Source organism: Paramisgurnus dabryanus, chromosome 21 (genome assembly GCF_030506205.2).
Source record: "Paramisgurnus dabryanus chromosome 21, PD_genome_1.1, whole genome shotgun sequence".
In the NCBI taxonomy this organism is placed as follows: Eukaryota; Metazoa; Chordata; class Actinopteri; order Cypriniformes; family Cobitidae; genus Paramisgurnus; species Paramisgurnus dabryanus.
In genome coordinates, this window is record NC_133357.1 from 31,447,570 (window position 1) to 31,504,016 (window position 56,447).

The 56,447-nt window shown below is 36.8% G+C and overlaps 2 protein-coding genes across 2 annotated transcripts; both read right to left on the bottom strand.

The window, feature by feature from the left end:
* Positions 1 to 29,010: 29,010 nt before the first annotated feature.
* Positions 29,011 to 50,456, bottom strand: dhx35 (DEAH-box helicase 35). The gene is made up of 21 exons (XM_065286574.2): positions 50,388 to 50,456; positions 49,842 to 49,969; positions 48,738 to 48,830; positions 48,496 to 48,573; positions 48,308 to 48,412; positions 47,206 to 47,267; positions 45,330 to 45,399; positions 45,186 to 45,245; positions 44,424 to 44,536; positions 43,453 to 43,549; positions 42,916 to 43,074; positions 39,529 to 39,739; positions 38,507 to 38,631; positions 38,377 to 38,431; positions 38,108 to 38,298; positions 37,855 to 37,932; positions 37,502 to 37,631; positions 33,354 to 33,435; positions 33,095 to 33,166; positions 32,870 to 32,981; positions 29,011 to 31,235 (listed from the first exon to the last, which is right to left on the bottom strand). Exons 1-21 carry the CDS (start codon positions 50,425 to 50,427, stop codon positions 31,197 to 31,199), a joined length of 2,100 nt encoding a protein of 699 aa, XP_065142646.1. The 5' UTR covers positions 50,428 to 50,456; the 3' UTR covers positions 29,011 to 31,196.
* A 1,603-nt stretch (positions 50,457 to 52,059) lies between these two features.
* On the bottom strand, positions 52,060 to 56,211 carry rab5if (RAB5 interacting factor). The gene is made up of 4 exons (XM_065282574.2): positions 55,965 to 56,211; positions 55,089 to 55,192; positions 54,872 to 55,001; positions 52,060 to 52,690 (listed from the first exon to the last, which is right to left on the bottom strand). The coding sequence occupies exons 1-4, from the start codon at positions 56,070 to 56,072 to the stop codon at positions 52,649 to 52,651; spliced, it is 384 nt and encodes a 127-aa protein (XP_065138646.1). The 5' UTR covers positions 56,073 to 56,211; the 3' UTR covers positions 52,060 to 52,648.
* Between the last annotated feature and the right edge of the window lie 236 nt (positions 56,212 to 56,447).

The following is a 56,447-nucleotide window of genomic DNA, read 5'->3' on the forward strand; positions in this document are numbered from 1 at the left end:
GTAAGTTACGCTTGCATTGTTGATCAAAGTCACAGTGCTTTCATTGCCACCCAACGAGTTGGCGTTTTTATCTTAGTAGAGCAGCTAACTTAAAGGGATACTCCACTTTTTTCAAAAATATGTTCATGTTTTGAAAGAAATAAGTTATTATTTATTTTTCATTTTTACCTGAAGTTCATACAAAAGTGAAATTTCTGCTTTTTTATTTGATGTCAGCTCTAAAAATATGCTGTTTGCTCTTTGAACTTAAGAGAATTGTCCCTGAAAAGTCCTGGAAAAGACAGATTTTTATTTGATGATTGAGATTAAGAAGATAATGGGAACCCTGAATATGCTTTACTATAAGAAAGACACAATAAAGTTCACAATCAAAGTTCTAACCGCTTGCTTTAAAAAAAAAACTTTTTACTTTTACTTCAAATACTTAAGTACATTAAATATCAGAAAATTACTTTTGATACTTAAGTACAGTATATATCAGATACTTTAAGACTGTACTTAAGTAATATTTTAAAAGACAACTTTCACTTCTACCAAAGTCTTTTTCTAGTACAATACTTGTACTTTTACTCAAGTATTGCTTTCTAGTACTTTTCGGTAAAAGTTAAATTTATCAGCTGACTCCAATGGTCGCTAAGAAGATGGGACATAATGAAAATGGGCAACTCGGCGTGCACGACAACGTGGATATAACTAGCGATCGTTGCCAGCTCATTTTCAGAAGCCAATGGATGAAGTTCATCTAACTTACGATGGTAAGAGATTGTATGACTTGGTAAATAACTCACAATGTTGAGATATGAATGAAATGTTGTAAACATAGTATTTGATGTGCGTTCGCTAACTCAGACTTAGTATAATCATAATGTTAGGGCGCACTCACATTATCCTAACCAAACCAAACCAAGCCCCAGCGCGATTGTCACCCCTCCCTACTCCCCCAGATGCACGCACTCACACTGTACTTGTATCGATCCGAGTCCGGGCGCGCTTTTGTCATTAAGATGCGATTGTTTTGAAAAAGGCAGGAAGTAAGGCTCTCTCTTAACACTGGAACGCACCGTAACGATAAGTCTGTGTTTTTTATTCGGAGTCGTTTGGTGCGCGATTACAGACAGCCCTCTTACATGTCATCATATTGCTTAGTTCATCTGTCACGTGCGCAGCTCGGACATTCACGTAACCCCGCGGCGCGCATCAAAAGGTTTTTACGGAGGCAGATGAAGGTGAGTGGTCGCGCAACTGACGTCTTCACCTTTTGAATCGCGCTCAGGCGCGATTGCGCTCACACCACAGCCTTCCGCGCCTGAGCCCAAGTGAACCGCGCTCCGGCCCACCTCTGCAACCCGGCCGCGGCGCGAATAACCAATCCGCGCTCGGGCGCGGAACAGAGCGATCACACTAGTCAAACAAACCAGGCTTTGGGGGTCAAACGCGCCCGAGCGCGGTTTGGTTTGGATAGTGTGAGTGCGCCCTTAGTGTCATTATAGCGAAATAACTAGCAGTACATTCAGGCTGCAAAAGACGCCATTTCAACATATGTCACACACTCGGTTGCTCTGATTGGTTGTAGGTCTATCCAAATAAGTGCAGGGGCATGTTTTGTCCTGGTTCGGTTGAAACACCCCCCTATAATTACAGCCCAATGGAGCGGTTTCAGACTCAAATTCTGACTTGAATTTAGTATGACAACGTCAGGCAAGCTGTTCCCTGTATTTGCATTTGAATAGAGCCGTATTATCGCTTTCCGACATTTTGACGACGTCTCTCCTTTTTCTTGTTCTTTGTTGTGTGACACCTCTCCCAGGGTTTCACGTGATAATAAAGTGTCTACCTAATGCACAGTTCTCCTACTAAACCACCTGCTTTTCACCTACTATATATAGTAGAGAAGTAGGTGGTTTGGGACGCAGCGATTAATATTGTCACATATAGGCCGTTTCTCAAACCTAAGGCTCCATCCTCCGGAGGTCGCATATGCAGGCTGCATACATCATTTAGGCTGGTTTATTTAATTTAACTGAGCATAACATTTGCAAGTCATAAGCATATTACAACAATTTATGATTAACTATTAGAATAATAGTCAACTTTATAATTGTTTATATTCTGAAATATGACAATATGACGTATGCAGCCTACAAATGCGACCTTCGGAGGATGCAGCCTTCGGATTGAGAAACGGACAGAGTCAGCCGCAACCCAATCAACCCGATCTCTCTCACTCGAGTTCTTAACCGTCACCCTTATAACCAGTCTTCATTCCTCACTTCCTCATCTGGTCATTTACCTGAATGACAGACTCCCACATTTTACTCACTTGTGCTCTCTACCGAAGCTCAGGATCCTCTCGTCCTCCATGGTATCCATTTCTGCCGAACTATGTTTGCAAACTTAAAGACTGTTACCCAAGGCAAGACCTGCTTGCTAAGTTATTTATCTGCTTAATATTTACCACTCTTTAGCAGTCCTGCTTCAATAAACTTTACTAGGTTTTGCTTTCCCTTGTTTGTTGTCTTCTGTGGCATGACAGATGAATCAAAGAATTGATCAAATGTTTAACGATGCGATGCATAGTAACATAGTAACATATGAGTACTTTATTGTAAAACTTTGCACATGTTCACAACCTCTACGAATTTCCACCAATGTGCACATCTTTGTTTACTGACAGTATTGTTGATTTACTGTACTCCCTGTACAACATAATGTAAAATATCATAATTGCTGTTATATGCCCTTATCCCTTTTAGTATTATTTTTGTTAAATATCTTTATGAAGATTACCAAAAACAAATATAATTTTTTCTAATTATAAATTATTATTAATAGTAATTTTGTTAATCCGTTAACATTAGTTAATTCCAAACAAACTAACATGAACAATTTTCATGAAATTTATATATATATATATATATATATATATATATATATATATATATATATATATATATATATATATATATTTATTGTCAGCTCATGTATTAAACACATATTTTGAATAATTCTTATTAAAATTAAAAAAATATTTAAAATGTTTTGTTTGAAGTACAGGGCCAATACACTGTATCTCTGAGAAAGAGACTCTTCTTCTAGTGGAGATAAAACCAATTAAAGAGCCCAGACTATATGACAAACATAAGATCCAGTAGGAGGGGCAGACACACTCTATTACCAAACTGTGCCTTTTAATCAATAAAAAGATAAAAGATATTTTAATCAAAGGCATATTTCCTTGTTTGTGTAATGCCTTTCCAGTACACGCCTAATCTTTAAGCGAGTGAGAGTGATGCATAATGCACTCCCAGAGAGGCACTCATCCATGGAAATTGCCAAAGCAGATAGTCAGCAGAAACGTAGACTCGGCAAGCGCTTGGAGCTAAAGCGCGCGCCTGCCACTAAATTACATTAGGACATTTATATTAAAGAAAATTGCATCCTGTAAACTACAATAATATCCCTCCTTTTCACGCACACACATACAAAAGAACACATTACTTAAACGCACGCGTACGCACATAGACACATCACCACCGCTGGCTATTAGAGCAAATAGTGCAGGCTATTTGTCCAACACGCTAACATCCGCTGGCTTTGATGTTAGCGGTAAAATAACATTAGCACAGTAACTGGATCCACACTCTCACAGAACGATCCGACGGATTTCAGGTTAATGAGCTGGAGGCAAGAGGTGGATCGAGTTCCAGTCTACCGGGTTAAACGGCTGTTGACATAGGCCGAGGAGACGGACCCGAGCCCTGGAGACCAGCCTAGCGCCACTCACTTTACCGCCGCTAGCTTTGTTGTGGCGAGTGTGATCGTTTTGCTGGGTTTAAATGCGTGCATTAACTGAAATTCATCTCCCATCTAATTGGTGAGCTAGATTGCTCACTGTCTGAGGAATACGCAGCAGGTGTTTAGAAGGAAACCTATCGGATTAGCAACAAACAGCTTGGCCAGGCTGATGAAACCTTGCTGAAATTACATTGAGGTCTACTTAAAAGCAAGGCCATCATAAATATAGGCGATTGCAACTGGCCAGCTTAAAAGCATTGTTTCCTATCATAGAAGGCATAATTTATATAATCATATTTTTATCCAGTTATTACTCCATAACGCTATTTCCACTGTGGTTTTAAAGAACACAGTGTATGTTGGATGCCAGAGCTCATAGCTTCAACCTGGTTTCTTTGTTCAACCATCTCTATTGAACAAACTTTATCAAGAGCAGATTAGTTCAAATAATTTACCATAGCAGATGTATATGACTTTATGTCATTATTTGGGAGCTCCAAAAGCATATACATCTTAAAAGTAATCCACTAGGTTAAATGTCAGATTAAACAATTAAACACCACACTAAACATTTCCAGCCAAGGTTATTTTGCATTTTTCATTAGTTTTTATATTTATTTCGTTTTGACTTTTTGTTTTCAAATTCAGTTTAGTTTTAATTAGTTTTTGAAGTGGGTTTGCTAGTTTAGTTTAGTTTTTATTTTTTGAAAATGCTTAGTTTTACTTTAGTTTTTATTAGTTTTAGTGTTAGTTTTAGTCTTTTTCATAATTTGGGTTATTTGTCAGGGGCAAGATTCAAAGAGGTCAGAAAAAGAATTGTATAATAATAACTCAATAAAACATCATACAATTTTAGAAAATAATTTTCACAAACATGTAAACAGTCTCAACACTCCGCAGGAAGTGCAAAATGTGACGTGTGTCAGTAAAAAACTTAAAGAGCCAACAGACTAAAGAAGACATACATGAACCGCATGTATTCAACCCATTTTTGAGCCACAACAAGACATTTCTGTCAGATTGTCAGAGAGCTCAGTCTGAGAAAAGACCATGACAAATAACCAGAGATGAAAGTAGTAACTAAAGAAATAAATACTAGCGAGTTAGTAGTTACTCTTGAGAAAAAAAATACACACATACATGCACACACAGTATACAGTGCACACCATAAGGATCAGGACAGTAAAGACAAAAGTTTGCTGTGGAGACCAGAAATTGCATATTGATGAATATCAGTGTGTCAGAAGTACAGAAGTCACATTTGATCAACCTTTGATTATGTTTTAACACATACATGCTTTAACAACAAAGAAAAACAGCCTTTAATGCTGATTTGTATGTTGTACCCAAATGCAAAACTCAAAAGAAATGGATCAAACTGATACTACACACGTGTAAACAATTAATGCATTAGGACACAGTTCACTTGAACACTTCTGAGTTAATGGTCTCAACGTGGCCATAAGATAGTATTAAAATACAAACATGTTGCGTCATTAAGTTGGAATAGTGTGCATTTGTAACATAACAGATGACATTTCTGTACTTTTGTCTATTTTTCTTTTAATGTTAGACATTTCTTGACTCCACAGCAAACTGAGGTTTTCTTATGTTGTGAATCTCATGTCACGTGTGTGTGTTGTGAGAAGCACTTACATCATACAGTACAGTATACAGCGAATCAGACGTCAATCATAGATGGACTTTCTTCATTCAGTCTTCTCCAGTGCTTCTGGAAGTTGCGTGCGTTTAAATGTTTCTGACGACGAACAGGTCGTGCGTAAATAAGTGCGGGTACACGTGTGAAGTTTTGCTTTTAGTTAAAAGATTAGTAAATTAATATTCACGTTATCCAACACTCTTTATGTTCTGCGTGTTTCTAGACACAAGCAAAACCGCATCAGACGATTATTCTTTATACATTTTCCACTCTCAAACCAACGAGTTTTGGAATGGTCCATTTTACTTGGACCATTTCATAATAACTATTTAAGAAAGTTGGAAACAGACTGGAAAAGTTAGAAAAGTTTAAGGGGTTTGTGACAACAAATAATCAATTTATATGTGAAAAAAGTTAATGCACTCTGATAAAATATATTTTTATGTGGAATAACGTGCACCAATACGTGCACAATAAGAAATTTATTTTGACTTTCAAAGTGGATAAGTACAGTAACATCCACATTTTTTCTGCATGTTAATTGTGTAAATGTTGCAGCAAATGTTGCATTTGACTCACATACAGAAATCAAAGGGGAGAGAAGGAGATTGAATGGGAAAAGCAGTCGTTCTAATAGTGATTCATGCTTTCTGTCAGCCTGTCTGACAGCTCAGGTTCGATCCTCTGCTCACTGCACTGTAACGCGATCACTGCCAACATTATCATAACAGCATGTTCGTGGTGTTTGGGTTCTGACATATTGATCTGCCTGCTACTGAGGAGACATGATTGATTGGGTTCCCAGAGCCAACTCTAAAAAACAAGTGCTCCAAAAAGCTGGAATACAGGAAAGCTCTTATGTAGTTAAGCGGTAAAAGGTCCTGTCAAGATGAAAGTTCACCTTTTTTTTTCTGAGAGACATGCCTCACCTACAGTATGCAGCCTATAGTTGGTTCTGCATTCACATCGTCACCGTTAAACACCTGGCACGAAGTTAAATTCTGGTTTATGTTCGTTTATCGATCTGGTTGACCTCTGGAACAAATACCTTGTCGAAAATAAAAAGGTTAAGCAGCCAGGAAAGAATTCAAAGATCTGTTACTAAAACTGTATACATTGTACACAAGGACTAGATTTGGGTAACACTACGTTAAGTGGCGGCATGCATCCTTAAAGTTGGTACTTTGCCAGCAAAACCAAAGGTGAAGGCTTATAACAAATAAATCTTCATATGACCGCTGAATCTTCTGATATAGAGAGTGCTGGTCATTATTACATTGGCTTTGTTATAACTGTGAAAGTTCCTATTTTTAGTATAAAAATATATATTTCATATAATGTTAATTCTGTCAAAGAGCGTTAAAGGCTAATGCTAGCTCTCTCTCATCCAGTCTGTTTGCACAATGTCCTAGATATATTTTTTGTATATTTATTAATTGAATTAAAGCTTTCTAACAAACCCGGAAATACCTGTTTTCATAGATGGAGATACTTTTTAAAAAATGAATCCGTAAGGTTCAGGTGAGAGAGTGAAAGGTATTACCTGACTGTTAAGAGCATGATGGAGTCAACACAGCAGAGAGAGAGTAGGAATCAGTTCAGAAAGTGTGCAATTATGTAATCTTAAATAGTACCATGGAAGCTTCAATTACATTTATTCTGGATTTCACATAACTAAGAAATTCATTCTCCCCAACCTCCTCTTACATTAACATGACAAAAACATCAGTTATTGTATGTTTGATTTAGTTATTATCAGATTGAATGTCGTTTTCTAGTTGAACATAATGTTTGATAATACAGAGAACAGAGCATCAAAAAGAACCAGGTGAGAAAGTGCAAGAGTTGTTATAGTGGCAAAACAGTGATGGTAGCAGAGGAAATAAAAAATCTTCCACATTAAATGTTTTCTTATTAATTGCATTTTGTTGCAATGTGCATGCGTCTTACATCTGTGTACACGTTCAAGTCAAATAAACAATACTTTGCAAAGCTGTGCATTCAACCATGCACGTACGTTTGCGTACACATAAAAAACAGACTATACTCCGGGCTTAAGCCCAAATGTTTCGAAAGTCTGGCTCCGCTTCTGGCTCAGTGTGGTGGTTGATACGTTTTAGCTATAATTTACCAGTTTTATTACATTTTTATCATTTAAATCAGGGCCGGAGTGGGACTCATTTTCAGCCCTGGAGTTTCATGTCTTAGACTGGCCCACTTTAGTTCATGACTGACTATATTAAAATAATATAATAAAATCTTCCGTAGTATATAACTCTGCAATAGTGCACTGTGTTCTGCAGCCTTGCAATTAATTTTTTTATATACTATATATATAATTTCCAATTCAGTGCAAATACAGTAGCCTAAACAATTATGATTTTTGCCAAAATCGTGCAGCCCTACCATAAGGTATTTTAATATTATTTAATTAACCCTGGAGAACGCAAGAACCCTTCTCTTAGCATCAATTAACATTGGCCAAATTAGACCCGTGGGTTCTCCAGGGTTAAACTTATTCAAAAACTACTGAAAGGGAACAAATGTCTTTGTGTTTTCCCCTATATTTCTATTTTTAATAAATGGTGGGTCTTGAGATAACCTGTTGGGTTGAAAGTTTGGAAACCCCTGATAAGCAATACACAAGCAAGATTTATCAAGTATGCAGGGGAAACAGATGGAAAAATTCTTATATATACTTACTTTAGATAATGTATATTGCCAAATAATGTATGGTAGGCCTATCTTTTGTCAAATAGAATAAATATATAATGGAAACATCACATTGATAAGAAACATAGTTTTTCTCCCCCAATAAACTGATGATTTTGCATCAAATAGATTTGCTACTCTTGAAATAGATGATGATGATTCATTGTTACATCTATGACTTAGATAAAAAAATATGATTTGTAGATCCTTTTAGAGGCCGTTCGGTTTATATTAAGTCACGCTCAAGTTTTTTTCAATCTAAACGCCCGGCCGGCAAGCGCACTCAAATATAGACTCGTCTAAAACAAAACTCGTGTTCACATGCAAGCGCTTTGAAAAGCAGAAGAAAGCGGTGCGTCCTGCGTTGTCCTGATTTAAAGGTTATTTATTTAGTTTGTTATTTCAAAAAATTTACTTTATAGGAAGTTAAATTTGGGCCACAAAAGCTAGAATTTACTCTAAGTGTGAACAGTAACTTCCACCTTCTTTGATTTGATTGGCCAGTGACTCACAACTTCATTGATATGATTGGTCACCTTTATCATTTTGACATTGTTGAGTGCTGATAGATCTCAGTGGTCCTGGAAAAGCAGTGTGGTTTATTTAAAACTAAACAGCTTGATATATGCAAATAAATTAATTTCTCTGAGATACCATAGGTTATGTAGAAGTGATGTGGCTGTATTTATTCCTGTCCATCGGTCTCAAAGTCAAATTCCAGTAAAACAACCAAGACTAATATGCAGTATCCTTAGACTTAAAAGAATGAGCTTTCCAGGTGCACCTGAAGGCAACATCAGCCTACAAGTCTTAACCCTCGATGCAGCCAATGTCCCTAACGTCTGCTTCATTTCAGCACCCTGAACAATGGTGACTCCTGGATGACTTGGTTAGTCCCTGTCATCTGCTGGTCTGGGTTGCTCTGGAATCCTCTTTCTCCAAAAGCTTGCCCTAGAAGCCATCCCAGGAGGAAATGTACAGGGCATCGAGCCAGCCTTAGCCGCGTACTTTGCTCTAACTACAGAGGAAACGGCAGCCGGTGGAGGTGATGGGGCTGCATTGTTCCATAAGCCCGGCTGACAGGAAGTGATTTAGCACCGGAGTGGCTCAGGGAGTTGGGGTGAGGAGAGGAGTGCCACAGGCTGAGCCTCCAACTCTCCACCCATAAGATGGTAGTATGAATCATTTCTGACCCAGACCTGACCTGGGCCTAGTAGCCCCTATACTCCTCTCCACCGACATGCACATGACAAATCTGGTGTTTATTTACTCGAAAAAAACGGAGGAGAGCAGCAGGGTGGAAGAGGAAAAAGTCCTGAAAATCAATACAAGAGTTACGGAGACATGGCCCCCAATGAGAGTTTTTCATAAGCTTGCAGAGACAGTCTGAGTGCTCTTTTAGTGCACTTGGGGAGCCTGATTCAAAAGATGTGAGCTTTAGATATAGAGCTAAAAAAGGATATGGTTAATTTTTAACTCTTTCACCGCCAGCGTTTTTAAAAAAAGTTGCCAGCCAGCGCCAGCTTTTTTCATGATTTTCACCAAAGTTTAATGCCTTCCAGAAAATGTTCTTCTTTAAATAAATAAACATACAATATACCAAATGAAAGAACAGACCCTCTGCTTTCAAACAAAAAAAACCGTTTCATCCTACCTTTAGTGGTTCTTTTGCAATCAGCTTTTGAATATGGGTAGGTTTTTGCAAAAACACCATATTTTGAGCAAAAAGCAAAAATAATTCCATATTTGTGACGGACTTTTCATAGAGATCATATTCAGAGTGATCTTTAAAGGACAAGTTCGGTATTTTAGACTTAAAGCCCTGTTTTCAGATTGTTTATGGTCAAATAGAATGGTTTTGACTGAAATTTCGACATTTTCGGCTGCCCTGAGAATTTTCGCTTGTTTGTGTTTCAGCTCAGACCTCTACAATGGCTTTATAGGTGCACTGGAACAATCCTTCCTAAAATGCATTAAACTTTCGTTTACAAAGACGAGAAACTCACCGAGTGGTCAGGGGTGTTCACTGATATGCTCACACAAAAATCGCGTCAAAAGATGCTTTCCAACAGCTGTTTTACCATTCGTTGTTAACTTGTGGACCTATTTCCCCAAACGCCTCACACCCGTACATTCTTCCGCTTAGAGCTTGAATAATAAACACTCCAGCCCAGGAGGTGGCGCTAATCCGCCTTTGCCAATTGCAAGAATAGAAACAAAGTTCCCGGCGCGGAGTAATACCGTACCTCACAGGACGTCTAATACAGTCAATGGAGTTGGTAAAAACTACGATAAAACCTGTTGGAATGCGTCTTTTGGAGCGATTTTTGTGTGAGCATACCAGTGAACACCCCTGACCACTCGGTGAGTTTCACGTCTTTGTAAAAGAAAGTTTAATGCATTTTAGGAAGGATTGTTCCAGTGCACCTATAAAGCCATTGTAGAGGTCTGAGCTGGAACACAAACAAGCGAAAATTCTCAGGGCAGCCGAAAATGTCGAAATTTCAGTCAAAACCATTCTATTTGACCATAAACAATCTGAAAACAGGGCTTTAAGTCTAAAATACCGAACTTGTCCTTTAAAACAGACACGGACATGCAGCAGCTTGCCATAGGGCAATACTTCCGGTTTTAAAAAGTTGCGGAAGGGCGCCACCTGGTGGATAATAGCGGTATTGCGGAAAGACGGAAATTCTCGTCATTGGCGGGGAAGCGTTTTCTCTTAATTGATGAGATTTCTCGTCAATGGCGGGGAAAGAGTTAAAAAGCATCAGACAAACTCTCAGCTGAATATTTCACTTGTTTTCCCTAAACGGCAATAAAATTAAATAAGACAGACCCCACTAATCTCACATGTTAGTGTTAGATTTTAAATGCCTTAACTTGTTTGAAGAGATGTTCATTGTTGCATTCAAATTATAGCTTAGACTCTAACTGTGATATAAAGAATTCCTTTAATGCTTCATTATTTCATGGCACAGAACTTATTCACATATCCACTAATTAATTTAAAAAATCATAGCACTTGGTAAAAATCTGTAAGTTGGTGCCAGACAGAAAAAAATATACAAAGGGCATTGTGTAGGTTTTATTTATTTGACTTGTTTGACAGCTCTGAAAAAGCCTCAGAGATCCTCCATCTGAAATCAACACATCAGAGCATCCTCAGGCTGACAAAGACAGAAACAAAGCTGCTTACAGAAGACAAAGGAGCAGCCGTCAGGGCTCCCATCACATTTTACATCATCTTGGCATCACGGATCCAAAACTGTGGCAAAGGACAGCATAAAGTGCCATAAAATGGAAAGTAATTCTAAACTATTTTCTGCTTAGGAGCGCCCCGCTCTACGCAGCCCTCACCCCCCGGCCCGTCTCCTCTGCCTCCCCCGGCCTTAACAAGACAAATGGGCGCGAGCCGATGACAGAGCGCCTGGCCCACAAATCACCCTGTGCTGGCCCGTCCAGTGCTCCCCCCTGCTGGCCCTCTCCATTACTCATCAGCATGCAGGGAGCAGCAGCCCGCTGCCGTAATTAGACAAGGACAAATAACAGGCCGCGGACACGATCGCTCCGTCCACTGAAAACGGGGCCCGTTTCAGTGCAGGCTGGTGGGTTGAGGGCCAAGACTTCCAAGGATCACGGATGAGGAAGCCTGCTGTCCACGAGTCCGTAAGTTTCCAGGTCTCACCCTGAACATGCCCTGCCGCGTAATGTGCCTGACCCTAGCGAGACCTGAGAACTGAGCCTGATTCGATTGGACCCCAAACCCCTGTAGAGATTTAAGTGGCAGGTATGATAGACCGAGAGTTCAAAGGTTTTTTAGATAGCTCTGTTCACCTGTCATGACAATTGTCATCAGTTGTATCAACACTGGATAGAGTTGCTTTGCTTTACATGTCATTTAGGAACTACTGAGCAGAAGACATTTTAGGCTTGACTTCTATTTTACACTCTTTAAAATAAAGGTCCTTTAGGGGCCAGTCGCGGCAAACGCGTTTTACTCGCTTGGAAACGCAAGGCACGCCGCACAACCTTTTTTTAAGTCACTTAAAAAAGAGCAGTGCAGCACAGCTTTTTATATTGCTAGGCAACCACTGAGGCAGCTCTCCTGTCAATCAAATATTGAAGCATATTAGCAGAAACTTTCAAAAGAGGACGTTTGCTCTGACCTTGATCAAGGGTGAGAAGTGCACGAACACGCAGAAGACAGTGAGTGACTGCAGTGCGGTTGTTCCAAACAAGGTAAACTTCGGTCACTACAGCAGAAGGGCTGCCTCTCCCCTAATTCGATTGGACAATGGAGGTGAATGATGTGACAAATTAAAGGTCATTGCGGGCCAACTTTTCGGGCACTTCTGCTTTAGATTATAAACATGTGTGGAACAAACATAACTTACGGTAAACTTCTGCAAAGATTCAATAACAACAGAGTCCTTTTAAAGTAGTTTATTTGTTATGACAAGCAAAATAAACTACAAGTAGATTACTTTAGTTCAATTCTAAAGCGTTTCAAAAACTACACTGAGCTAACATTACTGTGTAAAATGTGTACTATATAATGTATACAATTTAAACTACAGATCGGCTGCCAAACCTTCCTTCACATAGCGCTGATCCATGATCGCAGTCTCTAGTCGTCTTTAGGAAACCAAAACATTAGTTATTTTTGATGAGGTATTTGTTCCAGAGTTTAGTTTAGCCACTAGCCAGTTCATTAAACAAACAGGGCCCGAGTGTATAAAACATCTCAGAAATGCTCTTAAGAATAGTCTTAAGCTATGACTTAAGTGTCAAAAAATTCTTAGTAAGGAGTAGGACCAGTTTGAGAAAAGAAGAGGTTTATAAAGAAGCTGAAAGCAACTTTCAGTAAAGTGTAAGACTCATTCTTAAGTGCTGACTTAAGTGCCGCAAACTGAGGACTACAATGATTTCAACCTAAAATGGCCGCCCTTAACCTCTGAATCAGCCAATAGAAAGCCGGCAATGTTATACAGTCACAGTAGCATGTGACACCATACATTCATGAATCATGAAGACTTTACAATTAAATTAGTATTTAAATATTTTAATTTAAATTTGCTTCACGAAATGTTTAACAATATTACAAATAAGTACATGCATTTATTTTACACGATTTTGCACCATTTTGATAAAATTTCAACATGTTAATGAAATAGACAAATGTAATACTATTACAAAAATTAAGATGATGAATCACATCATTTTGATTTTACTCACAAGCTGTTTATTAAGAAAAGACTAAAGTTTGCAAACACTTAGATAAAAAATACTTTGATGATCAAGTTAAGTTGGATTTCTCCACTTAAACACAATTGTAATTTATGCCATCTTTGTCACTTTCACCTTTGGCTTGCTCACTGCTAACATTACTAAAATTATGTTTTGGGTCAGGGTTGTATACTCTATTAATATCACTTTACATGTTATGGTGTCACTGCAATCTTGTAGATACTTTACATTTTATTGTAGATTTTATTAACACTTTATGGTATTTTATTTACCTATCATAAACTGTAAAATGTAAAAGCGGCTCTACTTCAATTGGTAACACCTAATATTCAAACTTTTTTTACTTTAATTATTTCACTTAAACTGAGAAATTTAAGTTGAAAAAACATGAAATTTTGGTAACGCTTTAGATTACAGCCCGGAAAGTACTACGTAAGTACAGCGAATTTACAGCGTATGTTTCTGTAATTATAATATACTTATGAAGTACATACGTGTAATTATAAGGGAACAATTTATAATATTTGGGGAACAAAGGGGTAACAACCAGGAAAAATACAAATAATATACTGTATGCAGTAAGTATTTTAGATTACTAAACAAAACTTAAAATTCAGTTAATGTGTTTATGCTATTTATTAGAACGATACAATTTATTTAGAATTTTCAATAAAGGTTACGTACCTTAAGAAAGAAAAAGTGTTCAGGAATTTTTTGGGTCATCAAGCAAAATTAAAAATAGGCAAGGCAACTTTGGTGAAAACAAAGCAAGCAAAACTAGAACTACACTCTTAGAACGAATGTGTTAAAAACAACACTTTAGTATTGATTCTGGGACGACACACTAAATGCGTTGTCCCAAAATCCACCCATCTCTGTGTTATTATGGAAACAACACATTTTGTGTTACTTTTAACACAACTTGTGTTATATTTTAACACAAAATCAACACAAAATGATTTATAATGTGTTAAAATTACACATAATGTGTTAAAAACTTAACACACAAGGATGTGTAAAAAATTAACACATCCTTTCTAAGAGTGTTTTTTCTGTAGTTACTGTTTTGCGTTGTTACAGTCTAAGTCAAAAAATGTTACCCCCTTGTTTCACGTAGTTACAGAGTAAGTGCCGCCCTTAACCTCTGAATCAGCCAATAGAAAGCCGGCAATGTTATACAGTTACAGTAGCATGTGACACCATACATTTATGAATCATGAAGACATTCAAATTATATTAGTATTTAAATATTTTAATTTAAATTTGCTTCACGAATTATTACATATACAGATATAACAATATCACCAGTGTTGGCAACGTTACTTTAAAAAAGTAATTAGTTATGGTAGTTACTTCTCAAAAATAATAACTGAGTTAGTAACTGCGTTACATCATTATAAAAGTAACTAATTACCAGGCAAAGTAACTATTACGTTACTTAAAAAAAAAGAAATATTTCAAATAACTTGGATGCCCCCAATATAAAATTTGTTAAATGAATGAATTAGACACTAAAAAGAAACCACTAATTTTGTCCCTTACAAAAATTAACCATGGTTACTGCAGTAAAACCATGGTTACCACAAAATAACCATGGTTTTCAAAAACCATAATTCACCATGGTTACTGTAGTAAAACCATGGTTTTGCTGATAGCAATCAATACGCCAAAAAACCATGGTTACTACACTTTTACCACAAAAAAATGTGCTTCATTTTCGGAAGGGGTGGCAGCATGTGATGATGATGTGGGGTGCTTTATTAGATCAGAATTACGGACGTGAAGAGGCTCTTTCTTACTCTGCATAAGTTGCACATTACATAAACATTCTTGCGTTTCACCTCAACGATGGAAAACAAGTGCTTATTATACTTTGTGTTTGTGACTGCTACCTTTGAGTTAGTTGTACTTGCCGTCGCTCTGTCTAAAGCAGGTGTGGGACTCGGACGGACTGCAGCGCGAAGACCGGTGCTGCCTGTGAGTGTCTAGCAGCAGTACCCGCTGCTGGTTGAGAAGAAAGAGCAATACATGCCCAGTGTTATATACATTCAACCGTGGCGGCCCGCCACTCCTAAAACATCCCCGCCACGCCTGCGGTTGTGGATAGAAGGGATACAGCAAACGAAATCTCGTTGGATGAGCACTGTTTTATCCTAATCCTTTAACCAAACCCAACTCTAAACACAAAATTTCACACGATTGTAGGATGTATTTGTATCCAATTTAGCCAGAACCGCTGTTTTCATCCTAATAATCCTACCTCCAAATCTAATCCTTAACTTTTCGGCATTTGCTGTATAAAACCCACAGCGTCAGCTCGCAAAAAAGCAACCGAAATGTCCGCTCTGCGAGACTGGCTGTCTAGAAATAAATTCCTTTCTGGATTTGCGTTGTTCACTCATTTATAAATAAATCTCCTAAAATATCATAATTTCCTCCATGGGTTTAGTTTCATGCACAAATAGATTTAAATCAACAGAGGATTATTAAGCTATAAAAGTTATATAAGCTATATAATAGTTTCTGTTTTGAGAAATAATAATAAAATAAATAAGCCTATACGAAATATGTTGCACTTAAATAATTAATAAATTGACAAAACGAATAAAAAGTATTTGAGTTTCTGTTCTTTTTTGTGACGCGCTCTAAAACCAAACCAGCAGAAAGCACGTCATGTTTTTAATGATTATAAATAAGCACAAGGTTTTCTCCTTATTGTGAGTTTACACAAATAAAAATACATCATTTGAAGTTTCGAATGTTGTTTTACTTTTATCTTTATGACTATAAATTTAGGGTAATTTAAGCTGCAAGGTCATCACGCATATGATGTTCACCGGCGCATATCTACACCAACACAGCGCAGGGCTGCGAGAAAAGACATTATTAAACTTTTGATTTAACATATTACGAGTTTTTTGGACATTCATTTGGAATCACTGTACTCATATTATCAACTTATCTGGCCATTAGTTATTCAGTATAGGCTTTAAGCGCAGCGCGCTGCTGAGCGCTCAGCTGTCAGTCAATCGTCTGTGCTTTAGATCGACACTCACAAAGTTTCACATTAAATGATATGATATTTGTCCAAAAACAAAAGGCTAAATACTGAATACTACTTATATGCGACTGCAAGACATTAATAGTCGAATCTGTTTGTAAGGAAACTTACATTATTCCCGTGGAAGAGAAGAACGTTGGTAATAGAAACTTGAGGCAGACGGTGAGACTGTTTTATCTGTTTTCAGACGAAACAGCAGGGTCGGGGTACCCACGGGTGAACCGCATAATATTTGATCTAACGGGTGTAATAGGCTATTCGCGTGTCATTTGTGTTGTAGATGCAGGTCGGCCCTCAATAGACAAGAGTAAAATGCGGGTCTAACATCCAAGACCAAAATTCGACTCGTTTTTAAATGTCCCGTGCTTATTTGTGATTAAGATCTGTCTGAAGACCGGTAAAGGTTTATATTTAACTGCGCGATTTGCGGTGTGACCGGCTCGGGGTCACAGTCTTTATGTCAAATGGTACGGGTGTGAAATAAAATTGCTGCTGATGTCGGATAACTGGTCGGTTGTTCTGTCAATCACAGCGGTGCGGATTATCAAACAGGACTGCATGACTTTGTAACAGCTATGTACGCTAAACACGAGGACAAACTTGCAATGCACACTACATTAAAACTACAATGAAATATCCGAACTACGTACGTAGCTGTGTAACGTTTTTTTAAGAAAATACAGTTTAGATCAAACATAGAAAAGCAATATGCTATAAATATAAGGAAAAGTAAATGACAGCATGAAAATTATAAAAAAAATACATGTTAGTTTACTGTAGCCTATATTCTACATTAATTTTTTTTACATTTATAATCCTCATGGGCGCCCCCTGCCGCCACAGCTGAAAAAAATCCTAGAGGAAACACTGCATGCCCCTGCATCAGTGTCCAACCACGCCAGAAAAGTTCGCTAGATTTGTCCTAGTTGCTTTTTGTAAATAAATTAGCTAAAGGGGTTTAATGTGACAAAGTCAACAAGTTGGCAACACTGCACTGAACTTCTCGTACTGTGCGTGTGTTTGTGTATGAACTCTGCCTGACTCTGGTTGGCCAACGATGGAAATTAAGCCAATCATCATCGGTTATGTGGTTGTCCCACCCCCTCTAACACACACACACACACACCAATCATCATCAGTTATGTGTCTCTCAGCCCCCAACACACACACACTAGGAAAAACATTTCCTGTCTGGATGAGAGAACCTACTCTGGTGAAAATCGCTTTAGTGAGATTAATTATAGTAACGTGCAGGATTTATTGTCAATAACGGTAACGGCGTTATAACGGCGGAAACAGTAATTTATTAGATTACTCATTACTGAAAAAAATAATGCTGTTAGTAACGCCGTTTATTTATAACGCCGTTATTACCATCACTGAATATTACAAATAAGTACATGCATTTATTTTACACGATTTCGCACCATTTTGATTAAGTTTCAACATGTTAATGAAATATACAAACATAATGCTATTTAAAAAATGAAGATGATGAATCACATCATCTTGATTTCAATCACAAGCTGTTTATAAAGAAAAGTTTAAAGTTTGCAAACACTTTAAAAACGATAAAAATACTTTGATGATCAAGCCTGAACAAGATGATCAAGTTAAGTTGCATTTCTCCACTTAAACACAATTGTAATTTTTGCCATCTTTGTCACTTTCACCTTTGGCTTGCTCACTGCTAACATTGCTAACATTATGTTTTGGGTCAGGGTTTTATACTCTTATAATATCACTTTACATGTAATGGTGTTACTGCAAGCTTGTACATACTTAACTTTTTTGGGTTAATAATGCTATTGTAGATTTTATTTACATTTTATGTTTTTTTATATACCTGTCATAAACTGTAAAACGTAAAAGCGGCTCTACTTAAAAAACTTCAATTGGTAACACCTAATATTTAAACATTTTTAATTATTTCACTTAAAATGAGAAAATTTCAATAATTTGATCCAACTTTAACTTTTTACAGTGTATATTATGCACATTTTTATGCCATATAAGTATGCTGTCTTGATAATCCCATAAAAAAATCTTGGTACTGTGCAAGCACTTGAATAAGTTACATCTTATCCATTTTATACTGTATATTATATTGTGTGATATAATATACATTGTATAAAAAACCCTATACTCTTTATATTTCATAATGTTATATTAATTCCTATCTACTTTCTATATCCTACTAACTTGTATTTACTCTCCAGCTCTCTTAAATAATTTAGGAGCTGAGACCTAGTCTCAACACTTAGGAGGCTTTATAAATCAAAAGAATTTTGACACAGTTAAGACTAAAATTTTACTCTGAGCGGCTTTATAAATACGGGCCCTGAAGTTAAGTTCCGCCCATACGAGTAACTGTGACAACACGTGAAACCTCTATAAAAAGATATGAAAGAAATGATCCTTTAAAGGACCTTTGAATGTTTCTTTTGGCACTTTTCCATTGCATAGTACCCCACGGTTTAGTTTAGTTTGGGTCGGGTCAGCTCACCTCACTTTGGCGTAGTTAGCTTTTCCATCGAGTTTAGTATCACTTCAGAGTGGGAGGGATTATAGGCGTGTCGTTATATTTACGCTGCCTACTGCTGTGACATCATACACGTGAGAGCGTTGTTGTACATTCCCATACATTTATTTATTTCTCAGTCTGCCACAAAATTAAAATTGCCCACCAAAAATAGATGTTTGCACATCGCATTTATAACTACCTCTGTCTCACATGACAGTTTCTGTTCAAACATCCGACCCGTGGCGTCAGTAGACGGCGCTCCGCTGAGCCTCATTCAAGTTGCATTTAAGCATATATAATGCGGACGTGCACGTCGCGAATGTGCCGCCACAAACTGCAAGTCTGGAAAAAACTGTTATGGTGTCCCGGATTCTCAACCTGTGGATGTTTTTCATCACTAAAAGGGTGTTTGGAAACTTATAGCAGAACACAGATAACATGTTTGCTTGAGACAGCGCAAGCTAGCAGTAAGCTAAAGCTAATATTTACATTATAGCGATGACGCTTCTCTCAGACCAATCAGTGACCTACAGTGTTTTAGCGTCACGTTTGGTATCCGCTCGGGTCGCTTGGAACCCCAACCGAGGTGGATGAAAAAAGTATCGGGTACTACGTACTGCACCCAATGGAAGGCTCCCAAAAGTAAGCTGACCCAACCCAAACTAAACCAAACCGTGGGGTACTATGCAATGGAAAAGCGCCATTTGAGGAACCAAAAACACTGTATCCTGAACCCCTTAACAAAAGTTTTCTGGAATAAATGGGTGTTTTTATTTATGTTGCATTTTGTTATGTTACGCCTATACACAAGTTTTTACGCAATAATAAAACAATTTATAATAAAATATTAAAGTGTATTAAAATCTCCTAAGAACTTATATTTCCACTCAATGTATATTTTTGAGCGTTTTTTTTTTTCATATTATGAACTTGGGAATACATAGAAGTTCAGAATTTGAAAATTGTGACGGTTCATAGGAGGAGAAAAGATTGTAAAGATGCAGGGGAAGAGAATTTAGTGCCTTAAAAGTGAGCAGTATGATTTTATACTTAATGCAAGATAAGAAATGAGCAGACAGTGAAGATCAAATAAGATTGGGGTAATGTGGGCAAGATTTTTACTGGAGGTTAAGAGAAAAGTGAATTGCAGTAATCGAGACAGGACGTAATCAGAGCATGTACTAGTTTTGGCATCGTTACTACAGATAAAAAGTCATTATTATCTTTTAAAGTACATTTGATTTAAGTTATACCGTTGTAGAGATTAGTAATTCCATTTCTGTGATTTAAACACTGCTGAAGAGGTGACTTTGAACATAAGAAAATGATCGTCCAAAGACCATATGATTAGGGAGCACGCTGTGTCATCTGACTTTTTCTTATTTTATTATGTGAAATAAAGAAATAAGCAATAAGTTCAAAACATTTGGAATACATGAAGCAAAACATTAGCAAATACCAGCAGGCCAGCAAGAGCACTGCGAAGTTGGTCTGGGCTGAGCAGTCAACAAATATAAATTGCTATTTCTTTGAAAAAAAGCCTCAGCTAAATACACAGAGGAGAGGTTAGTGCAGATTTGCTCTGATTGCCCCAACTCATTTGTGACATTTAGGACGAGGGTCTCGACAGAAAGGGAGTGACAACCATAACACAGCAGCAGGGCTAAGCAAACATTATTGATCGCACCTTAATTTCCTAATTATTTTCCTATTGGATTTCTGATTCCATAATCATCATCAGGACACGTTACCAGAAACCCAAAACCCAAGCAGAATTTTTTTGCCAGGCTAAACATTTTTAGTAAAACTGAAAAAATAACTGTGGAATGAAGCTGTATATTCAATTTTTCGGCCCAGCTGGTGGATTCGACCCCCTCGCGCCACCCCACCCGTCCGTATATCCTTTTTTGCAAACACAGAACTCTTGGAAAGCATATACTGCACAACAGTTGTGCTTAAAGAAATGTAAAAAAGCTGTTTCTTGTGCTGACGGCTTCGCTAATGAAGATGTTTAGCATTGCACATTTTCTGCTTGATATGATCCTGTGTGGAATTATCTCACCAGTTTGTTTGCTGTGGTTTTTTTTCTGTTATTTTGTTTGTTTTGTTTTTTTGGTGGGGGTGGAAAGGCAGCAGAACATTGTGTCCTTCTGCGTTTTTCTCACTGTATGAGAAAAATAATAAAAATGAAACTCACAGACCGAACTTGTGTGGTACCGAAGGAACAAGGACATGATCACCTCTTTCTGACACTTTCAATGTCATTTTCTATGATTACTGTCCTGTAACAGGAAGTCATTTACAGAAACATTTCAACAGCTTGTTCATGGTTTTTCCTAGAAAAAAAAAGAAATGTCTTCTTTCAAATATTTATGTGCATCATCGATGCTGACATAAAACAAGTAAAACCACAAAATATCATTATCAAGTGACTTCATCTGACAACACTCTTCTGCCCTAAAGCCTTTCCCTGCCCTTCCATAGAAGCAGGATGTTTTCTTTCAACTTTGGAGCATTTGGAAAGGATAAACTGGAATTCGGGACCTAGAGGAAATTCTGATGAATAATTAGGAATGCCTGAAATTAATGCTTTGTTGAGAGAGAGCGAGAGAGAGAGAGAGAGAGAGAGAGAGAGAGAGCTTTTCAGGTGAAACAAAGTCCTTATATTCATAATCTAATATCATAAATATAAAACACAATCTACAGTGTCGTAGGTCAATAGTAAACAACAAATCTTTAGACAAGGTTATTGAAATGTTGTACCATGGTACAGTTTTCCACATGCCATGCTACAGAATCATACCTATTTCATTTACCTAAATACTACTGTTCAGTACATACCCTGCAACATGACAGATTGAAAATGATCTGCGAGCTCAACTCTTTCACCCGGAGGTCTCATTTTCTACTGACACACGTTAACTTCTGCCCCTGATTTCATTGAAGGGCCTGTTTAACATCCCTTGATTTAAAATCACTACTCGAAACAAGCCACAACAGTCATAAAGCATGTGCAGAACTTACTAGCAAAGAGAGGCACCCATTAAATCAGGCATAAAGCACTTAGGTAATGAAGAGAGTAAAGCACTAGAGGTGGTCTAACCACAGGGACCCTGCTGGTCCCCTTCAAACCCAAACTCAGACCGACATTAATTTCCATACTGCTATAGGCTGAATAATGATAACTTGGCTGGTGAAGGAGTAAAACGTAGCTTGTAATACTGGTTAATAACCTAATATGGTCTTTCCAAGCATTAAATGACATCATACTTTAGGGGAGAACCACGGCAAAAGTAAGGAGATACTATCGGGACAAAGTAAGACTTGTTTCTTTTTTCCCGCTACTAATACTGTTGTATATGTAAAAAAAAATCTAATTTTATTTAATTTCATTTTCACAGTGCTTTTGAAACATTTGATAAAACTGAAATTTAAAATGAAAATGTAATTTCATTATTTTTTACAAAGATAATTTACAAAATATTTTTGCAGTTACATATTTGCGAGGTCCTAGTTATTTATATTTAATAAAAACGTGTAACACAAAAATCTTTGTTGTATTACTTTTGACCCACCTGTGTGTTATTTTCGTCCCTGCAGGTGGCGTAACAATTAACTACTTAAGTTTAAAGTAAAATTATACTGAAGTCGTTTTACATCTTTTACAAAATTCCACCTGGTATTGACCAAACTTGTGAGTTACTGACCACAGTAGTTTTTCTGAAAAATTGTACTTTCGCCCCTGCTTTCCCCTACTGTATGTTGGCGATCAGATCGGAAAAGCTAAATCATCATTGAAGTTATAATTTTTTAACTTGTATTTAAATTGTATTATGTAATTATGCTTATAAATGCTTGTAAATGCAAACACATTAGTGTTGATTCTGGGACAACACGCTAAATGCGTTGTCCCAGAATCCACCCATCTCTGTGTTATTATTGAAACAACACATTTTGTGTTACTTTTAATACAACGTGTACTATATTTGAACACAAAATCAACACAAAATGACACATAGGGCCCTATTTTAACGATCTGAAACGCAAGTGCGAAGCGCAACGCGCAAGTGAGTTTGTGGGCGGATCTTGGGCGCTGTTGCTATTTTCCCGGCGGGAGAAATAACTCTTGCGCCGGGCGCAAATCAATAAGGGGTTGGTCTGAAGTAGGTTCATTATTCATAGGTGTGGTTTGGGCGTAACGTCAAATAAACCAATCAGAATGCTATCCAAAATTCCCTTTAAACGCAAGGGCGCAAGTTCCATGGCGGGTTGCTATTATTATGACGGATTTACCAGGCGCACGCCAGGAGCGGTTCACAGCCGAGGAGACCCACGTTCTTGTAAATTCCAAGCTTGCCAGCATAAATCGGGCACGCCGTGTAACGGGAGGTGGATCTGCCTACACATGACCTGACGCCAGCAGAGGACATTGCTGCGTCCACCCTCACCACTGAAAGGGTTTGGGGGCTTTGAAATCGGACCCAAGAAACGCAACCAAGGTCCAACCCCAAAGTACTCTTACAAATCAAGTTCATATACATTAAGGTTTCTTATGAAAACATTTTAATTATTATTTACATAAAATAAACGTAATACAGCCACACAACAAACTTATGAAAATATTTTAATTTTGCATGAGAATTTTTTAAAGCAGCCACACAATAAATAAAAACTATCACCACAATGCTCACCAGTATGATTTCCCTTATCTCGTGTATTAATATTTTTTAGTGTAACAATTTATGATTTGCAAAAATAACTGTTGCATCTGTGTAGATTAGATAAGCAAAGTGTGTGCGCGTTGTGCACGCTATACATTATGGTCGAGCATGCGCCCTTAAAATAGCATAATAAACCACGCGCAATTGTTTTTTGAAACTGCAAAATAGCATCAGGGATGGTTTGCGCCGGAACACGCCTCTTTTTTTGCACTGAACCGCCCAGGGAGCGCAAGTTCATTCCCTAGTTTGCCGACGTGCGTCTGTGGAGGGAAAAACCCGCTGTGCACCGGTGCAAAATACGAATGATACATGCGTCACTGACAAAGTCAATTGCGCTGGGTGCAAGATAGGGCCCAATGTGTTAAAAGCTTAATGTACAGAGATGTGTAAAAAAATTAACACATCCTTTCTAAGAGTGTGGGAGATACCTTTCGCTATTGTATAATAATATTAAAGTCGTTTCAGATATAAAGGTACAAAAGCTGTCACCGAGGCAGTACCCTTTCACAATTGTACCTAAAGGGTGCATATTATTACCTCAATGGAACATACTGGTACTTTTATGATTCACATTTTGCGTCTTTTGTATGTGCAAATTTATTTATGAATGCAGACGTGCGGCTAGTACGGGCAAATGCGGTCAGTGCGACATGCTCTTTTTTTAAAGCAACACTATGTCTCTAAAATTATTTCATAGAAACAACTTTTAACTGGACAAATTGTACTGTTGCTGCAACCTGAGCAGCCTCCTAGCTGCTACAAGCACACTCTGAAAGTGGCGGTGGAGGGTAGGAAACACAGCCCCGCCCCTCCCCCTTCCTGCAGAAGAGTGTCTGATACCAGGCATTGTTGCGCTTTTCAACCACATGGGGGAGCTGTAAGTCATTTTTTACATGGAAACTACATAGTGTTGCTTTAAGGTGTGGTGGCGCCGCAGCCAGTTAAAAATACTTCAACTTTTCAGAATGCCCCGTCAAAAACATGTTGGAAAAAAGGAGGGGAAGCAGCAGTTTTTAAACGTAAAATGTGAATCACCCCTAAAGGTACAGTATATATCTTTACCTAAACAGTACATTTTAGGACCTTCTTAAAGGATACTGTCCCACTGACAACTTAGTGCAACAAAGTAATGTGGATATACAGAATCAAATCTTGTGTCTGAGCTTCTTCAATGTAGCCAAACTTTGCATCGATTCTTTTTTATCAGTCTCTACTACAACAACAATTTTCTTAAAATATTTAGTTGTTCACATGCACACAATTTATTTGTCTTTAAGATAAGTAATGTTTGCTTGTAGATCAGGTTTTTAAGATCATAAGAAACATGTATTCAGTTAAGACTGTTCAAACTTGTGTTCGGTAGTGTAAATTTTGTTAATGTGATGTTGATGGACTGTGTGGCAAAAGGTTGAGCTTGTGTTAATGGTTTCTCAGTAACCTTGAGCACTGGATATGTCTTTCGGCAGTAAAACTGGATAAAATGGGCCATTCTGGTCAAATCGAGATAGCTGGCGTTGAGAAGAATCACCCCTGTCAAACATCCAGCTAACCTGTGTTGTGTAAGGTGTGTAAGCATGTTTTTGTGGGGGGGGGTCAGAGTATCAGGGTTTAAATCCCAGTGAAGATGTTTTTGGCCTTGATCACCATGCCGATCGATTCTTGGCTGATTCACCCTCAGATTTGTCTTATTTTATTAGTAGCTTCAGCCTTCCACCAGCCCATTCACGCGTGATCAATACGATGGCTGGGATGGGACATATTTTTCTCAATTTTAGTGCCTTAACGCTATTTAACCGTGTCATCTGATAAATGAGTGGCCCTCCCAAAACGCTGATTTTCTATTGATTTCTCCCTCAATCGCGACGCCCTTAGCCCGTCACTCTTGTATTGTTTGTATGTCCAGTTATCTGCCTATATCCCTTTAAAAGACTGCGCTGTCCATTTTCCTTACATGGGCAAGCATTTTGTGTCAAGCTGAAGCACTGATTCATGGTCTTGGCACGGCTGGATGAATATTAGCCAAATTTTGGCTTACAAAGCACTCCAAAAGGCTTTAAATAAAAGCATGATGAACTGTGTTGTTATGTTTGTTTTTATAAAGTCATCAGTGTTATCATCCTTAAACTGAACTTATTACTTTAGTTTTAAAATACTTTTCATTAGAAAGCAGAACATACAGAACTTAACATTTTATACAGAACTTTGTTTAAGACAAAAATACAATATTTTAATGTCTTAACTTTACAACGTCTGCATCCCTGTGCTCTGACACATTTTATTCAAAATGCACAGGATATGCAAGTACACACTTATGCAAACACACACACAAAATCCACTCGCTCTGTTCCTCTGCATTATTAATGTTAAATTAAAGCTGGCACTGTCTCTTGTGCTAAGCATCGTAATATATATTGATCCTTTCATTACCAAAGATCTCAATAAAGTTCTTTACATGTTGCTGAGACATTCAGGCTTAATCCAGGAAATCACATGTGATGCATGTCACTTATTACCAAAACCTATTCTGCAATCATGAAAGGATCGGTTTACTTTAAAATGCATTTTTGTGAAATTATTATTTAATGATAAAATCAGTTTTATAAGTATTCTCTAAGAATATGTAAGAAAATACAAGGTGCTCTTATGCAGTCCAATAAGGTGTGGGTTTAATTAAACTTTTTATAAAGGGTTAAGTGGTAACATGACATTTACTGCCCTCCCATCAGATTACTAAAACAGATTACTAGTAAGCAATGGTGTATGGCAGGGGTTTTAAAGCTTAATAGTGCCAAAGACCCCCAAATATGGCAAACTTTTTGTGAGGGACATCTTTCTAAAATATATCCATTTAAATATTTGTATGAATAAAAATAGTTAAAATAGTGCTACCGTACAAAGTAAATGAGAAAAAATGGCACTTTAGTGATAAAAACACATTAGAAATATAAACAATTCTTAAAAAGTATGTACAAACACTTCTGAAACTCACGTGGAAAAAAGTAATAATGCTTGGTAGACTTTTACAATTTTTGCTTTCCATTTTCCTCTGAAATGATCTGGGGACCCATCATAAACTCCAGTTTGAAAGCCCCTGATGTATGGCACAATAACACCCTGCCACGTGGCACCACTTACTCCTGAGCGAAGTGTCCCAAACACAATTATCAATGGATTTAATACAAACAAACAAAGTAAAAAACATGGTTACTTTAGTTATACAATAATCTCTTTGTATAGAAATAATGAGTTAAATATAGTATTTGCAAATACGTAATTTGCAAAAAAAATGGACAGCGCTTACCTGTCAGGGTCACTGGAAACTTTAAAGTATGGACTAGGATCGTATGGATCGCTATCACAGCACACACTTTTATCAAGTAGCAAACGAAGTGGGTAGCGGCAAAGGCGCGAAAGCTCATGACAAACGCGTGTAGGTTAACAGCGCCACCCTGTGGCGTCTCCTGGCCGCCGTGCACGCACCCAGACGCGCATTAATCATAACCAGGGGAGTGTAAAATTCAATTGCCTCCCTCTATCCATTTCTAGAGCAGAAGCCTGAAGGCCAGCCCTGTACTTCACCTGAGAGAGAAAGAGAGAAAATAAATAAATAAAGAAGAAGAAGCCCTCTGCCTACACTTCATCAGAAGTCCCTACTTCATAATAAATGGAGTGTCTGTGCGGTGGAGTTGTGCCATCAGAATCTCGCCCTCTCTCTATCCATTTAATTCCAGCGGCAGAGGGAAGGGTCAGGGTAGGAGCATCGCGCCGCAGTGAAGCTCCACACCGCCTGCTTCCCTCAGTCATGCTGTAAACTACCTTTTAGAAATTGTTTCTCAATAAGAAATGATCAGTCCATTTATCTGCGGCAGACGGAACTGTCTCCTCGCCCAGACCTCCAATATTTTTCGTTTGACCTGATCAGGGCAATAAACTAGAGCGAGACACTTTCGATTTGTCACCGGGCCGTGAGCTCGGGTGGCTGAACGACTGATTACATCCCTCTCTACACGCGTGTGTACACACATACACACACCCTCACACACACACACACGCACACACACACACACACACGCACACACACACACACACGCACACACACACGCGCGCGCACACACACACACACACACACACACACACTCAGCTCTAGCAACTCCCATCCATACACCTCCAATCATATGATTTACACAAAATGTTTAATACGTTTTATATTTCTAACACAATGTGTATGTAGCCTATATGTACATTCTATGTATGTGAAATCACTTTTTTACTAGATGACTGTCACAAACTGTCCCCATCTAACTGAATTCAGCATTGAACTACTTGCATGAGTCATGAGAACAAAAATCTTCGTTACCAAAATAAAAGTTTGTGGGTTTGAGTTCTAAAAAACATGATAATTGATAAATCTTTGTTTAAAATTTAAAACAAATACTCTGATGGAAAGGTGAAATCAAGGTGTGCCAATAAATACGTACATATAATTAACAGATATATTTATATTTATTTATACGATTGTTTAATATCCATACAAAGCAGAGTAATTTTATTGAAGTTACAAAAAATAACATTTTCCAATATTAGTGGATTAGTACCATGACGTTTATTACTTCTATAGAGTCTTTTTGGTGTTTATCAGCTTAAGAAACCTTTCATTGATGTCAAAAGTCTTTGAAGACCTCACAGGGTCTGTGTGAGTTTTTACAAAATTATCAGATATAGACAGTGAAATTTTAGTGAAATGTTATGAAGGATTTTAAATCTGTGTGGTGGTGTCATGTTTACTGAATGTTCCTAACATGCAATGTTATTGTGTCTGACAGAGAAGGAATTTACTTCAATACTGCAGATGTTGTAATTTTTTTATTCTTTTATATGTGGATTCAGAATGTCTAATATACAGGAAATTTTAAGTTTTCAGCAATCAAACCACTAAAACTAGGCTCTCTTTTCTAAATTTTTTAACATATATGGAGCTTTGTTGCTTTTGCATTTATTTGACAAATCAAATTACTTTTTTAACTATCTGTATTCTGATTTTACAAGAATTTAAATAAAAAATAATGGTATCGTTTTTGAGTTTGAAAATTATTTTAAGAATAATTTTTAGGAATATTTTAAGAATAAATTATTTTCGACAACAGCTCAGAGCCTACAGAAAGTGTGAATAAAAATATTGCGATCAAATGTCTCAATCATGTCTGAAATTTCACAAATGTATTTTTTATTTGAGTCCTGACAATAAGCATACAAAAGCACAAATGGCAAATGATTTTGAGTACAAGTTTGTCTTAATATGATTAATAAGGAGCAATTATACAATGCATGCCAATAGTGACACCTTCTGGTAAAGTTCAGATACCCTTGATGCTTTACAAATTGTAAATATTTGTGGTATTTTAAACAACTAAAATATAGTAATAACTAAGCATAATGTAAAAACCAGTATTCATTTTGAGGAATTTGCCGTTTTTATCTGATATTTCTATTACCTTGTGCATTTCAATTATTTTATTTAATTAACGGTGTAATTATGTGTAGTTATTATGTGATTATTATTTCCATTATATTATTTGTTTAACTGTGTGAATGTTGCTTAAATAAACTAGTTGATTGCCACTATAACAACTATCCAGAATTGGAGCATGTGGTGGTCATGGAAGGTTATATTACATTATAAAAAATCTTTAATAAGAAATTTGGCAACTTTGGAAATTTGGAAACTTTCCATGTTTTTGCAGTTATGGTGTCTACAGAAATGACATTTTAAAATTATAACTAAGGTAGTGACAAGCTCCATCCTTATTTAAATGAATCAATTCAAATCTTTATAAGGCTGCACAAACATGCTACACTAAACATTTTACTCTGACCGCAATTAAAACAAATTATACATAACAACACAATTAAAAAATTAAAAGGAATTTAAAAGTTATCCCCATATGAAACACTGCAAATTATTTTCATATGAACTTTATTTCCTCATATACAGTAAAGACCTTTGGATTGGAATATTGGGATAATGTAAAAATGGGGTAAGACTACATTTTGCACAAATAACATGTTTTACATTTAAATACGTTATTTTCCACATATGTGAAACTTTTGAGATTTTCAATCTTTAAAGACTTCATTGAACATGCAAGAATCTAATTTCTAATCTATCTTCTTCCATCATTACATCTTTAAACAAACTTAACATATAGTACTTAAAGCTACTGAACTGAATAAACACACATATATATATATATATACACATCCATGTATACTGTTATGAAGAAATTTGGCAAAGTTTGGTAAACAAGAACCCCTGAAAGTAGATTTTATATTTTAAACAGATTTCATCTACTTTTCTTTCTAACTCTGTTTTTGTGAGAATAATAAAGTTAGGGGACCAACATATCACAGTATAATTTGCCTCATTCAAGTTAAAAAAGACATAATATTAATGTGACAGAGACTCGGCTGATTCCTCAGCCCTCCAGTCAAATGCCAGACCCAGAGGTGCACTCTCAGAAAAACGGTACAAAAGTTGTCCCTTTTAAAAAAGTCCTAATATGTACCATTTTGGTACAGATATGTACCTTTGAGGAACCAGTATGCACCTTTAAGGTACCAATATTCATCTTTTGGGTACATTTTGAAAAAAAAAAATACCGCCCCAGTGACTTCCATTTCAGTGACTTTTTTACCTTCTTGTACCTTTTTTCTGAGAGTGTGGGACACCATGCACCATTTTGTGATTTTTTTGCATTAAATAAACTCCTCCCTGAGGCATATGTCATTCACTGTGCTATTTACTCTCACCATATGTAAAGAACTATAGTCTCATGGCTAATCTTTCCTTAGGAAATGACTAAATAAAGCTTTACACTGAATGAAAAAAACTTCAAGATATTACACAGTGACTAAAGGTGTGTAACAAGGCTCATTTTTAAGGACCAATATAAAAATGGCACTTTTTCGTCACATGCTTATACTGTAACTACGGTTAATTGCACATTCCATATACACTAGAAAATGCTCTGTGGTTTATAATATTTGGCACATAATGGTAAAAAGGCCACTACGTTTCAGCTACACAGTATTTCTCCGATGAAGGTTGGAAATAGTTAATAAAAAACAGCTTATTGTTATAACATTGGCTATTAATTTGGTTATTATAATTAGGGTAAGGTTTTGTCCATCCACATCCATTTATCCATCAAAATATAATTTTATTACCTTGAATTTTCACTCTCAAAGAGTAAAGATTCAAGTCACTTCGATAGCTCTCTACCTTCACAAAAAGCTATTAAATAGTAATAACAACAAAGATGACAATGACTTTATAATATGCATTTGTACATACAAAAGTAACACAGTGTTCCTCTTATATTACAACCGAATTTTTGCCCAAAGTGTTCGAGTTCTGCACTGTTTCTCATTCAGGAAGAGCCTCATCTGACCCCTGAAGACACAGACGTAGTCAGATCAGAAGACTTTGGCCCGTTTGCTGTTTAGAGACCCATGCTAAAAAAAAAAGCGGAAAAGAGGCATGAAAAGTGGCATTTACTTGCTGTTTTTAGTTTTTTTTTTTTTTTAGTTCAACAGAACAAAACTATTTAACTAGAGCAAACTAAATCTGGAACTTCAATGTTATGTTCTGGGTTCAAGAGTTAAGCACTAACAGTGTAGACTTTAGTTACAGTACAAGCTTATAATAAAAGTAATCAAGGGTTATAACATAAAATATTTAGAAAAAGTCTGTTTATTTTTTGAGTTGTACAGTTGTCCAAAATTTTCCTATATTAGTCTTGGCAGGGCTTTAAAAGTAACACAGTTCCTATACAACAGACCCTGAGGGGGACATGCCCTGCTAAAAATCAGAAACAGCCTAATTACCCCCCCCCCATTTTATTTTTATACACGCGTATAGCCGTGACGGCAAAGCTGTAAAACGTGAAGACCTTAAAACTGGATATTATTGGGTTTCTTTCCTTTCTTTGTGCATGAAAAATATGGCTATGGTGTGTGGGTTTTTCAGGAACAATATCAGCTGGGGGGTTGTGGTTATCTAAAGGCGGTCTCACACTGTAGTACAGAAGACATCACATGCATCAGCTCCAAGTCTACTTCTAAGATTTTACTGTCATTCAATGATCATTTAACAACAGGTAATATTATGTTAACAAATACGCTCTATATGCTGTAGGTAAATATGTTATTGCTTCATATATATGTTATTTAATATGTGGAACAATCATGTTTTTTGCGGTATTCATTAATGCAATGTTTTCCCATTCATCTTAAAGCCTAGAGTGAAGTCTGTTTGTATATTAACATTGATTTGAGCCGAATATAATGTCATTCAATATTAAATGATGTTGGTGTTGCTCTGTGGGACTACCGGATTTTAAAGAGTAACTAAACCCCTGGTCAGAGCCTGACTCCACCCACTGGCAATATTTGAAAAATGCAAGAAAAGTGGGCAGATCCCAACGAAGACAGAGGGGACGAACTAAGCTCGTATTAAGTGTGTGGTGAGATCGTAACAAGGGCGTGGTGAGCTTGAACCTGCCTACGTCACGAGTCATTTTTTGGACCCAACATCCAATGGGAAAATTCAACTGCAGTAGCCACCGTTCAACCTGAAGAGGGCAGCAATCAGACGTTTTTACACCATATATTGTAGTATTGAACCACTTTATATCCAAATGTCAAAAAAATTACTAAAATCAATGAACAGCACTAATAAAGCATCATTCTTACAGATCATTAACTAAAAAAAGTTGGTTTAGGGTTTAGTTACTCTTTAAGCAGAACTCTGAGTCACAGCGGAGCGCCACAGACAGACGGTGAATGACGGCGTTTGTGTGTGACCTGTCTATTTGTTGTGGTAATGTCAATGTATGGGTAACACTGTGCTGAATGAAACGAGTCTACCACATGTGTATCACAGTCACCTCTCTCTCTCTCTCCCCTCTTCCTCTTTCTCTCATTTTTAAAATTTAGTTTAATAAATGTTCTGACTGAACAATAAAAAAGCATTGAGCTGCAGCATATAAACTTCTGCTTTCAGTACAGTCGACAGAGAATAGACCTGACTCTAGATCGACCCAAAATAATTTTTAACACAGGCCCAGGGTCAGTTTGGTGCATCTTACCTTGGCCTGCTTGTAAAAGTGAGGGGCTAGCTCCACCAGCCAGGAGGACTCAACCGCGGTCACGTCACGCATGTAGTACTTGCTGGTCTGAACCACCTCGTTGAAGACGACCCTGAGATACAGACACACATCACAAGAGAAAATATTCAAGTTAATACTGAATGGCAGAGATAAACACCGTTTTCTCATATGATACACACAGACACAATTTGAAGATGTTTGTACCATTTGGGAGGCTTTTCTCCATAAAGCACAGAGTCAGGATGAATGTGCAGTTCTCTGTCATCTCGTAGAGTCCTGTGCGTGACAAACACAATCAAAAAACACTGTTTGTATGTACAAAATTAACAGAAAAATACTCATAAATGCAAAGAACAATTTGGAGAATGACTTTAAGAATTGGATGACTACAAGTGATGAAGATAAATGATAGAGAAATGAGATGGTCTAAAGCTCACGTGAAAGGATGTTTGGGTGAACTGACCTGTAAGAGCCGGAGTGATGCATGCGTGCTGCATTGGCAAAAAATCCTGACACGATACATCTGAGTATCACATCCGGATCACCTTATAAGGGGACAGTAAATGTGATCATCTATAAACTAATGACAGTATCAGAAATTACTCGTAACTGCAGATATATGACAAAACAACCGTTACGACAATAAATTAAACAGACAATATGGTCTGACGAAACAACAAACCAATACTTTACTGGTGGGGCTCTAGTTTGGAGGGGGGGATTTTTGATAACTTCTCAGATGGGTTTAAAATAACATAACCTTACAATTTTCATCATTTTTACAATGCAATGTAAAATTGATATTAAACATAATAAGAGCATTCGTCCATAAAAAGGATCTGAAATGATCATGTGCTGAGTGCCGCGTCACATAGACGACAGAGTCAAGTGAGATCTCCTTAACTCCGCAATAAGTTTTATTTAATCTGAAATATCAAATGGTTTGTGCTCTCTATCATTAAAAACGGTCACAGCCAACAGCATGCGCAGGTATTGTGTAGTTCTTGTTACTGACTGCTCACAAACACGAGCGGGATATGTGTGCTTGTCAATGGCGGGCATTAAAGTCAAAATAAAATTGAAATAAAAACAAAAACCTCATAATCTTTAATCAAAAACACAAACCTCCTCCCCTCCTGGAAACGATTTTCCTATACTTCCGGTCATATGGTATGGCAGGTGGGCGGGGTCCGCGAAAATATCTCAGCCATAAGCAAATAGCAACATGACCCAACTCCAAACGATCCAAACAGTTCTCAATGGACGAATTCAAGTCCAGCCCTACCTTATTTCATTTCAGAAGCCATTTCACTCAGATACACGTCACTAGGGCTGTGACGGTTAGGATTTTTTTCTCACCGCGGTGAAGCATCAAAAAATCACGCGGTTATGCGGTTAACGGCACAACAGTAACCCCCCAAAGCCCAAGCGACCCCAAACCAGACCCCCCCCGCACCCCCCAGCAAAGCATCGGGGAACAGTATTCTTATTTATTATTAAAAACATGAAATAATATGGATTTCCATAGCTTTTTATATACATGTTTTGAACGTAATAGGAATTATATAATTTTTTGTCATTGTTTATAACCCATTTTGTACAATACATATCATAAAATAGCAACCAGAAAAAAACTAGACAGAACATGTCGAGCTTAACATTGTTTCTTGTAAGCAAAACCTTGATTCCAATTTCTTTAGACATTTTTAGAGTGTTTTTCGGGTAACACTTCGTGCATATAACGCATTCCTCCAAACGCAACTGGTTAAACGTTAAATAATTTATTGCACAATCAAAATGGGTTACAACCAATGACGAAAACTGTTCCATAATTCATATAAAACTCAAAAGATATCGAAAATAAATACTATTTCATGTTACTATAGTTAATATGTTTCATTACAATTTTTCAAAGCAGATACGAAACGAAATAGCCTATTGCATCATCCCGTAAATAACTGCCCAAAACTTATAGATACTCCAATCAATGCTTTAAATTTCTGCTGCCCATTTACATAATCAAGAACGTAATAAGAGTTTTTTTATCCCGAGCTGGAGAAATAAGTTTAAACCATTAGTGAGTCACGCTGTCAGTATGTTAGCGCTCACCTGCCTGACTGCTGTGCTGTCCCTTTGGTACTTCGCTCATCTCGCAAAAGTCTTGGAGATTTCCAACTGTCGTTGCTGGGCTGAAGTTTTATGCTTTACTAAAGGTATGTTTGGTGCTCCCAAGTCCGACAAACGCCACATGATAGTTAATCATCACAAGATGTGATTTTAGATAGTGGCATTTCCTCGCTACGATAGTCAGACATATAGGCAGGGTCGCCTTAACCTAATGTGAGGCCCCGGGGCTAAGAGGTTTTGTAGGCCCCCCCTAGGATTTATAGTCTAATTTTTTTTTTTTTTTTTAAGTGTAATATCTAGGTAATCTACATCACAAAATGCATTAGTTTCTTTCGAGACATACAACTGTGAGTTTTCCCTCTTTGAGACAGAAAACACCATAATATTGTTATTAACATATCACTGAGCCCACTTGAGCATAAACACAAGACACTTTATTTAACAACCACACACAGCAACATGTGGTGATAATAAAACCAAAATGTGTGAAAGTATATATGTTTATAAGCTTTATATTTATATAGTTTTTGGAATATACAAATTTGCAGAAAATTGCCACTCATACTTAAATGCTCACCACAGTTTTAAAAATATAATAAGTTAAAGTTAGTTTTAAAGTAAAAATGCATTAATGATAACAAAAGATAAGTCTTTATAGACAGAATCTTGTTAAATGCATTAATGATAACAAAAGATAAGTCTTTATAGACAGAATCTTGTTTTTTAATCAGTTATTTATTTTGTAGGCTATTGAAGATATAGTATGCATTGTATTTAGTATTTATGCATACATAAGCATGTAAAACGACCAAGTATGAATATGCACAAGACAGACAGGGAACATACCTGTATTTAAGATCTTTAGATAATGAGATTATAATGGTGCTATCAGGGGATGATCATTTGAGATGGTCTTGTCGCTCTTTACTTTCTTAGACTTGCACCTTTACCGTTGCGTCTCTTTCTCGTCTTTCTAAACCAACAGATGTATGTACTGTGAGCTAACGTCGCGTCAAACTACATCGCTCTAGCTGCGCACGCGTCACTGATATAAACGCGAGTAAACTTAAACTTTATAACAACTAACAGCATTATGTGCGGGAACTCCTTTCTTAATTTAGCGGCACAGTTTCTTGTGCACTTTTGGAGAGACTTCTGCATGCCAGAGACTCAGACAGCTGCACGAGCACAGAGAGAGCGAACGAGCGAGCGCGCGCACGAAAGAGAGAGAGACCTGCACCTCACTAGTGCTTATTATGAAATTTCAGAAATTACTCTTTTATTTGTTGGTGGATTATTTCCTGTTTCTCTGTCATACTCAGTCTAACGTGCATGAATGTCAAGTTGACAACGCGCACTTAATTTCATTACGCGGAATAAAAAATATGTTACGTCTGACATTTTATTTCACGGACCAATCGGACCAATCAGCAGCCATGTAACGTTCAATTAGAGTGATTGACAGAAAACCTGACAAGTTACAAAACAATATGACCTTTTCAGCTCATCATGAACGCAAACTTGGGAGGCCCTTGAACTTGGGAGGCCCCTGGGCTTCAGCCCAGGTAAGCCCGTGCATTAAGGCGGCCTTGCATATAGGTCTACAGCCGACCGCGCTAGCCTTCATAACTATAGTTGGCATGTTTGCCCATTATAGTTTTAAATAATTATGCTATTCTTGTCATCACCAACGCGCATTTCATTCTGCCCGGACACCTTCTTGCACCTGAATAATGTAATGCGCGTGGCTGTGAGATGCACTTGAGATTTAGTTATTCGCGCAGTGAGTGAGTTGGTACGGTTCCATGGCATGCAATTAATATCAGAGCACCTGGGCATGACGCGCTTTAAGTAATGGCTTCATGTTTAAGAAGATTGCGCCCGTGACAGTAGGCTATTTGTGTGTATTTAGTTGAACATTTTCTGTAGACACCAAGTACTGAAACTAAGTGATTAAATAACAATAATCAGACAGGCGCATAATAATAAACCCCTATATATGTTTAATCACTCCCCTTTGCGCGGAAAGCTGTTTTTTTCTCTAGAAGCCCTGAACACAGGATGGGAGACAGTAAATTATGATTAACAATGACTTTTGTGTATAGTTCATATCATACAGAATATGACTTCTGTTACTTTCACCAGCAAAATAAATAAATAATGAAAATATAAAAAAGTGCGGTGATGACGATGATGACCTCAGCACCGCGGTTGTCATCTCATTACTGCGGTGATGCGGTGACGCGGTTATCGTCACAGCCCTACACGTCACCACAGTGAAAACAAGAAAATGGCTACTTCCATTTCATGGCGACTTTAAATCTGAGTTTTCAGCGGAAACCTGCAGGCGCAAATTCTGTTTGGGCCCGATTATAACTCATAATTGGAAGTAATTGTTCCCCCTCTCTGGACTCTGCCCTCCCCCTTGATAATACAAAACAGTTTAACCAATATTTCATACAGAACAAAGAAATGACAACTGACCTTCACTGGATGTTCGAGGCACCTTAAACTTATTGAGCAGGTGTCGCAGCTGTTCTCGCACTATCACGGCACGCATGAGACCTTTGTAGTTCAGGAAATGATCCTGACACCACTGGGAACTCTTTTGATGCTGCAAGACAGACAAACATGAACAAATTTCATTAGGTTTGTCAAGTATATCAGGCTTTATCTTACAATAAATTCAACTTTTGGTGACGATCCAAAATGCTTTAAACGAGCAGATCGGTTTATACTTAATATGCCAGTTTTATTGGCAACCAGGCAAAAAAATTATAAGTATGACTGCTAAGGAAATTATTTATTTAAAATAGATAACATTTGAATGCCATTACCTTAATGAAGGCCTCATAAACATTCAGCATGGTAAGATGATCACCCTCGGCCACAGCAAACTTTCTGTGTTCACGTGCCTAACATTACAAAAATTAAAACAAAGACAGAAATACTGTGTCAAGCAACCACAGAGACCACATCTTTTTGGTATGTAAAGCAAAACTAAGTAGAAATAATGGTCTGCTTGGTACAAATAATGTAATCTGGTTTATAAACGGTTAAATAGCAAAGTTGAAATGTGAAACTGCGTACAGCTGATTTTTTCTGACTGTGTGGCACCGTGAAAATGTTTTGAATTTGCATCATGGCCCCTATAGTGACGATCTCTTTTGAGCAGCCGAAGTTTCCCGATTCCAGTAGCATCTTGGCAAACATGGGGCTGAGGGGAAACTCAGCCATGCGTATGCCCATTGGGTCAGTGAGACGCCCATACTGATCCAGACCTGTGAGGTCAAGAGCTTAACATCATCAACTTAAAATGATAAAATTGTGAAGAAAACAGAGGCGTCCTTTTACAGTACCTCCAAGAGCGTAGAGCAGCTCCAGAGCTTGAACCATGGACTGGGCCGGCGGAGGCTTAGAAACATAATAGTGAAACACAGATAGACAGCTGACAGACTTTTATATCACACACAACAGACAAAAACTCACAGACAAAAAGCTGAATCGCAGAACGTTGTCAATGCCGAGAGCTTTTAGCTGCAGGATGACTGGAGCCAGGTTAGAGCGTTGCATCTCTGGCACTGTAGACGCGGGCAACTTCTCAAAATCCTCCTCTAAAATAGCCAACCAGACACAAAGGATAAAAGGAAAAGAGTGAAAAGGCAAGATTAGGAAGTTTGCCACTATGATCTATAATACAGTACAGAACAATATAGCATAATACAGTAGTTTTTTTATAGGGGTGTATCATTACATGGATATGGATCAATACATTGATTATATTTCTAGCGATACGACGCATCAATGCCACACTTAAAATATCAATATGATGCTCACTCCACGTCCTCAGTCCTTGAAGTAACGCTCATCTACGCATTTCCACCAAAGCGCACATTTTTGTTTATTTTGGTCTGCTAGTGTCAGCAAGTGAATGCGAAAGCGGAAGAGACTGCAGATGATATTGTCCATGCAAAATTTCAGTATAAATTTCAGTATATTAAAGTATATTTTTGTTAGTTTGTTGTTGTAAATGTTCCAATTGGGACAGAGATTGTGCCACTTCAAAGAGTTTAAATAAACGTTCATGTTACATATTTTGGCTGCATAGGTAAATTATTACAATATCGATAAATTAATCAAATCGAAGAAGCGGTTGATCGCATCGCTGGTGGAGAAAATCGATCTTGTATCACATCGTAATGAGCTGTCCGATTTACACCCCTAGTAATTTAGCAAAATAAAGTAAAGCAGAACAAAACTAAAATGTCTCTTCCAATTAAACTCTTGAATTTGAGTTCAAGCAGCAAAATACAACTAGTACTTAAGTTAATTTATGTATATTTCATTACATGTGTGAGTGTAGTTTTGTAAATTATAGTAGGGTATAGTGTTGTACAGTCTTTTCATCTAGTTTTAGCATTTATCTATTTTAATCTGTCAATCTTATAATAATAATATTGTAGTTTTTAAAAATTGCATCAAAATTGCATATTTATATGATAAAAGAGTACCTGTGTAGAGACGGAAACACTTCCCTGCACGGTTGCGTCCGGCTCTTCCTGCTCTCTGACAGGCGGAGGCTTTAGAGATGGGGGTTACAATCAGTGACTCAATGGCCGTTCGAGGATTATACGCTCTCAGCTTCACAAATGCACAGTCAATCACAAATACAATGCCGTTAATGGTAATGGACGTCTCAGCTATATTTGTTGCAACCACCACCTGAAAGAAAATAACAGAACGTTACATTTGATAAAAAAAAAACATGGGTTTATTTCTGTGGGTTTATTAATATGTTTAATATTATTCAGGGTTTAACGCTATATACAGGCGCTGGTCATATAATTAGAATATCATCAAAAAGTTGATTTATTTCCCTAATTCATTCATTACACACATAGTGATATATTTCAAATGTTTATTTCAAATGTTTATTTTAATTTTGATTATTATAACTGATAACTAAGGAAAATCCCAAATTCAGTATCTCAGAAATTTAGAATTAAGACCAATAAAAAGAAAGGATTTTTAGAAATCTTGGCTAACTGAAAAGTATGAGCATGTACAGCACTCAATACTTAGTTAGGGCTCCTTTTGCCTGAATTACTGCAGCAATGCGGCATGGCATGGAGAGTCAATCAGTCTGTGGCACTGCTCAGGTGTTATGAGAGCCCAGGTTGCTCTGATAGTATTTTTCTATGATTTTCTATGGGGTTAAGGTCAGGCGAGTTTGCTGGGCAATTAAGAACAGGGATCCCATGGTCCTTAAACCAGGTACTGGTAGCTTTGGCACTGTGGGCAAGTGCCAAGTCCTGTTGGAAAATGAAATCTGCATCTCCATAAAGTTGGTCAGCAGCAGGAAGCATGAAGTGCTCTAAAACTTCCTGATATATAGCTGCGTTGACCTTGGACCTCACAGTGACCAACACCAGCAGATGACATGACACCCCAAACCATCACTGACTGTCTGAGGTACTGAACACAATGTTTTACGTCTTTTCTGACTTCTGGCGCGAACACACAGTGTACAGAGCTATCTTTAGGCTTTCATTGATAAAACTAAAGCGGCTGCTTTTTGCGTCTTTCATTAGTTTCCTTTTGCGTGCATGTGAAAGTTGCATAAGCTTATTTCATCAATTGCGCTGAAACATCAAATAAAGCTCGAACATATTTATGTACAAAACAGTGTGCAGCATGTTTACTTACAACACAAGCAGCGGACTCTGACATAATATTAGTATGCGTCCATTTAAACACAGCAGTACTCCCGCTCGCGTTTAAATGACAGCAGAGAGACTCGCCCACAGTCTCCACAGACCACCCCTCAAATTAATCAGGACAGAAGCGGTCAAAAGTGGACAAAAGAGACAGATTTAAATGCCAGGTGTAAACAGAATGTGTCTCTCGTTCACTTGTGATCTCATCGACGAAAACACATCTTAAAGAGGCCCTTCCACATAAAACCGTTTTTTCTTGTATTTTTTGATATGTGTTAGGTCCCACATAATACGTCTAGTTCAGTGAGTTTTCGTAACAAGTTACAGCAAGTTTGACTAAATGTCAACCACACCGTATTCGGGCCATTGTTTTTCATTGAGAGAATCATAACAGTTGCTACATGTTTGGATGTTCAAAAGAACGGTGTATTTGAAGAGAGACTGCGATTAAAAAGCAATGCTCCTCCATCAATATTGGATCCGGACAGAATGGCGCAGCTTATGTGAGTAAAACACTTAAGTACTATGTGTCACAGTGGCGGCCGGTGACTTCTCTTCCGAGGGACGCAAAGTCATGCTGCACACACGTTGAAAGGGTTTATGATAAAAGACACATGCGTGTGTTTGTGCGCACGCTGCTACACGCGTGTCGAAAGGGTCAGAGGTGGAAAAAGTAATAAAATATTTTACTCAAGTAAAAGTAAAGTTACTGGTCTAAAAATCTACTTAAGTAAAAGTAAAATCAAGTAAGTCATTTTAACTTTACTCAGAGTAAAAGTTACTTTTTTAACAGCGGGGAGAGGTGGATGATTCTAGTATAGTTCAAAAACGACAAGGGAATATAAATCTCAAACTAGTTGTTTTTGAACATCTTTACAATTAAAGTGCAATAGCAAAAAGTTAATAGCTTTTTTAAACTAAGAAACATTCATGGAATTGTTTAATGATTTTTACATGTGAGTTATGCACTTTTGAAGGTGGTCAGCAGCTGGTAAATACAATCACTATAGTAAGGTATAGTAATTGATGTATTGCTGGTAACATACATTATTTTATTAAACTATATATACTTTAAATGAGCATATAATGAGATGAGTGCCATGGCTATATACTTTTGACACGTTTATTGTCTTCTAGCTTCCATGACCTGGGTACCTGATGTCAGACCTTTATTCTTCTCTCTCTCTCTCTCTCTCTCTCTCTCTCAATGTCTAATGACCTGCGCATTCTCGAGGACGTTCTGAAGTTGTGTTTGACTTGACGCGAAGTTGCTCGACCTCGGAAGATAATGCGCATGGTATTAAAAACGTGTCGTGCAAATGAGCGGTAAAAACCCGGTCTGCAATTTCGAGAGCATGAATCCTACCTTTCATAGGAATGAAACACTCGCTTCACGTCAGTGGAAAGTGGTCGCTTAAATATGACAAGGGGTTTCTTTCACAAAATTTGAACTGAGGCGGGTCTGCATTGCGCGCCTGTCTCATCCGTCTCCATGGTTCGTTTTGCGCGTTCCCCCGCCCATCAATCATCCGTTGCGCGTCCATTTCACCTTGCTTTTTTAAATATTTTTTTACTCAGTAACGGATATGATTTAAAATGTAGCGAAGTACAATACTTTAAACAAAACATACTTAAGTAAAAGTACAGATTTTAAAAACTATTCAAAAAAGTAAAAGTACAAAAAAAAACTACTCAATTACAGTAATGTGAGTAAATGTAATTCGTTACTTTCCACCTCTGGAAAGGGTTTATGTAAAAGACACGTGTGTGTGTGTGTGTGTGTGTGTGTGTGTGTGTGTGTGTGTGTGTGTGTGTGTGTGTGTTTACAATAAAAGACACCCGTGTGTGTGTGTGTGTGTGTGTGTGTGTGTGTGTGCGTGCGTGCGTGCGTGCGTGCGTGCGTGCGTGCGTGTGTTTACAATAAAAGACACCCGTGTGTGTGTCGAAAGGGTTTATGATAAAATGTGTGCCCATCAAAACGGATAATTTCTCTAACAAGCTTCAAAACCAGGATACAAAATGGCCTATTAATTATTGCTTTTGATGTTTTTGGATGTAAAAACCATGCAAACGTCATGAGTAGACCTCAGAAAACAGTATAAAAGAATAAAAACGACAAAGGAAGGGAACCTTTAATACCAAATGTAAACAGCCTCCTATATTACAGTGTGAGCACTTTACCTTTCTGACAGTAGGGGGCAGCCTCTCAAACACTCTCATCTGTTCTTTATAAGGCAGCCCAGCGTACATAGGCAGCACACATAGATGCTTCTTCATACCGTAGCGGGACAGAGTTCGGGCCTGTTCCTGGAGCATGGACACCACCTTCTCCACCTCTTCCTGAACATACAACCAATCAAATGGTTAACATTTTAATTTACAGCTACATTAGCAAAAGCAAATAATAATAAACAAACCACTTTATACTTTATAATTTAGAGTTCAGTACTTTTTCAACATAATTTTCTCATGATGGGTGATAAGATTAAAAAATTAAGAGTCGATAAAACACTAGAAGTGCTCAAGGATGTCTCTCACAGACTGTTACCTAAAAGACTGGGAATACTTTTTTTGTGATCAGTCAAATATCAGCTTAATATACGGTTAAAGACAGATGCTTTCAGTAGCAGAGATAAAATATAAGCAAGGACTGACTAATACTAATGTGTCTACAAAACTATTTTATATGTCAGTCTGTTGTAACAGTATAGTACATACCTGTCCTGTGAGAAATGCTAACACATCACCATCATCCTCTGTCTCATGAATTTTTAGCACAGTTTCAACAGTAGCCTTCACATAGTCCGGGACAGGACTGGAGAGAAAACATTAGATATTTTTTAATATAACAGATTGTATTAGTCTTAAAAAAGATCATCGCATACATTGATGATGATGGCTTGATTGTGAGTAAATCATGGGGTTAACTATTCCTTTAATAAAAAAAACTAAATGCTTTATTGTTTTTAAGTGTATTTGGACAAAAGCGTCTGCTAAATAAATGAACGTAAATATGACATATATGATGTTGAACACATAGATAATTACATAGAGTATTGGTTAAAAGCTAAACGTCGACTGACATTTCTTATGATCTTAAAAGGCAATAACTGTGATTAACAATAACTTTAATTTCTTTCATTACCAATGCTATCTATGGCAGAATAGACAGGAACTTCTTCAATACTGTTTAAAAAAGCATCGCAGGGTGATGGTCAGGATTCTGTTTTGTAAAAAATGCCAAGTGAACATTTCAGCTAATTCTACAAAGGGTGACTGAAGATACTGAAGTATAACAGATTTGAATGATTAAGTATTTTTAGTTACAACATAGTTCACAACATAGTTTATAGGAACATAGGAAATTAATGTGAGTCTTATGTGACACACTCTATGCATTCTATAGGCAAATATACAAATTCCCCTTAACATTTTAAAACTAAATGAAAGAACTAGTTCAAATGATTAAATATAGGCAAACTGAGGATGAATGTCAAAAGAAGCACAATTACTAAACTTTCAAAACAACAAACACCCCATATCATTTCTGACCCACATATAAAATATGTATCACATAACAACCATGGTGTAAAACCATTTCACAATATTAGATTATGCAACATATTTTTAGCCAGATAGTTTATTTCTGTATAAAACAAGGGGTTTCTAAGTACAAAGTTTACACACACCTGACAGTGTAAAAAATATCCACAGGAAAAGTTCGGCCCTCAACAGTCAAAATGGCACATGTGTCTTTGCTTGGGTCTCCAGACTCATTTAGGTTGAAGAAATCTTGAAATTTCTGTCAGAAACTTAACTGTATTAGTTGTGGATAATATAAGCAATTCCAACACACACACACAGACCACACAAATAAAACCTTGCTCACACTGTCAGCGTTCTGCCGTGTTCTGGATTATCTGCACTGTTTGTATGGTAATGAAGTCAGAATTTTTGTTTTTGTCCGTTCACACATTCTAAATGTGATTGGATTCCATTTGAATATGCACCAAAATCGGATTTGGACTGACAGTGTGAACACGGTCTAAAAGTGTAGTGATAAAAGGGTGAATCAACCAGACCAATTCATCTGCTGATGTACGCCAATTGACTTTTTTGGCAAATGAAGCTTTGTGCAATTATTTAAAATGCATCTGATCACTCTGCACAATAATCTAGAAACATTGTGAATGAACACCGCAACAGTTTAAATGGGTAGTTACATTAGGAATCAAATTTGCCTTGATCTTGTTAATAAATTGTGAAAGCGACAAACAACATAAAGCCATGCAGTGATTTTACCATGTTTACTTTGCTTCACGTGATAAAATGGTAAGATCACCGTGACAAATAGAGTGAAATAAAAACTTAATCTGAAAGCTTCTCAGAGAAAAGGTTATTGAACATTTTCATCTTTTATTCTCTCTCAGAGACTCACGGTCCAGACTTACCTTGGCATCCAGGGTGGCCGAGGCTACAATCAATCGCAGATCTCTACGCTTCTTCTGAATCTGTAGCATAAACACGAGAGAAATCGATGAGGGAAAAATACACTACAATGCTCATATGTGAAAATACAAGAAATGAACTCTAACCTTCTTAAGAAGCCCAATGGCAATGTCAGTGTAAAGCGTTCTCTCATGAGCCTCATCCAACATTAACACACTGCATAAAACAACACCAATATCTGAATATGCCATAATATTAGTTACAGGTGGTAATGATGATTCAGGTTATAGCTATAGGTGGAGAGGTACTGGTGCAGCCTAAGCATTAATTATGATTACACCACAGGGATGATAAGTTACTGGGTTACCTTATTACATTTTCTAGATTAATACAAGCACTCGGGACTGATATACAGCACTTAAAAATGGAAAACGTTAGATTTACATGATATATCCCCTTTAAAATAACCAGCAGAGCAATGTCTTAGCAATTTCTGTGGTAACCGTGTTAAAAGCAGAATAATTCACTCCGATCCTTATTTGAAAATAATGCACACACCTGGCATTATGTGTAACAGCACTCCACTCTGTATTTTGCCACATTGCCACCTTGGGTGTGCACTACTGTCAAAAAATTCAACAGCCTGGCTGCCTGTCATCAATTATTCCTTACATAATAGCTGGAACTTTTCAGATTAAAGTTTCTGAGGGACAGTGGAACAAAATAAACCTACTTAACAATGATTAATAATATAAAATTATAATGATATAAGAATGTGATTACTTTCATAAGCTTAAAGGGATAGTTCGGCCAAAAATGATATTAAACCCATGATTTACTCACCCCCAACCCGTCCGAGATGCACATGTCCATCATTTGGCAGACAAACACATTTTCAGTTATTTGAGAAAATGTCTTGGATCTTTTAATCAAGTCCAAAAAATGTGAATCCGTCCTTCACAAAATAAATTCAAACAGCTCCCCGGTGATAAACAAAGGCCTTCTGGGGGTAATCCGTGCGGTGCTGTAGTAGAAATATCCATATTTAACAAGTTTTAACGTTTAGTCTTAGTCGCGTCGGCATTCAGGATGAAAGAGTACGCAGTTTATAAAGTTTTAAATATGGATATTTCTACAACAAAATGGCGTGGATTACTGTCAGAACGCCTTTGTTTATCATCCTGGAGCCGTTTTAATTTATGTTGTGAAGGATAGATCCACATTTTTTGGACTTGAAGGAGTGGACCCTGTAACTTTACATTTGCATCTCGGATGTTTTGGGGCTGAGTGAAACGTAGGTTTAATATCATTTTTGGCCGAACTATCCCTTTAAAGGGTCGTGAACTGAGAATTCTCCTTGATCTTTTGACAGGTTGTTACAAAATAAAATATCCTGCAAGTATTAAAACTCAACACTTCCTTGTTATTTCAAAAACAGCTTTTATTTAAATCAAGGTTTTGAAAAGTGTGTGACTGTGACATCGTAATAATGCGAAAGACTTATCTACACCTTTTGAAATAATTACAATGTGCAAATGCACAGATGGGGGCATTTACATATACAACACTGTTACCCAATAATAGCAGTGACGGTTACTTTCACATCTTCCATGCAGCACATCCACAAAAACACAGTGTTTTAAAAAACCTAGCACTACAACTACTAACTTACTTATTATGCAGTCCTCTTAAAAAACGTGATGGAATATGCGTTATATTTATGCAATTTTATGCAATGAAATTTTTCGTTTTTCTGGATGGACTTATTATGATGTTTTAAATGTAAAAACCTTTCTAACGCTATTTGTGGACTACAGAGAACAGTACACAATAATAAAATAAGCCAGTTCATGACCTCTTAAAGTATTTGGCATAAATGGACACCAGGCTTTGTGTTTACACAGTTATGGCCCTTTAAAAATCCCATAAAATTTTCAGGGAGCAAATATTGCTAATTCATTAATATTAGGATAATAGAAATCAATAAATTAAAGATTGTAGATCATCACTGCTATGTTTTACCTGTATTTCTTCAACAGAGGGTCAGACATCATCTCCCGAACTAACATCCCATCTGTCAGAAACTGACATACAGATGACAATTAAGATACAAACTCTGATTTAAAGCTTAGGGTAAATAATCATTTCAAGCTGTGTACAGGATAATACCTGCTGTACTAATTCATTAATATGAGGACTGATGGTAAGCTTTAATATACACTACCGGTCAATGGTTTAAGAACACTCACTCGTTCTTTATTTATATTTTTTCTACATTACAGAATAAAAATAAACCCATCCAAACTATGTCATAACACAAATGTAACTGTGGGAATTATGTTGGTGACTAAAAGCATCCAAAATAAATCAAAACTGTTTTTATCATCTGAAATGCAGTCACTCTTTGCCTAGACTAGAAATTGCTAAACCGTACTAGTGTCATTTTATCATGATGCTTCCTGAAGTTTCACCTTAGGATGAATTTTCCTGAAGGCGTTTACATTTACTCCAGGCTCTTATTGGCTGCTTTTCCTTAAATTTTCAGTCTAAGTCATCTATTTAAAAAATAATCTTTTAAAAATAAACATTTCTTCTAAAATAAAGTTAATCTGCCTGGCACATATATATTTTTGTCTACAAAAGTAATTTCAAGCATTTAACCATACACCTTTACATTAAATGATTTTTAACATCATAGTAAACATTACCCTTTCAAAAACTTTTGACTGGTGGCGTACTTTAATGGTAATGAGTCCCAAGATATTCTTCTAAATTTCACTTTATATTTCACATACAAGTCAAACAGACCTGAAGTGGCATGATGGTAAGTAAAGAAAGACTTTTGAGAAATGTTGATCTTTCATTTTACTTTTTATTTGAATCAAAATATTCCTTCAAATGCACAATGTGCAGATTTTTAAATGACTTAAATTAGCTTACAAAAATAAATGGCTTACTAAGTCTTTCATACAAAAATACACGTTGGCACCTCAAACAACCCTACAAGTTTCAACAGCAATTCGCAGTTTCTCTCAGATCTCCCGAACGAAGATTTACTAAAAGTTACCAATAAATGAAATAAATGTGCAATAATCTGTGATAATAAAAAATCAATAATGCCTACTTTTATACGTGTAGCATGAGGGTCAGAGCAGTCATCAAATCTGATGGTGTAGCCCACTTCATGCCCAAGAAACGCCCCTCTCTCCTCTGCTACACGACCAGCCACCTGTACATATGCAGACATTTACACACATGCAGCAACCATGTTCATGCTCATCAAAGATTTTAGGGAGGAATAAAAATACATACAGACGTTGCTGCCACACGTCGAGGTTGAGTAACACCAATTACTTTCCCTTCTGCGGCCCATCCTGCCTCCAACAAATACTATCAAAAAAAAACCTGCATTAAATGACTGATGGATAATCTCTATGAACTTTTACAAGAATTTATCAATGACAAACTGTTTGTTTTGTAATCATTTCTCAAGGTTGCCATTGGATGATTCCGGAACACTCTAGTCTCTGATTGGCTGAGGACTTTGGACAGACCTGTGGAATCTGTGTGCTTTTTCCAGATCCAGTTTCTCCAACAATCACCACAGTCTGGAAGCTTTCCACCAGATAGAGGATATTGTTTCTGTGCTGGATACAAAAACAGCATTCATAAATGCAGAATAATTTACTCTTAATGTAAAATAAACCATGCTGAAGTGTGCCAGATTGTGTTACATTAAACAACAAAAACATTTGTCAAATTCAATTACTGGGGGTCACAAATTTCCTAATTTTCTCATTCCACTTTTCTGTATACCCTGGCAAATTTGGTATGGTAGCACTACTTCCCTTAGCTTTCTGCATGACATTATTTTCGGTGGGGTGAAAGTAGATCTATGTCTTGTTAAGGAAAGTTTATCTTGTTTGCAATTTAAACAACCCCCAAAACACAAACAACCCCCAAAACACAATCAGTTTACAGATGGTTTACAAGTTGCGGGAACCATTTCCCAAATCTAAGATGTATTACAACAACTACATTAACTCTTTATGAGTTAAAACAGGATGTTCTGTAATGCTGTTGTGAAACAAATAATTGTGAAAAGCGCAATCAAAATAAAAATTACAAACTCAACTAAGCAATAAAACTTATTTTATATGTTTTTTGACTTGTATAACAATTTTGGTCTGCAAGAGTAATGCCAAGTTCCATGCAATATCTTGTCATATCATGTTATGTTATTCCATTAAAAGGCACAATATATAAGATTTAGTAGTCATATGGAAAAATATCCCATGCTCTTGTAAAACTTTGATGCAATTTGTCATTCAATCTGCGCAGCACGTGAAACGTGACGTATGTCGAATTTAATTGCAAAAAAGAGGCAGGTAAACACTTTAATCGCATCTATTTCGATCTATGAGCTTGAGTCATGACATTAGGAGTTTTCTCTACAGTGACCAGTTACACACCTACTGTATGAGAGTTCTTTTTTTTTTTAAATAAAAATAGACAAACTCACTAGGTTTAAATCTGTATTAGTGCCCTGCCCTATAATGCCATACACAGCACAGTATAACATCAGATTTTCTAAAGTATCCTAGTCAATATTTCTCTTTGATATTTATCTGTATTTTGCACAATTTTGCAGGTGGTACCTTAAAAACTGGCAGTCTCTGCCTCTGTTTCTCTATGGAGAGAGCAGTGTGTGGGTTAAAAACGATGGGAGAGCCAGTGGTCTCCGTGGACAGATCCCTCTCCTCACACACACCAGGAGCCTCAGAGCCTGTGAAAACCACACATCAACCATTTATCCACGGACATTTACATCAGTACTTCTCAAAACAATGTTATAAGCATTAACTTCATTGAAAGTCGTGAGATTCAGCGGGTTTTTGGTCAATTCTGCACCGGTTGAGAGAGAACAATGGTCCTAAAGCAGATCGTGTACTTCTAGTCAATGAAAGTGTATTACTCGTGTTTTTGTGTGTTAACATACTGTAATATGATGCATAAGGCACGTGATTTTCATGTTATGCTCGTGCCTGCTGCAGTAGCGAACAGTAATAATCAATATGTTATCTGCACGATAAACGACACCAGTGCTAGACCATGCATTTAGTGTACATTAGTAAAATACTAAAACAGATATACAAACAGATTATAACAAAGCGTGTTTAGGTTGGATGTGGTGTGAATTTTACCGGGTTTCCAGAATTTCATGGTGGAGTGGGGCGCAGCCATGATGCACTACGTCATTGACTCCAGTGACGTAATCAAGGGGTCAAACTCTCACGAGCGCAGGAGGGCGACAAAGACGAATTACTTCGATCACTGCGAGCGCAAATAAAGGCATCACTCTATGTAAAATAATTTATAAAACTAAAATACTAATTTAGTAATAAATAAATAAAGTAGGTAATGTCTTCTATGGTTCAACAATATAAAATAAGAACCCAGCTAGGCCACTCAATTGAAGCTCTGCTATTCAAATATATTTTTAAATATACAATAATGGCAAAAAATATATATGTACTGAAATATATTTTGAAAAATGTTTACAAAAATGTATTTTTTAACCAATATATATTAAGCATTTTTTATATTTTAAAATATATTATTAAAATATTTTTATCTTTACGTCACATTGAAGGAAAAACTTTGTATGTTACAAACCAGTGTATAACAAAAGTAAAAAAGTTAAAAATAAAATACATATTCAACTGCAAAATATATACTTATAATTTTATATTATATACATATGTATACATTTTATATTTTATATATTTTATACAAACCTTTGTGTTTTGGCCAAGATTTTTTTTTTTTTTTTTTGCTGTTTGGGTTGAAAAAAAGAAATGTATTTGTTGCTCCTGAAATATATGTTAATATTTAAAGGTTAAAACTAAATAAATTTTATGCTTTCTGGCAGACAGATGTATCCTTTGTCTAGGTCCTCTATAAGAAAAACAGCCTCAAACATTAAAAAACTACCTCCACATTGAAACGTGCACATGGGATACATTTTAATATGACTACTACCTCTCTGTGGTTGTCAACCCACCTCTGGTGTTTATTGTCACAAAGGTCTATTTTGGTTTTATCGAGTTATAGAAGCCGATCTCATTAAAAGTTCCAGAAGTGTCTGTCAAAAAGATGTTTTAGTTTGTTTTTAGATATAGATGCTTCTTGAAACCCTCCCAGATGACTTGATGGTGATGTAGGAGACTTTGGACTGTAGTTTTAAGACTTTGTGTCCTTAAATCCCAACCAACATCTGCAAATCTCCAGCTGTATTCCTTTGAGATTCTTTGGCATCTCAAACCACCCTCCTAATAGGATTTATAGGGACTTTTTTGAACTTTTCCCCCATTATTGCAATTTCCCATTTTGCGATGCTCAAGAACCCATTGCCAAAAATCTCACTGGTCTTATCTATTGTGATGAATTACTATAGTTCATGGTTGAACAATATGTTTGTTTATTATCACCCAGGTGAACAAAAAATTATAACATCATATGCAAATATATTTTACTTCTATGAATTCATAAGTGACAATAATTGTGCCAGATATGTTTAATAAATATATTTGTTTATTATATATTTGTCTTTGGATATCACTGAGATATCACTGTCTTGGGTTTGCCATTGTTTGATATCCTTTAAAGCAAGATAATTTTTGTTCATGTTTAAGGTTACAATAATGACATCTTCTCACAGACTTCTTTGTTCAGATTTACGAAAAGTGTCAATATTATTGGAGTGCACTGTGTATTATCAAGTCACTTTAGGTCCAGGATTTCTCAGAAAACAATCATAAAACAAACCAAAAGAATGTACAATTGATAAATACAAAACAGCAGATCAGCAAAAAATTGGTTAAAAACAGTGGGGCAAACAATACCCAAGTTTTATTTTATTCTTCAAAACAATTCATCCAGAAAATAGTCTCTCTACTGCCTCAGTTATATCTTATGAATCATAACAAGCATACAGAACATTCGCTTTTCAGTGAATACACTATAAAATACTGAGAAGTGTTACATCGACCAGAAATGCGTACTTTAATACATCGTGGATTCAATAAAATGAAATTGTACAGAATTTACAGTCTGCTTATTTGATTAACCGGTCTTAAGAGAGAAAGACAATTTGTATTGGAAGCTAATCATGAAACATAAAATTAAGTTAAATCCTACTTGATACAATGGCGTTGAAAGAAAAAAGACAAACAGAAATAACAGTATTAACCCTTTAGCCATGGCAGTGCAGTGGACAATATTAGCTTAAAATTCAATGACCCCTGGGTTTGAAAGGATAATAACATGTACCCACTATGCACCTAATCTTCAAGGCTCGTCCATCCTGCTGGTAACATATACCACTGCGCAAGTAGCTCGCTTCAGCCCTTCTGAATAACATTAAATAAATGTCTGTTTTTCTCTATGGGTTTCCTGTAGATCCTCAGTCGTAGTGTAGTGCTGTGTAGAAAATTATCCAAACCACCTGACAAAAAAACATAAATCAACATGATCAGAAAGATTGCAATGTTTATATTGAATGGACTGTGAGGTTTACAGTATGCACTGATAAAGGGATATCCACTCTTGCATGCATGTTGTTTTCATGATGAATAAATGTTCCAGTAACAATGGTTTTAGCTGTAGTTCACTGACAATCGGGGCAATTTCCCATTAAGTATCGCGGACTTATCACTTGCGATATGCATGTGATATGGCCCCATCTTGTCAGGGAACTAAGGCTTTGTGAAGTAAATGCTGCTCCATCTGAAAGCAGGTGATGACGATTTACTACTAATCAAGGAACCAGCATTACTGACGAAACGCCCATGACGATCAAATGCGAATTATCATGCAGCACTAATGGTTTATATTTTATTAAATTTCTGCGGGGCAAATGTCCAGCCACAGTGTAATTTTTTTCATCAACCTCATTACATAAATCATATATCGGAATACCTGTTGGATGTTGTGATGGAACAATTAAAAAATTTTTACTCGAATGTCCATTTTTTTGTTAAAACTGGGTTTTCAACCAGTATTATTCTATAATATAACTTGCCTATCATCTCTGAAAGTATGTAGGCAAAATTCACTTGTTTAGTGCAGAAAAATAGCGATTTACAGTGACAAGCCAAAAAGACTGCCTAACACACCTGGACAGTTGGAGGTAAAACACAAACTCCTTTAGCTTTTCCTCTTTTAATGCTACAGAGACAGTTTACCTATCAAAATAAACCATCTAACATATAGATTGAAGGTGTATCAATTAGGGCTGGGTACCGTGTGTCGATACTTTTATGGTATTGAACGAAAAACTCCTACGAGTATCGTACCAAATTTCGGTTTCAAAAGCCATCGGCTGTGTCTGTGTGAGCCTGAACTTGCATGTAAGGACGTAAAGCGCCGGCGATTGACTACTCAACACTGCTTACACGCCTGGCTCGTTATTTAAAACAAACTAAAATTCCATTTTACTGGTTTGCTAATTTCACTTGAAGAAATGACATTTAACGCATTTTCTACTCATTTTAAAAATCCCAAATGTATTTAATATTTTGATAATTATGAAGTTGAGCATTACAGTTCGTTGTTTACAGAAACAAAGATGCATACAAATCTTCCCAGTAAAACTCAGTCACCCATTTAAATATTTTTTTTGCAGCCATAAGCCACTAAGACCATTTTACATTTCATAAAATAAAGCAGTGTTAATTATATTCTTAATTTCTTTATTTTTGTTTCCTTTATTTTCATTAAAAAAAAAAACTGATAAGTCTGTATGCTATCGCACCCCTATCCAAAAAGCACAACCAGTTTTATTAATAATGTTACCCTGAGTGAGAACTGTTACCAGAATTTGTTTTAATTAAGGTGAAAAATAAAAGTTTTGTGTTTAATGTATTTTTGTTGATGTTTAAATGGATTTTAAAACATATGGTATCGAAAAAAGTTTTGTAGGAACCGGTATCGAAATCGGCACCGGATCGAAAGATTTTAAACAATACCCAGCCCTAGTATCAATGCACACACTCAGAGACTATGTCCATGATAAACAATGAAACACTTTACAGCAAGTAACAGTAAAACGCAATAAACCTGAATAGATGAGGTTTAGATAATATAATAACATAATAATGTTCAAATGTTTGTAAGTGTTTTGTGTTCCAATGACCATTCTGTATCTTTACTGCTTGAATGTTGAAAAGGTTTATCATTATCCCATCTCTATATTTATATGACCATGCTGGTTTTTATGGTTCATAAGTGTATGTTGTTGCTAGTTTACATTTTAATGTAATCTAATGGCTGTTTCCAAGCACTTTTAGGCTGAAATAAAGCCTGTTTACACTTACATTACACTGCCTAGCATGTCTGTGGTGCGGGGCAGGTTGTAAAAAATAGATACAGAGGTGCGAAGCTGACTGGGGCAGACCAAATAATTTCATTAAAGCGGGACACCCGGGTTTAAAAAAACCCTGACACTAATTTGGAATTATCATGACAATACTAGCTAATGCAGCAAACATACTTTTTTCATTGTATTTTTACAATTTCTAAAGTTGTGCCCTGCAGCACAAAAACAATCCCATTTAAATAAAAATATTAAATATTATTTTTGATAACTTTTAAAGATCAGGTTAAAACATTTATGGAAAATATTTACCAGGAACAAAGCAAATGATGTCATAAAGCCTTCCTTGGTGAGCTCCCATGTTCCTCCATACTCTTCCTCATCTACCTGCTGGAAACTACTGAAGTACACATACAGAACTCCTGCATTGATTACACAGAATCTGAGGGAAATAAAGACAAACAGAAGATATTGAATCACTTCATGATTTGTTAAAAATTATGTTAAGGCTTAGGACCGGAGTACTTACATTGCTATTCCCAGAAACCCTTTCAGCGGTGCAATGCCCCATATTACCCCCAGTATGATGGCAATAATTTGTCGAAACCAGTAGACAACATCTAAAAACTCATCCTGTAGAAATCAATAGGTGCAAAAAAAAAAACATTAAAATCAATCGATAAAACTCTTTAACAAATCAATGTCACTTTAACATCAGTTTAGTTACTATACTAATCCCTTATTCCCAACTATTGCTTTCATACCAACTAGTGTTTATCATGATAAATTCCTGACGTAAATCTAGGTAAGATTTATGATAAATGGTCTGTGCACAAAATGTACTGAAACAAATGTATGTCAAAAGGGGGTTACAGTGGTTACAACTGCAGCATCACCCTCACCAAAAAAGCACAATGGTACTATCATACATACTATGGATGGCATTTTTATTACAATGTCTTTCGACATAATAGTGTGGTCTTTGAATGTTCTTTATTCTTTTTGACAATACTTTTACAGATTTGTTTCCACTTGGTGGTTTGATCTATAAGGAATTACTAAACTGAGACTTTACACAAGAGAAACTTCTTATTCTACAGATGAAAATAAAGAGTGAGCAGCACATGGCAGCATTAATCCTTTAAAGAGCCCAATCCCTACACGACACCTCAACACACACACACACACGCACGCACGCACGCACGCACGCAAAGACAGACAGATAGACAGACAGACAGACAGACGCACGCACGCACATATATATATATATAGAGAGAGAGAGAGAGAGAGAGAGAGAGAGAGAGAGAGAGACAGAGAGACAGAGAGAGAGAGAGAGACACACACCAAGACACACACTAAAGTGTGAACTAAAGTGTGTGTTGTAACGTTATGTGTAATATCAGACCTTCTCGTCCCACACTGCTTTACAGCGGATAGCTTTACTCCATGTGGACAGCTTAACTCCTCCGTTAGCCACGTGCATCTCTTCTTTCCGCTTTGAGCTGCTCGTCATGTTTGCAGTCTGCCTAAAATCAGGTAAACGAACGGATTACTAAATTAAGTCTTGAAGTAGATTGTAAGATCTACGGTTGATCAGAAACACCGCTGTTCGACCCACATTGATTCAGCTTAAAAAACTAGCACTGCGCATGCGCGCAGGAGTCATGACCTTGTCAGCGCATCCAATGAGTAAGTGCGACGTCTCAACGCTTAGCCAATGAAAACACAGAACGGCTCTGAAAAAGTACGTGTTCTGTCACAAGTGTGTGCCATCTGCGGGTGAGTGGTGGCAAGTGCAAAATGAAATTGAATTGTCAAATTATTTTATAATGATTTTTGTATGGATGATAAAACCTCCAAAAACAATAAATACACAAATGTTACATAA

What these genes read in the sequence shown, in the direction of transcription:
- dhx35 (XM_065286574.2), bottom strand. Translation starts at nt 50,427, where the DNA reads ATGGCTGCGCCCCACTCCACCATGAAATTCTGGAAACCCG. An exon ending in GATATTTTTTACACTGTCAG is followed by an intron (nt 43,550 to 44,423) that starts GTGTGTGTAAAC and finishes TTTTCTCTCCAG; the next exon opens with TCCTGTCCCGGACTATGTGA. An exon ending in TGCCCCCTACTGTCAGAAAG is followed by an intron (nt 39,740 to 42,915) that starts GTAAAGTGCTCA and finishes ATTTTCTTTCAG; the next exon opens with GTGGTGGTTGCAACAAATAT.
- rab5if (XM_065282574.2), bottom strand. Translation starts at nt 56,072, where the DNA reads ATGACGAGCAGCTCAAAGCGGAAAGAAGAGATGCACGTGGCTAACGGA. An exon ending in AAGCAGTGTGGGACGAGAAG is followed by an intron (nt 55,193 to 55,964) that starts GTCTGATATTAC and finishes TGATTTCTACAG; the next exon opens with GATGAGTTTTTAGATGTTGT. An exon ending in GGGTTTCTGGGAATAGCAAT is followed by an intron (nt 55,002 to 55,088) that starts GTAAGTACTCCG and finishes TATTTCCCTCAG; the next exon opens with ATTCTGTGTAATCAATGCAG.